General features: G+C 37.1%; 1 protein-coding gene across 2 annotated transcripts; it reads left to right on the top strand.

Moving 5' to 3' along the window:
- The first annotated feature begins 40,666 nt into the window (after positions 1-40,666).
- Positions 40,667-43,189, top strand: LOC113281837 (NAC domain-containing protein 102-like). Of its 2 annotated transcripts, XM_026530713.1 has the most exons (5): positions 40,667-40,771; positions 41,156-41,254; positions 41,352-41,530; positions 41,631-41,962; positions 42,071-43,189. In XM_026530713.1, the coding sequence occupies exons 2-5, from the start codon at positions 41,160-41,162 to the stop codon at positions 42,728-42,730; spliced, it is 1,266 nt and encodes a 421-aa protein (XP_026386498.1). In that variant the 5' UTR covers positions 40,667-40,771; positions 41,156-41,159; the 3' UTR covers positions 42,731-43,189. The 2 variants fall into 2 exon arrangements, with proteins under 2 accessions (XP_026386498.1, XP_026386497.1); XM_026530712.1 differs by having other exon boundaries at positions 40,681-41,254.
- The last annotated feature ends 28,900 nt before the right edge of the window (positions 43,190-72,089 follow it).

The following is a 72,089-nucleotide window of genomic DNA, read 5'->3' as shown; positions in this document are numbered from 1 at the left end:
TCATACAATATTATACAACTGACTTGAGTCTCCTACAAATATGATCCTTGCAACTCTCAAGTTAGTTTCAAGGATAAATTTACCTAGAGGATAGGTAATGGAGTGAGATGTAATCTCACTACTTATATTAAGGGAAGAGTTGTAAATGTCTCCTGAGTATTTGAATCATGTATTCCTTTCCTTCCTTCGGTTATATCTTATTCGAGAGGATTTAGACACTGACCTTTTTGAATCTCCATCATAAGGAATTTTCTAAGGATTAAGTCTAGGACCTCTTGAGATCCGCTCATGATAACAAAGATCACGAGAAACCCGTCTCCTAGATTTAGATCTTCCAGATTTATTCACATAACCACTTGGAATGTGTACTTTAGTGGTGTAGGAAGTCGCACCATTATGAAGAATACGGTTCCTGTAGAGATTTCTAGAGACGTGACCTTGGAAACCTTTTTTATGAGATTTCTGGTTTTCTGCAGGAATGGAATAATTGTAGTAGTCGTCAAACAATTTACTCGGTTGACTGTAAAAAGAAGCAAATTTTGAAGATCAATAATCTGTTTCTTTCTAGCAAAAAAATGTAGAACACTATGGTTCCTTGAAAAAGCGGGGGTATAACAACCACACCCAATATTTCTCTTAGAAATTTGTATGGACTAACTCCAATATACTTATAGGAAAATCAACTAGACAGTCAAAATCAATCTTAAAAAAAGTATATCAAGGAGTTATATCTCAATTTCTCGATTCAATCCGCAATCAAACAAATAGGAATTTGCGAGCCTGATTGAATACAAGAGAAATAACTTGAACGGTACCAAAGACCAATGTTCAAGGATCAATCAATTTCAATCAACAACCAAAGGTTAGATTTACCAATTGATCAATTCAACGCACAACCTGTGATATTTCAATTATATAACAAAATATAATGCGGAAAAGAAATAACACAGACACCAGAAATTTTGTTAACGAGGAAACCACAAATGCAGAAAAAACCCGGGACTTAGTCCAGATTTGAACACCACACTGTATTAAGCCGCTACAGACACTAGCCTACTACAAACTAGCTTCGGTCTGGACTGTAGTTGAACCCTAATCAATCTCACACTGATTCAAGGTACAGTTGCGTTCCTTACGTCTCTGATCCCAGCAGGATAATACGCACTTGATTCTCTTAGATGATCTCACCCACAACTAAGAGTTGCTACGACCCAAAGTTGAAGACTTGATAAACAAATCTGTCTCACACAGAAAAGTCTATTGAATAGATAAATCTTTCTCCTATAAATAAACCTATGAGTTTTGTTCTGTCTTTTGATAAATCAAGGTGAACAGGAACCAATCGACAACCCGAACTTATATTCCCGAAGAAAAGCCTAGAATTATCAATCACCTCACAATAATCTTAATCGATTAACGAAACAAGATATTGTGGAATCACAAACGATGAGACAAAGGTGTTTATGGATTCACAATCCCAATGAAGTCATTAAGTCGTTAACCTACAAGGTGTCGTGAAAAACCTAAGGTTAAAGGAGAATCGACTCTAGTCGCAACTAGTATCATACATGAGGTGTGGGGATTAAGTTTCCCAGTTGCTAGAGTTCTCCTTTATATAGTCTCCAAATCAGGGTTTGCAATCTAAGTTACCTTGGTAACAAAGCATTCAATATTCATCGTTAGATGAAAACCTGATTAGATTCAAGCTAATATCTTTCAATCATTATATCGAACTTAGCTTTTTATACACAAATGAAATGCACTTTCATTTAGGTTTGGGTAACCATACGTAAACATGCACACTTAGTTGTTTCAACAATAGTTAACCAATGGTTAGCCATATGAGCACTTTCATATCAACCTTATTCATCTTCACCATAAATAGTTCAAGTGACTCAAATGAACTAGCTAAGAGAGTTTTTCAATTGCTTAGATCTTATAGAAGTATACAAGACACAATCGATGCAAAATTAATTTTGATTTACTCGAATCAATTCATGAACATTATAGCCACGGTTTGCAAAGATTGCATTCCTTATTATATAAATGGTTTAGTTCATGAACAAACCGATTTTAGATAGTAACCTACTTAAGTATGCAAACGGGTGCGCATACCTAAGTGATCGGACCGATTTTAGTTACGCAAGTACGCGTACGGGTGCGCATACTAATTCACACTTCCAAACTCCAGCAGAAATTCACGGACGTGAAACTTCCGCCAGTATGCGTACGGGTACGCATACTTGTCCGAGTTTCCAACAACCGCCAGTACGCGTACGGGTACGCATACTTCAGGTTCCAGGTTTTGGACTTTTACACAAATGTGAGAACACAGTATGTTTATATCCAAACATGGTTACTTGTTCTAAACTATCATCTCAATCATTGAAACTTTCTTAGAGGATGTTATATAGTTGTTATTCATAAACTATTTTTCATCAAAGCGATTTTCAAGTTATTGAAATAATCAACATGACTTTCGTCACGAGTAAAGATGAACTTGGACAAAGCGAAAGCTTACCAACACATATTTCGAGGCACGGATAAGTGAGTTAAACTCGGCTCGAAATAACACATGTGTATAAATGAAGTGATGAGTGCTAAAAAGTGCATATTTCTATATATTTTTCTTGGCATTTAACTCATCTTTTGTGCATTAATTCTACATTTTATCCCATATTCTGTATTTTCATTGTTTTCAAGAATAAATATTTTTCTTACTTAATTTTGCATTTTTAGGTAATAAATAAAGTATGGATGAATTGCGGAGCGGAATAGAGCAGAAAAGTAGTGAAAAGCCGGGAGGAGTTACGCAAGGAAGCCGCGAAGAACGTTGTGCATAAGACCAAGAGGCTAGGAATGGGCTTGAAGAAGAAGAATTGTCCTTAAAGAAGATATGGGATTGGCATACCCAAGGCCCAAAGCCCTTTCTCAAACCCATTTCCACTATCCAAGCCCGTCTCGGATTTCAGCCGTCAGATCGAAGCATTTCAGCATCCTACGGTCGCTCCATCATCGCACATCAAACTCCGAAGCTCCCGCTTTACATCGCAACGCCCATCTCCATCTTGGGACGTCCTTTTCGTTGCATTCCTCCATCCGACGGTCGCTACCCACAGCCTCCCATCTCACCGTTGGATCCACCTACCATCGTCACATCCCACAGACCAGATCGCGAAACGTCATCCCTCGCTGAAACCGCTCAACACTACAGTACCAAACACCCTACACCTCTACCAAACGCCCCCTACCCCAAACTCAGTCGACCTCTTTCTTCTCCACCTTACCCTGCTGCAAAACCACCTCTCCCTGCAACTGTCGCCACCACCTTCTCCCTGCCACAGCCACCCTAGTTCCGCCACCATCATCACCCTATCGACCAACAACCAAAACCCATCTCCCCCCTAGCCCTCTAGTTCCCTATTTTCTCACTTTTTCACGCTTCTCTGCCTGAATCCCTAGGCGTGAAAAACTGATGAATTAGGTAACCTAGAGTTGCAATTGGCGCATGAGAAGAGGTCAGGGAGCAATTACAAAGCATGGGTCGACGATTTCAAGGATCAATTTCAAAAAATTAGGTAACCCTAATTCAACTGATTTTTGGGGAAGAACCCTAATTTTGTAGTTTTGGGAAATTGGGTCTGTGGGTATAAATATGTATTGTTGGGTTGTGTTAAAGACATGCCTGGGCTAGCCAGAGCTTCACCCAAGGGGCCTGGAATAGCCAGTGCCTCCAAGTTCTTTTCAGTTCATGTTTTGAAGTCAGTTAATTTCAAATGTTAATTAAGTTTATCATGTTTTAATTTCATGTGCTAGGGTTTAGATGAAACTCTTGATTTTATGTTAAGATAGTTAGTAATTTGTCATTGTTCTTGTAGTGCTACAAATGAGTTAGGACTGCTAGTATCCATTTGAACAAGCAAACCTGTGATCAGCTGTGCTGTAGAAAGACAGCTGATGCTAGGGGTAAGTAAGTGATAATGGTTAAAAATTCAGTACATTAGAAGGATTGAGCCCAAATGCCTTAGAGTTGATAGATTAAGTGGTTGTGCAAGCAAACCTGTGATCAGCTGTGCTGTAGAAAGACAGCTGATGCTAGGGGTATGCTAGTAAAATTAGTTGATAAATCATCCATTACAATCTGCCCTGAGATAAAACAAGAACATGGTTGATTAGTATCTGCCTTAGTTTAGGATCAAGAAGTAGATTCAAAGACCCTAGTACCTTCATTCTTTAGTTCACTGCCTGTCACTAGCTCAGACTATCTAGGAAACTTCAATAGCCCCCTCCAAGTCCCTGTGGACAAACCCTTTCTTCCCATCACTAGCTACAACTGACCCTGTGCACTTGCAGGTCAGTTTGTAGGTTGTTTTCAAAACCCACCAAGTTTTTGGCGCCGCTGCCGGGGACTCGGTAGCGGTGCCATTGTTGCTTTCTTTTTCTTTACTTTACCCTGTTCCTATTTTGTTTAGTTTTTCTTTTCAGTCATTGCTAGTGTAACTTAGTGTAACTTCCTTTTGTATCTCTAGCTGTAATTTTTGATTTTTAGTTTCTGCACTTTGTGACTTAGTGTAACTTCTGCCATTTGCATATTAGTACCACCTGCCATATCACATAGTTTTCATAGTTCAATTTATTTTGTAGCATACTACTGCAACTGTGTAGTTCTGCATCATTTGCATACTACTTGTATATGTGTTAGCTGTACTGTTAGTTGTAGTTTTAGCTTTTCAGTCAATTGCATCATTGTTTTATCTCACATTTAGTTTAAGTCACCTGCATCATAAGTCATGTGAGTATCTTTAGCATATCTGTTAATTTTTCTCGTGTTTTCTTTCATCTTGCATCTCATGCTGTAGATTTTAGTAAGCCATTGTCCTGTAACATATCCTGTAAGATATCTCATGTTGTAACCCTGAGTTTCCATGTCCTGTAACACATTGTTTTCTTAGTAGTGTTAAAAGTTGTGAAGCCATTGTTCTCTTACTGCCTTGGCTGCCAAGCTGCTGTGCTGCTGCAGCTTTCTTTCCAGCTACCTCAACTGCCCTGCTTCTCCTGCTGCTGTTGCTTTGTGCTGCTTGCCTGCAGCTCCTCTCTTGTGCTTTCCCTGCAACCTGCTAGCCTCCCCTAAGCTGCTGCTGCTGCTGCTGAAGCTGGTGCAAGATAAAGCCCAACTGGGCTGTAAGCTGCAGGAGGAGAAGAAATTGAACCAAGCCCAACTGGGCTGTAAGCTGCAGGAGGAGAAGAAATTGAACCAAGCCCAACTGGGCCTTGAGTGTTGAAGCCAAAGCTTAGGATGATCCAAAGCCCAACTGGGCTTTTGCAACCTAACTGAACAGCTGGGCTGTGCTTCAAAGGTAAGCCTAAACCCATTAAGAGAACCCAACCTGTGGGCTTCCATTTTTAATTTGTGGGCTTGTAATAATTTTTGTTTTTCTTTATTTTTTTATTTGGGCTTGTAATAATTTTTTTTTTCTTCTTTTTCTTTCTTTTATGGGTTTGTAATTATTATTGTTGTTTTTATTTTCTTTTATGGGTTGTGCTAATTTATGATAGGATAAAAAAAAAAAAAAAAAAAATTACTTGCTCCCAAATTCAAAAACCAAATTTTATTCTGCTCCCACATTAAAAACCAAAATTTTTTCCCATTAAAACCAAATGTCTCCGCCAAAACCAAATTTTTTCCCAACAAAACCAAATTTTCCCAAAAATCCAAACCCATTAAAAACCAAATTTTGGGCTTTGTAATATAGTTACTTAGCTTTTGAGCCCAATCATGTCTAGATCTTGGTCTACAGTTGGGGAATACAACAAATCCCTTAGAGAACTTGCGTGTGGACATACTTCACGTTATGAACCTCCCATAGACCATGATGTCAATAGTCATAGGAATTATTATGGACATTTTCAAAGTCCCGAGCCTCAATACTTGAACCCTAATGACTATTCACACATGCATCATTCGCCACAACGTGAAAATGAACATTTTGCTAGTGCCTCACCCACACAATCATCTCTGATCGATCAATTAGAAGCTCGAATCGCAGCTTTAGAAATGCAATCACATGAGGAATCTGTCACATCTAATTTTCTTAGGCAACCTGAAATCTATGCATGTCCCGCATGTGATGGCTTAGACCACACTATTGCGAATTGCTATATTTTCCATGAATTTAGGCGGACTGGAGAAATTCCAAGGTTTGTAGAACCTACAGATTATTATGATGGTGGTTATTGGGACCATAATCAACCTTTTCAAGGTTGCGATCAACCATTTATAGACCCTAACGACCATGCACCCATGTATCAATCACCACAAGGGGAGGACGAACAATTTCACATGAGCCCTTGTATGCAATCTATAATGGAAAACATCAATCTCCTCAAACAAAACACTGCTAGTTTAGAAATGCATACATTGAATGATCATAGCAGCATTTTTATCCCTAATGAAATTAATTATCAAAATAGTGTTTTTAACCCTACTCATGATAGTCATATTGAACATGAACCTAATCTAGAGGTAAATGAGTGGAATAGAAACACTATAGTTTTTAGGGAAGGACACTCTTGTTTTGTTGAGGATGATAATAATTATGATATTATATTAGAAGAACATGTCTATACTGATGATGTTATGGAACCTTTGGGTTCAAATACATTAGGCTTCTCTGCCCAGACCTTAATGAATGATATCTCTTCTAGTATTCCATATGATGTTTCCATTGAATTGCCGATGCATGAGGACAAATCTGTTGATGATGTTGATGATTCTGATTGTGGACTTGCTAATTTGATTGATGATTGTGAGCATGATGTGACATGTGTAGATGATTTAGGAGATTTTGATTTGATTGATAATGACGTGCCTATTCTCCTACATGAGTCACAATCTGATGGCCTTCCACCCAACCTAGATTTGGTTTGTACCAATATTGTAAAACCAATTTTTCTGAGAATGCCTAATCTAGGTTTGGAACTGTGTGCTTCCCAAGTCCTCTTGGACTATTTGCTTCTAAGTATAATAATTGAGGAACCACAGTTGGAATTGCATGTTTGCCCGTCCCTAGCACAGTTCATTTGAGCTAGACCTTTGCATGATGAACCCCCGAAACTGCGCGATTTTGTTTTCAAAATTATATCTTCTGTAAAATCCAGGTTTGGGGGTAGCTCATTTTGTTTCACAGCTTCACTTGCGTTTCTTTCCTATTATATGTGTGAAGCTGTTGAAACCTTACACTTTGTCTTTTGGGTTGATCCTCAACTCTTTAGACTTTTGGTGTATGGTGAATTTTTGTAATAATCCAGTAGATAAATTTTAAAACTTTTGTTTTTTGTATATATTTTGCTAATCCAATATGATCTCGGCTGAAATATGTTGGATTTTTGCCTTGAATAACGGAGTTTTAATTCTGCTTTCGCCGAAATCGGGTATTCTTCTCCTTTTACTACTAGCATGCCTTTCCATATGTTGCATTTTAATTTTCCATATTTTGAAACATTGAGGACAATGTTTAGTTTAGGTTTGGGGGTATAGAGTAGATACACGATAATATGCTATAATTGAAAACGAACTCCTTCTTCTTTTGAAAAAATTGAAAAATTCAAAAAAAATTAAAAAATTGAAAAAAATCATAAAAATGGAGCTCATTTACCTTGAAATGTTGACTCTTGTGCAAATATGTATTTTTATTAGGAGTCTTAGTCTAGATATTTAGGCACCCTGATTCTAGCACAATTCACATAGTGATAAGAAATTTGCACGCGCACGATCTACCAATACATGTATGGCCTCGATCTTCAAGGTGTTTGATAGGAAGTTACGATTGCCAATCACTTTAGAATACTGAACGAAACTTGACTAGCTTGTTCTTTGGTTGGTTGGGATAGAAGGTGGAGGTTACATTAAGAAAGACAACCATCGAATTTAACTGGGTGCATCAAAAAGGGCTACCTCTTGCAAAGTGTCATGTAATCTTTTGTTTCTTTTGTTATGTATCAAAAGTGTTTCCTTGTTAAAAAAAAAAAAAAAAAAAAAAAAAAAAAAAAAAAAAACGATGTATATTTCAGAAAAAAAAAATATAAAAAAAAAAAAATATCAGAAAAATACAAAAAAATCAAGTATTTATCAATTCCATCTCTCTTGTTCCAAAAATAAAAAGAGAATAGTCAATGTAAATAAGAGTCATGTAAATAGTCATCTTTTGTTGTTTCATTGTAATAAGCAAGGAGGGTGTATGCCATTGATGTACAACGCGAGTAATTGTGAAATACCTCCAACTCATTCACAATTCTCGTAAAGTCCGGACAGCTAGCTAGATTTCGACCTCAGTTCTTAGCCTGAGAAACTATCTCTTGGTGATTAGTAGTCATGACTTCAGATCTTTCTTTACACATGTGTAGATACACTTTACACTCTTATCACATGTCTTTTTTTGTTATCAGTGCTAGGATTGTGCCTTCGATAGCTAGATTGACATCTCCATTTTGCTGTGAGCTTAAACTGTTTTGCACATGTCACATTTGATGGAATCTGAGCTTATATTTTGACCTAGGTTTGTAGGCACACCTCTGGTAAACCTTCACGAGACTTCACTCGTCCACTAGGGACACTTAGTGGTTTAAAAGGCTTAGTGCATACGCTAAATGCATTCGAGAGACCAGCGACAGTGGTATAGTTAGGATTTCCTTAGTTTTGTTTTACTTGAGGACAAGTAAAATTCAGGTTTGGGGGTATTTGATGAGTGCTAAAAAGTGCATATTTCTATATATTTTTCTTGGCATTTAACTCATCTTTTGTGCATTAATTCTACATTTTATCCCATATTCTGTATTTTCATTGTTTTCAAGAATAAATATTTTTCTTACTTAATTTTGCATTTTTAGGTAATAAATAAAGTATGGATGAATTGCGGAGCGGAATAGAGCAGAAAAGTAGTGAAAAGCCGGGAGGAGTTACGCAAGGAAGCCGCGAAGAACGTTGTGCATAAGACCAAGAGGCTAGGAATGGGCTTGAAGAAGAAGAATTGTCCTTAAAGAAGATATGGGATTGGCATACCCAAGGCCCAAAGCCCTTTCTCAAACCCATTTCCACTATCCAAGCCCGTCTCGGATTTCAGCCGTCAGATCGAAGCATTTCAGCATCCTACGGTCGCTCCATCATCGCACATCAAACTCCGAAGCTCCCGCTTTACATCGCAACGCCCATCTCCATCTTGGGCCGTCCTTTTCGTTGCATTCCTCCATCCGACGGTCGCTACCCACAGCCTCCCATCTCACCGTTGGATCCACCTACCATCGTCACATCCCACAGACCAGATCGCGAAACGTCATCCCTCGCTGAAACCGCTCAACACTACAGTACCAAAACCCTACACCTCTACCAAACGCCCCCTACCCCAAACTCAGTCGACCTCTTTCTTCTCCACCTTACCCTGCTGCAAAACCACCTCTCCCTGCAACTGTCGCCACCACCTTCTCCCTGCCACAGCCACCCTAGTTCCGCCACCATCATCACCCTATCGACCAACAACCAAAACCCATCTCCCCCCTAGCCCTCTAGTTCCCTATTTTCTCACTTTTTCACGCTTCTTTGCCTGAATCCCTAGGCGTGAAAAACTGATGAATTAGGTAACCTAGAGTTGCAATTGGCGCATGAGAAGAGGTCAGGGAGCAATTACAAAGCATGGGTCGACGATTTCAAGGATCAATTTCAAAAAATTAGGTAACCCTAATTCAACTGATTTTTGGGGAAGAACCCTAATTTTGTAGTTTTGGGAAATTGGGTCTGTGGGTATAAATATGTATTGTTGGGTTGTGTTAAAGACATGCCTGGGCTAGCCAGAGCTTCACCCAAGGGGCCTGGAATAGCCAGTGCCTCCAAGTTCTTTTCAGTTCATGTTTTGAAGTCAGTTAATTTCAAATGTTAATTAAGTTTATCATGTTTTAATTTCATGTGCTAGGGTTTAGATGAAACTCTTGATTTTATGTTAAGATAGTTAGTAATTTGTCATTGTTCTTGTAGTGCTACAAATGAGTTAGGACTGCTAGTATCCATTTGAACAAGCAAACCTGTGATCAGCTGTGCTGTAGAAAGACAGCTGATGCTAGGGGTAAGTAAGTGATAATGGTTAAAAATTCAGTACATTAGAAGGATTGAGCCCAAATGCCTTAGAGTTGATAGATTAAGTGGTTGTGCAAGCAAACCTGTGATCAGCTGTGCTGTAGAAAGACAGCTGATGCTAGGGGTATGCTAGTAAAATTAGTTGATAAATCATCCATTACAATCTGCCCTGAGATGAAACAAGAACATGGTTGATTAGTATCTGCCTTAGTTTAGGATCAAGAAGTAGATTCAAAGACCCTAGTACCTTCATTCTTTAGTTCACTGCCTGTCACTAGCTCAGACTATCTAGGAAACTTCAATAGCCCCCTCCAAGTCCCTGTGGACAAACCCTTTCTTCCCATCACTAGCTACAACTGACCCTGTGCACTTGCAGGTCAGTTTGTAGGTTGTTTTCAAAACCCACCATGAAGTCTATATAACAATACGACTTGTGTCTCAAAATAGGAGATAGAATAGATAGACTTTTGAGTGATAGATAAGTTCAAGTATCCACATACCTCTTTGTTGATGAAGTTCCACAAGTTCCCTGGAGTAGTTCTTCGTCTTTATTCGATGAACGCAGTGGAGTGTAAGGCTCAACTGCACTTATTATCCTAATCCGAGACTTAGATATAAGTAGACTACAAATCAAGACTTATAGTTTTGGCAACTAAACTTGACAAACAAGCTTGAGATAGCAAAGCTTGAGAGTTCGACCGAGCAATGCTCTAACAATCTTCCCCTTTGTCAATTTTAGTGACAAAACTATCAATACATATGAAATACAAAATAAATAAACTTTGTAGCTTCTCATCCAAATGTTTGATCTCCTTGGTTCTTCAACATTACTCGAAATCTTCGTCACCTCCAAGTACTCTAATGATTCCAAAGGTATTCAATTCAGCATCATCGTTGTTGAAGATCCGTAGCCATAACAATGAGAAAACAATAGCTCTCAATCATTGTTATACAGTGTCATGATATTATTACACACAATCAAAGTTCAATTGTATCACAACTTCGACGACCTAACTATGGTGATATTTATCACTCCCCCTTAGTCAATACCCCTTCTCACATGAAAACCACTCCCCCTTACATAATGATCCGAAAACCATATGTATTTGTAGTGCGAACTACATATTAATTCTCCCCCTTTTTGTTAATAAAATGGGCAAAGGTACGAAAATTAGTGGGATCCTAATGAAATTTCATAGGGACACTTCATGACCAAAAGAAAAAGCACATATCAACATTTTAGATGCAATCATATAGCCGAAACTAAATGCATTCATCAAGGAGTTTATAAAGATACAAGATAACCACTATAATATTCCACAACCGCACTCCCCACAAAGATTTGGCAATTAAGCACAAGTTCAATTAAGAACTCTCCCCCATAAAATGTCATCTCCGAAAGAACAACAAGAGCGACATTACTTTCACAAGAAAAGAAGGATTTCTTTGGACATTAAAAAATCACATAAGAATATGAATTTGTATCAAAAAATCTCAATTAAATTAACCACAAGAGAACCCATGATTTATTTAATCGGAAATGCTCACATAAGAGAACTTACGGATCCGCACAATATATACATAAAATATGAATCAGGGAAGATCAATACTGCGGAATAAACACAGATTCATTCTATTTTTCATCACTATTTGCACAATGACATATAATAGACTTTAATCTTTGTAAATAAAAATTCATCCTATCTTCCATCAATATCTGCACAATGACATAATAGGCTTAACTTTTGTTTGTCAAAAGTTCATTCAATCTTTTATCAATACTTGCATACTGACATATGAAAGACTTAAATTTTGTCCACGTATGGGACAATCACAGTTCACGGACGCAAACATACATATCTCATAACAAGTTGTAATATATAAAACCATAAAAATTAATACTGCAAAATCATCTTCCAAATAAACTTTAGAATTTAAATAAATAAATCTAAAAACATTGCAAGATGAAAATCGTTGGAAATAGCTCGTACTCACAATAATGGTTATTCCAAACGCTAGTTATCTTTCTTAAAACACAAGAACAAATTCTTATAAAAAGTTTCCTTGACAACATAAGACAACTCTTAGAGAACATAATTCGAAAAACATCAGACATGGCCAGCAACCAGAGAGCGAACATGGACTAGTTCATCAGTTACTTTCTTCAGTTCGTTTTTCAGAAATTCAAGGTTTTTTGTTGTAATTCCAAGTTGTTCACGTACGACCTCAAAATCTCGAAGAAGATTTCCTACCAGTTGTGATGACATCTGAAATGGTAGTTTGTTTTCATGATCAACAACACGATAGCAGGTTATGAAAACAGGGTTCTCGTGAAACTCGATAGCCTTGCTCTTCTCAACTTCGTCTTCCTTGTTGCATCCATCCATTGTGCACACACAAAAAAAATTCAGGGGAATTTCTTTTGACGTTGTGGAACCTGTATGTATCAAACGAAGCATGATACATATATATATATATATGAGTGTTTCATAGGAAACCCCTAGAGTTACTCATATATGTTCCGTACGGGTCAGGTGTACATGCACTTATGGTTACAAACTTGGTACAAAACCAAGAGAGTAATGTAGCCAAATTTAGAAAGAACTCAAAGACACATTCCAAATAAATTGGCGACAACCTTAGTCCAAAAGAACATAAGATAATTGTTGATGAACAACAACTAATTGGTCAATGGGAAGAGGACAAAAATCTTTTAAGGAAATCAACAAAGAAATATTCTCAAGAGTGAAAGACCAAAATATTACACCATGTAATGTACTGGAGCAAGGCTCAACAGTTTTATGATCATCATTATGTAAAGGGAAAAGATAATGAAAAGAATAAGATACCAACGACTACTTTCTCAAGACAAAAGATCTTCTTGGGAATTATGAGCATCCTCCCTCAGTTATAAGGAGGATGCTATATTGAGTAGTCAAGTCGTATTTTGATGAGCATTTTGCCCATCAAGAATATTGACTTCTTCTGTTTTTCCTTCATGAAGATTTTCAGAAAAATCAATAGGGTTAGTTGAGAGAGATTTAAACAGAAGAGAACAAGGGATACCTGGAACTGCTGCTTTCCTTGCCTTCTTAATGCTCCATTTGAGTCTGCTTATACTTATCTTGAGCTCCGAGACTCGATTATTGATATGAATGAAGTCTTGAGCAGACACCTTGGATTCAAGACTTTCTTCAGAGAGAGAAAAGAAGTTTATACCTTTTTTCTTCCTCCTATGACCTTTTCTCTTCTCAAAATAATTTAAAGAGTCAGTTGTCCACTTGACGTTCTTTCTTCTACAATTGTAGGGTTTTTTTTTGTCTCAAAAACATGATCAAGAATTGGATCATCACAATATTTTTCTTGATTGCAGACAATGCCTTTTACTTCAGCTAGACGAGAGACGGGTTTAATTACTTCCATACAAGAATGTTATGAAGTTTTTCATTCCTCAGTCGGAAACAACATCTTCTTTCAAGGTGTCCTTTGTTTCCGCAATAATAACAGTTAAAGGAATTGTTCTTGATTGTTCTCAAGTGAGTTGATTTTGAAGGTGGACAATCCTTGTTCCTAGGAACATCAGCTGCCGAAGAAGTTTTTTCACATGGAGATTTGTCATTAGCACGGACAAAATTGATCTTACTAGTACTTGGAGCGTTTATTCCTTTATAGCCTAGACCACGTCTATCACGATGTTCTTTACATGCTCCCAGCATAGAAGATAATTTTGTAGAGCTAGAATTGAACCTTTTCAGATTCTCTTCCAGTGATTTTACCTTATCAAGAGCGACAACAAGATCAGTCTCCAAAAGTTTTTCTTTGGCGAGAAGACTGATTTCTCTGTCATTAAAATGTTTTTGTTGAGAGTCGTATCTTGCTTCAGATTCTGCAAGTCTTTCTTTCAACACAAAGATAATTCGAAGAAGATTATCACATTCGGACCTTTTTGAGTGTACATCTTCTTCTCGATCTTTAATGGTAGATTGTAAGAGTTTGTATCCACAATCATAACCCTTAAAGAGTTTTCTCAGTTTTCTGTTTTCTTGACAGAGAGGTGCCAGATATTTACCCAAGTAATCTATTGACTTCTTTTCTTTTAAAGCATGGTCAAAGAGCTTGATATATTGAGAGACTTCCTCATAAATACTTTGTCCTTCTTCCGAATCACTCTCATCTGAAAGATCATCCAACTGTTCATCAACACATTTTTCCCAGTTGAACGTAGATTCAGTCAAATGAGCGGACAAAGGAGATTTCTCAGAAGTCTCAATATTTTTATCCAAATCAGAGTGACTCTGAACTGGTGTTGCGTTGTCAGAGATAGCACTTCTGTCCATAGAGTCAGATCACTACAAACACAGACTTATGAGGTCTTAAACTGTTTGCCTGCTCTGATACCAATTGAAAAACGGGGGTATAACAACCACACCCAATATTTCGCTTAGCAATCTGTATGGACTAAATACAATATACTTTTAAGAGAATCAACTAGACAGACAGACTCAATCTTAATAAAACGTATATCAAGGAGTTATATCTCAATTTCTCGATTCAATCCGCAATCAAACAAATAGGAATTTGCGAGCCTGATTGAATACAAGAGAAATAACTTGAGCGGTACCAAAGACCAATGTTCAAGGATCAATCAATTTCAATCAACAACCAAAGGTTGGATTTACCAATTGATCGATTCAACGCACAACCTGTGATATTTCAATTATATAACAAAATATAATGCGAAAAAGAAATAACACAGACACCAGAAGTTTTGTTAACGAGGAAACCACAATTGCAGAAAAACATCGGGACCTAGTCCAGATTTGAACACCACATTGTATTAAGCCGCTACATACACTAGCCTACTACAAACTAACTTCGGTCTGGACTGTAGGTGAACCTTAATCAATCTCACACTGATTCAAGGTACAGTTATGTTCCTTGCGTCTCTGATCCCAACATGATACTATGTACTTGATTCTCTTAGCTGATCTCACCCACAACTAAGAGATGCTACGACCCAAAGTCGAAGATTTGATAAGCAAATCTGTCTCACACAGAAAAGTCTATTGAATAGATAAATCTGTCTCCCACAGATAAACCTACGAGTTTTGTTCCGTCTTTTGATAAACCAAGGAGAACAGGAACTAATCGATAACCCGGACTTATATTCCCGAAGAAAAGCCTAGAATTATCAATCACCTCACAACAATCTTAATCGATTAACGAAACAAGATATTGTGGAATCACAAACGATAAGACGAAGGTGTTTGTGACTACTTTTCTATCTTGCATATCAAAGATATCAATCTCAAGCCAATCTTACAATTGTACTCACACACGATAGAAACAACAAGATCAGATCACGTAACTACAGAGAAAATAGTTGGGTCTGGCTTCACAATCCCAATGAAGTCATTAAGTCGTTAACCTACAGGGTTTCGTGAAAACCTAAGGTTAAAGGAGAATCGACTCTAGTCGCAACTAGTATCACACAGGAGGTGTGGGGATTAGGTTTCCCAGGTTCTAGAGTTCTCCTTTATATAGTCTCCAAATTAGGGTTTGCAATCTAAGTAACCTTGGTAACAAAGCATTCAATATTCACCGTTAGATGAAAACCTGATTAGATTCAAGCTAATATCTTTCAACCGTTATATCGAACTTAGCTTGTTATACACAAATGAAATGCACTTCCATTTAGGTTTGGGTAACCGTACCTAAACATGCACACTTAGTTGTTTCAACAATAGTTAACCAATGTTAGCTATATGAGCACTTTCATATAAACCTTATTCATCTTCACCATAAATAGTTCAAGTGACTCAAATGAACTAGTTAAGAGAGTTTTTCAATTGCTTAGATCTTATAGAAGTATACAAGACACAATCGAAGCAAAATCAATTTTGATTCACTCGAATCAATTCATGAACATTATAGCCACGGTTTGCAAAGATTGCATTCCTTATTATATAAATGTTTTAGTTCATGAACAAACCGATTTTAGAAAGTAACCTACTAAAGTATGCAAACGGGTACGCGTACCTAAGTGATCGAACCGAGTTTGGTTACGTCAGTAAGCGTACGGGTGCGCATACTAATTCTCACTTCCAAACTCCGACAGAAATTCACGGACGTGAAACTTCCGCCAGTATGCGTACGAGTACGCATACTTTCCCTAGTTTCCAATAACCGCCGGTATGCGTACGAGTACGCATACTTTCCCGAGCTTCCAACAACCGCTAGTACGCGTACGGGTACGCATACTTCAGGTTCCCAGTATTGGACTTTTACACAAATGTGAGAACACATTATGTTTATATCCAAACATGGTTACTTGTTCTAAACTCTCATTTCAATCATTGAAACTTTCTTAGAGGATGTTATATAGTTGTTATTCACAAACTATTTTTCATCAAAACGATTTTCAAGTTATTGAAATAATCAACATGACTTTCGTCACGAGTAAAGATGGTGAATTTATGAAAATTAAGCCACGGTTTGTAAAGTTAATTTTCATTCCTCAAATCATAAATGTTTTAGTTCATGAGTATGAGAAGCATACATTACCAATTTTAGAACTTAATCACTGTGTTCGTAAAACTGGGTACGCGAACAGCAACTCCGGACCTTGGACTAGTCAAGCCGTTCGCAAACCTGGTTCGCGGACAACCATTCCGGGACCAACTCAGGTAAACCCATTCTCATACTAGGTACGCAAACAAGAGTTCCAGAACTTCTCAGGCAAATCCGTTGGCATACTAGGTACGTAAACAAGAGTTCAGGACCTGAATCATCACAATACAGTTCGCATACTGTGTTGTATCCATACATGGTTAATCGTTATATACTCTTATTTCAATCATTGAAAAATCTTTAGAAGACGACAATGGTAATCTTACACATACCATTAGCTTCAAGTAATTTTCAAGTGATCAATGATCAATACGAAACTTCCCGAGCTAACATCAAATGGCCGTCTCACACAAATCATATAAGATGTTCAAGGTAATTTTCACATGATCATCTTTTGAATTAATATTTAGTTTCCAACAAATAAATTGTTTCCAACTAAAATCGTTAAGAATACGATGATCATAGCTAAGCTATAAGCTTCCAACATGTATTTCGAGAAATAGATAAGCGAGATAAACTCGGCTCGAAATATCAAATGTGTATAATATAAAAGTCTATATAGCTATAAAACTTAGTTTCATTTAAATATAAAATATAATAGACTTTTGAGTGATAGATAAGTTTTAGTCTCCACATACCTTTTGTTGATGAAATTCCTCCAAGCTCCTCAGTAGATCTTCTTCTTCAATTGGTGAACGCCGTGAAATATAAAGCTCAACTACACATTTTATCCTAATCCGAGACATAGCTATAAGTACACTAAAAATCGAGTATATAGTTTTGATCAAATAAAATAGAAAAACAAGCTTGAGATAGTAACGCCTGCGAGTTCGACCGAGCAGTGCTCTAACAATATCATCATATAATCAGAGCATCATGCTTATGGATTATATTAATGAGGTTGGATCACCTCCATGCTTTAAAATAAACAAGCATTATATTCCCATAAACAATTCTACTAACAATAATAGTCAAAACAATGTTCATCCTTCTACTTAACTGATTATTCAGACTCAGTTGTTGATAGAGAACCAACTAAAAAAGGTGCTAAACTCATCAAGCACCTGCAACTTCTGTCTTCTGAAATTTTGAGGATTAAAAACAAGGTTAATACTCTTATGTTAATACTATTGAAAGACAGTCTTGAATCAAAACCTTAGATGAGGAAACATTTTTTTTAAATAACAAAATAAAGGATCTCAAACTAAGATTGGATGAAAACGTCTTAGAACTATTATGTCTTCTAAAAATCCCTTCAACCACTTACGGTCACTCACTATGCGAATCTGAAAGGATTACACTATTCGAGGATTCTAAAAAAATTAAAGGTCTTGAGAAAGATATTGTTATTCTTAAGAGTAATCCTCATAAGAGTTTCTTGACAACGTATATTTCAGAAGTTCTTACATCGTGTACCTATGCACTCAAGAGAAAAACAATATGTTTACCTGATAACAAGGAATATGTTTTTTGGTTCGAAGAAAAAATTGTTTTCCTTGATAACAAGGAATCTCTTGATGATTTCAGTTTAAAGCAAATCTTTATGATTTTACTAGATCTCAGAAATTTTGCTACTTATGCAACACAGAAGGACATCTTCAGAAAAAGTACAAATTCAGATTGGAAATAAGAGATTCAATTGTCTTCATGATACATTAAATCTCATCCTTGAAAACGTGATTGATATCCTAGATTCTAAATCCGTTTCTTCTATAACCGTGACTGTTTATCACAAGAAAACATGTCCCAATGTTATCAATTCTTTCCACTCCAATAATGACGGGGTTGTTGCTAATAACAAGTATACAAATCGTCTTATACGGAATTGGGAGAATTCTTCTTTCAAAACTTAGGTTCCAAAAAATTCCTTGAAATTTTCTCAGGATAGTTCGTTCAGAGAAACTTCACATCTTTCAAGCATGAATAATATCATTGCAGAATAGGGTGATCTTGTTGACAAGTTATCTCGAAATCTCAAACAAAAGCAGTCTTCCTCAGGTAAGAATTCTAACATCATCTCATACTATGATGATAGTAATTTGTATGACACTTTTTCTAAATCATATAACACCTCTATACAATAAGAATATGACGAGTATCTTATGACTGGTTGCTTTAGTCCTTACTCCCTCCGTCCCAAATTAGATGACCTAGTTAGTTTAAGAAATGCAACAATAATATAAATTAAAGAATAAAAAAAGAGAACAAGATAAGCAGTTCGAGTATACCATGTCAAATGTATTTTTTGTGAAGCTCTCAGTACCATTTGTGTGGTTTAGAGCTTGTCCCTTTCTCGCAGATATGGGTTGTTGCATTACGGTAACTTGGACAACTAACATATGCCAGATCTGCGACAATTAATCCAGAACTTTGATCATTTTTATCTTCACCCCATTACCAATACCAATGCAATAGTCATTCCCCTCTTCACTATTAAGATTGTGACACGTCATGTCTCATATCTGGACCAACCCCCAATGTCCCCGTTGTAGCAAGGTCGGGGTTGGTCCAGATATGGGACATGACGTGTTACAATCATAATGCCGAAGAGGGGAATGACTCTAGTATTGGAATTGATAATGGGGTGAAGATCAAAGGTCTGGATTGATTATCCCAGATCTGACCCATATTAGGTGTCTTAGCTGTAGAGTTTTCCATTAATAGATGTTGAATTCTGGGATTATCCTGAGGAGAGCAGATATCAAAGGTTTGGATTGATTTTCTCAAATCTGGCCCATGTTAGTTGTCCCAGTTGTAGAGTTTTCCATTAATAGTTGCTGAATTCTAGGATCATCCTGAGGAGAGCAGCTATTAATGGAAACTGTCATTATTGCAGGATCAAAAAACTCAACTCTTCATGACTGACAGTGTTTCCATTTGGATGGCCCTAATACTGATTTCCTAACATCGAACTTTCACAAGAATGATTTCCTCAGTAGGTCTAGGATTTGACGGACTTTTAGAGAGAAAATCAAAGGCCTTAACATCTTATCCTCTGCATTGATAAGGGATGATTATGTAAGCCTCCTCCATCGGTGCCTTAAAATGTTGCAAAGGATGATGGGAAGTTGGAACCAAGGTTAGAAAAATGGTCGTTATTTCCATAAAAACGGACGTTAAAACGGCCACGCCTATGTAGCGTGTCCGTGAAGGTCATCCCCACCTGTGTCTATATATTACTGATAAATTGGAAATAATGTTGTTATTTTGACCCGTTATAATTGTTTTAACGCATCAAAATTACAATTAATATCTTTAAAAAAATGGATACCTAGCTCAGCTAGTCATTTCCGTTCCCCAAAGTTTCATGCGTTGCAGGAGGTCACGGGTTCGAGCCTCCAATGGTATAATATTGCAGAAATTAACATGGAAGGTAGAGTTAGTTTGCCCCCTTGTGACACAATCCCAAGCACGGACCCCCCCCCCCTCCACCCCAATCTGCTTCGGCTTTCTTGGCTAGGTTACCCATGAGACTCGATGATAGGCTAGCACAACAACCTGTTCAATTAATGTAGTGGTATGTTGTTGGAGTTTAGCTTGTTAGACTTCCAACTAGTTAATGTAATACTCTTTATCTAATAATAAATTCAGAGCTTCTACACGTACGGTCATTCCAGACGGTATATAAAACGCATACTCACGTAACAAGTGGGCCCAACACCGAAGTAAACAGGGGGTCCACTTTTTGGGGCCACCATCTGTGTCTATGCGGTTTATACCTTGCTTATTTGAGCGGTACGTTTAGATTTTTTGTAATAAATTTTCTTAAAAAGTGGTATGTCGTTGGAGCTTAGCTTGTTAGGCTTCCAACTAGTTAATGTAATATTCTTTATCCAATAATAAAATTTTCTTAAAAATAAAATAATGATGTATAAAAAACGTTATAATAACGTTATAACTGTTTTTATGCACGTTGTAACAGTTAGGAATTTCAAATCATAATTCTTTGTCATTTTTTATTTAGCCGTAATAACGCCCATTATTTTAGAATAACATATAAAAACGCGTGTTTTCCTAAATAACGCGTTTTTGACGGAAATTTTCTCACACCCGTGAAAACGCGTTTTAACGGTCATGCGCAGTATCCGCGACCTGAGTCGTGACATGTTTATAAACCTTGGTTGGAACTTGGAGAGTCGGAGATCCACGTTCATCATTTCAGGGTTATAAAAAGAAAGGGCAGAGAGAGATATGTTATACACACTTACATTATAATTTTACATCTGTATTTGATGTTTAATCTGCAAAATAAGCCTATCACTTTGTATTTTCATGTACAATATTAGCTAATCACTTCGTACTATCGTAATAACTGATATGCACGTTAAGTTTTCCTCTTTGTAGGTATAGGGCCATAGGCTCTTATTAACACGATTCATACCAATCCATGTAGGACAAAAGGATCTTAGGCAATCTTTAACCGTTAATCCTTAAAAAAATATATAATTTAAAATTACTTTTTTAGTTGATTATCTTAATTAGATATCTGTATAATCGATTATTTTAATTAAATTTCCTCACATAAGATACAGTCTAACCTCGATTAACGAATGTTCGACAAATGAATAAATTCGACAAATGAATAATTTTTCTCGGTTCCTACTTGGGTAAATGGGCTAAATGAATAATTTTTCTAAATGCATTAATGAATTAAAAAAAATCGAGTCCTTAAAGTCCCACGAAAATATAAATGAATATCACTAATTTTCACACACACACACATATATATATATAGTAAAACCTCCATATATTAATAAATTTGTGAATCTTCAAATGTATTAATATATGGAGGTTATTAATATGGGGAGGTATACCTAGGAAAGTTAAAAATTTCCAGTTCAATGTATGTAAACCTATTAGATAATGTAATATATCTTTATAGTTCCAATACACAAGTACGTTTATGTATCTAAGAACTTGTAAGGCTATCATGAATTGTTTGATGTTTCTACAATTGTAGATAGAATTGATTGATATGTGTGGAAGTTCTATAGATGTTGGTTAAGAGACTCAACGTGTTCTGAGTTAATCTCTAATACGTGGGATTCTACACCAACAACAGTTGATATTAACACTAAGCTAACGACAACGAGAAGGAATCTATCAAAATGGAATAGACAATATTTTGGTAGTATTCAGTCTCATCTTCAACATCTTTCTCAGTTGCAAGCTCAACCGTATAGTGATAGCATTTCTAATGAGATATGTTGCACTATTCAGAAACTTGATTACTGGAAAAAGATTGAAGCTGATTTCTGGAATCAAAGATCTGGAGATCATTGGATTAAAGATATGGACAATAACACAGCTTATTTCCATACTAGAACAAATAGGAGAAGGTCTAGAAATTATATTTCGGCTTTGAAAGACAACAATGGGCAGTGGTGTGACTCTCTGAAGGATCTCGAAAATCTCCTTACTGCTCATTTTGAAAATATTGATACTTCTACTAATCCAGAATTTAAGCAAAATTCCTTCGAGTTAATTCAGCCAATAGTTACATCTGAGGAGAATCAGGCTTTGATCTATATTCCTTCTGAAGAAGAAATTCATGATGTTTTAAATTACATTCCTAGTTGGAATGCTCCGGGGCCGGACGGTTTCCCCGCTGGTTTCTTTCAAACCCAATGGTCTACTGTTGGTGCTGATGTAGTTAAGTTAGTTCAAAATTTCTTTCATACCAAACATCTACCACCTCACATTAATCAAACCATTACTTGTCTGATTCCTAAAACCCATCATCCTTCAACTCCTAGTGACTATAAACCAATAGGACTTTGCAATATTACATATAAGATAATTTCAAAAATTCTTGTTTCTAGAATGAAACCTCTCATGGAGAAAATTATTTCCCCAACACAGGCAGCTTATGTTCCAAAGAGATACATAAATGACAATATTGTGGTGGCACATGAATTGATTCACTCGATGAAAAAATCTAACAAGAAACAAAGACTAGTAGCTCTAAAGTTGGATATGCCGAAGGCATTCGACAGAGTATAATGACCTTTCATTGACAAAATGCTAGATTCATTAGGATTCTGTGAGGAATGGAGAACAATTATCCAGCAGTGTATTTCGACTACTTCTGTCTCAGTTCGTCTTAATGGCAATATGTGCAGAGCATATCAACCTACTCGTGGGCTTAGACAGGGAGATCCATTGTCTCCCTAACTATTCATCATCTCCATGGAATATTTTACTATATCTTTAATGCATGCTGAGGCTATGGGTTTATTAAAAGGAATTCAAGCAGGGCAAAAATCGATAACTATCAACCATATGTTATTTGCAGATGATTGTATGTTGTTTTTCAGGCTACTGAAGATGGTATGAATCAGATCAAAGATATTTTACAAAACTTCAGTCAAGTATCAGGTGAAATGATTAATTTTAACAAATCATCAGCCTTTGTTGCGGGAGATATATCTTCTGATCAGAAAGCTTCTATTAGAAACAGCCTTAGAGTTAAACAGTTAGTGATTTCAGACAAATATGTAGGTGTCCCAATACTGTTGGGAAAATCGAAAACTAATTCTTTTGCTTCTGTTAAGGATTCTTATGAACACAGACTTCAAGGTTGGTGTTCTAAGACTCTTAACTTGATGGCTAAAACAACTTTACTAAAGTCAGTGCTTAATACAATGCCAACACATTATATGAGTAATTTTAAACTTCCTAAGAATATCATTACTGAGTTAGAGTTAATTCAGAGGAAATTCTGGTAGGGTCGTAAAAGAAATTAGGGTTTCAGTCCTATTTCTTGGAATTCTCTTTACTTTCCTAAAGAAGAAGGAGGTTTAGCTTTTAGGAATCTTGAGTTGTATAACAAGGCCCTCATGATCAAATTAGCATGAAGACTGTGTATAGAAGAAGACAAACCTTGGACTCAGATTATGAAGGCTAAGTATTCTCCTTTCTGCAACTTTCTTCATCTTCAAGAAACGCACAATAATAGTTCTCGGATTTGGAAAAGGCTGGAATTAGGGCTCCAATACGTTAGGCAGTTTCACAGGTGGGATGTAAGATGTGGTACTAAAATATTGGTCTGTTATGATAAATGGGTGAGAGGTCTAAATACACCACCATCTCCTAAAGGAAATTATTCAGAGTCAATCAGAATTGTTAATGTTTCTGATCTTATGCTACAAAATCCAAGAAGATGGAATACACATTTAATTCAAAAAGTGTTTCCAAAAGAAACTGCTGATCTTATACTTAAAATGCATTTGGTTCAGTTTGGCACGGACAAACTTATCTGGGAATTGAATAGAACATGAGAATTCACCATCAAATCTACTTATAATGAGCTTGTTAGGCAGTCACGGGCCTCTAATGCACATACAAATAATGATTTTCCAAGAACAGTTTGGAAATGTCTGTGGAAAATGAATGTTTCACATAAAGTTAAGTTGTTCATTTGGAAATGCATTAAAGAGATAGTGCCAACAAAAGAAAAATTGCACAAATATAAGGAAAATATCAATCCAATATGTTTCTAGATGCTTACAAACAGAGGAAACATTGAATCATCTACTTATTGATTGTAATCATTCAAGATCAGTTTGGTTAGGCATGAACATAAACGTTTCTTCCTTGCAAGATCAGCAAATTCAGGTTAAACACTGGATAGTTTCTTGGTTTTCTAACACTAAGTCACATTTGAATGGTATTTCATCTAATTGAATCTCAATTGCAATGATAACTGCCTGGTTTATTTGGAAAAATAGATGCATGAAGGAGTTTGAAAACAAAAACCAAAACATTCACTCCACAGTTTATTCTATCAAACACATGGTTAACCAATGTTCAGTAGAACATCATCATATTACTGGACAAAATGTTATCCATTGGTCTCCACCTCAGTCTGATGTTCTTAAGATAAATATTGATGCTTCGTTTGATTGCAATAACTCATATATAGGTATTTGTTTAATACTTCGCAACTCTGCAGGAAACTGTAAAGGCATCAGAGGTAGATTCATCGATGGAGGAATAGATCCGGATCAGGCAGAATGTCTAGCCTTCAAAGAAGCTATCTACTAGGCTAGAGAAAAGGGTCTGCAAAAAGTTATGTTTGAAGGTGACTGTGTGAATATGATAAACTTAGTAAATCTCGCCAAATCTGTAGTTCATTGGATAAATGAAGGCATTGTAAATGAAATAAGGCATCTACTATCTTGGTTTTCTTGGTTTGATGTTAAATATGTTAAAAGAAAAGTAAAAAATGCGGCACATGTAATTGCTAACAAAGCAAGAACTGGCAAAAACTCTTTTGATTACCAATGTAACATTCCTGAATTATTCATGAAAGAAATCAGGAATGATCAAAGTCATGCCAGTTTAAGTTACTTGTAATTTTCCTTAGTAATACAAGTGGTTGTTTGCATCAAAAAAAAATAGAATTGTTTGATGTTGTGTACAATTGTAGATAGTACTAGTATCTTAGAAGATAAATCATCAATCTATAACAACTCAAAAATTACGGTAACAACCCACAATTACATATTCTTCTCAACAATTATAGATAAATATTTTTATTTCATCATAAATTTCAATGTAACAAGATCAATATTTCTCTAATATAATGTCAATTATTAATATATGAAGGTAAACTTCTTAAGGCGGGACCGGGAAAAAGTAATAATATTAATATATGGAGGTTATTACTATTTATAACTAGCCCAAGTTGGGACCATGATTTTTTTATTAATACATGGAGGTTATTAATATATAGAGTATCAATATACAAAGGTTTTACTGTATATACTATAAACCAAAATACTTTATCCAGTACTCGGTTCACACTGCTCGGTATTGACCTCCGTCATACATTCCAATCTAGGTTCACAGTACTTGGTATTGACATTCGACGTACATTCCGATCTTCCAAATATTGGACAAAGCCATAAACTTTTGGTACGTTGCCAGATTTATAGTCAAGGATAGATATTACGACTAATCATAAACGGGACGAGGCATGCTCCAGTTCACACTGCTCGGATTGACCTTCATCTAACATTCTGATATACTAGATACGAGACAAAGCAGATATTGACCTTCGTCATACATTTCGTTCTACAATACAAAACATATATTTTCTTACATTCCCAGATTTAGAGTCTCGGAATAGATATTGCGAGTAATCATAGACGCGACGATGCATGTTTAGGCTCACGCTTCTCGGTATTGACCTCAATCATACATTCCGAGACAAAACACATCTATTGGTACATTAACAGATTCAGAGTCTCGAGATAGATATTACGAGTAATCATAGACGCGACGATGTATGTTTTGGTTCGCACTGCTCCGTATTGACCTCCGTCATATTTCGATCTACCATATATGGGACAAAACATATCTTTTGGTACACTCTCATATTTAGAGTCTGGAGATAGATATGACGGGTGGTCATAGGCACTTAAGACACATGGCTAGGTTCCCAATTCTCGGTATTGACATTCAATATACATTATGATCTTGCAGATGTTGGACAAAGCCCTAATCCTTTGGTACAGTACATTTCAAGATTTATAGTCCATGATAGTTATTACGACTAATCATAAATGCGAAGAGGCATGTTCCGGTTCACACTGCTCGGATTGACCTCCATCATACATTCTGATACACTCTAGTAGATACAAGACAAAACAGAATGTTAGATTTAGAATCTCAAGGTAGATACAAATTAAAGGTGAAACCTAAATTAGAATATAAATACAAACCTAAAGTTGAAACCCTAGACTTTCTTCATTTCCTTTTTCTTTTTCTATCTGCATTACACACTAACTCTCTGAAGTACAACAACACTGAATCTAGGTCTCCTAATCCGAACCCAAGAATAATTCATAGAAAACCGATCGTCAGAAAACCTTGATCCATCTGTTACTCCAAATCACGAGATATGAAATCGCTCAGCTCTGTCAACAAATCATGAAAACTAACAACAACATTTCAATTAACATCTTGGAAGGTGATATTGTTAGTTTTTTTTATTGTAATTTTTTTTTTGTAGTTTCATTCATTTATGGTTAGGTGTTTTAGTTTTGTGATTCTTTTCAGTTTCTGGTGTAAGGTATTGCGTTCCAACGGGGTTTAATTTATGATATTAATCTAATCTTCCTCAACAATAACTCCAATGGAAAAAATCAGTGACTTTGAAAGGTAATCAGTATACAACTTTTGTAGTATCAGTTTAGTCTTACTCATTTCTTGTATGCGTCATTATTTTAGATGATTCTTTTAATTTATTATGTTGCTTTGAAAATAATCAGTATGGAACTTTTGTAGTATCAGTTTTATTCTGTTATGGTTTGTCTAAATCTCAACAAGTGGTTTACTCGATATCTTCATTTTATTAATTTGTTATTAGGATCTAAGAGAATACCACGACTTTAAAACAATACCATTCTATTGCGGCAGTAGGAAGAACATGTGACCTATTGCGGAACAGGAGCGACACTTAAAATATGATATGAAAGTCATTATAGCTTTTGTTGGGGTTTAAATGGACTATATCTGAGTCCGGTGACTCAAAATGCTATTATATTAATAGCTTCTCTAATGGTCATTGTCTGTGTTTCCTATGCGGCAACACAAATAAGACATTCACAATCTATTTTTCCTTAAAAATAGGTAGAGAAAAAAATCCATGTCCAACAGTATTGCATGTAACCTCCTCTTTTAATTAGTATAAATTTTATTTTCCATAATTAATATTTTGGATACCGAGTATAACACCCATGAAATTTTTTTGGAATCCTAGAAACGCACATCTATAAAATTCTATATCTTATATCTTGAATCTTTTCAATCTAGATTAATGGAGGGCTTCACTATATTTTGAAAATTACTGTCACGTAAGTAATGACTTTTACTCGGCTTATCGTTTTTATATCGGAATTTTACTCGGCTTGTAGATGTTATGTCGCATAAGGTTCGCACGAGGTTCGCTAAAGCATTAAACAGTTTCAACAATCCAAACAAGCATGTTTTGCTGCAGCTAATTCCACACGATCCTTGATAATTAAGAAATTAATATATATATATATATATATATATATATATATGGCAGATTCGTTTTTTTAGTAAAACAAGTTAAAGGTTGCATAATATTTTCAAAAGATACAATTTTTATTAGTAAAACTCCTTGTCGATTGAACTGGGATACCTTTAAGATATACTTTCTTTCCCATCCATCATGGGTGTTTTGTTTGTCTCCGGCATCATAATAATAGTAATCATACCATTAGAGGCATCAACTGATGCTCTGTTGTTCCTCGTTATGATCTCGGATTCAATCCTATTTCCACGATCACGATAATCTTCGATGCTTTGTTGTCCTGATCATTTACATTCAAATCCGTTGCTCGTCGATTGATCATTGGGGGAATTGTCTAATGGTGTTAAATTACTTAATTTTCTGATATCATTTTCCCTAATCACTACTTATTGTATTGGCTAGCGGCAATGTTATTTTTTTAGGACTTTGATTGATTTTACAGATTATTATAAATATTTAGGAAATCGATTGAGGTATATTGTATTAATGATGTAATGGAGTAGTTTGATAAACTTTTTTTCTTTTATTTTTTCCTTTCATCGGTAAACAATTTTTTTTTTCCTTTCTGATTCAGTGATTAATTTGATCGTGGGGGTGAATTAGGTTTAGGGGATTAATTTGATCGTAGGGGTGAATTAGGTTTAGGGGTATGTTTATAAAAATAATTAGTTCTTTTTATGATTTTTCGAATAACCGTATGCGAACTACTTTACCCGCCGATAGGGGGTAGCACTAGTATTTCATGGGGTATATAAAGGAATGCCCTTTAAGAATTGGGGGAAAAAGAAAAGCCACAGTACTTTCGTAGGCCGTAGATACCTTAAATATAAGTTTTTTCCCTTAATATCCTTCCCCCCTTAGATATTGGACTATTTTTCGGTGTTATTTTGATTCCATGAATTTCTAGTTTTTCTTCAGCTTCTACTAGGCTTTCAGAGAAGATTTCCATACATATAATAAAGAGGTATGGGGATAAAGGGTCACCCTTCCTGAGTCCCCTAGTAGGCTTGAAAAACTCGCCTGAACAACCATTTAACAGAACTGCTATAGAAGTTGTAGATATACAAGTATTGATTAAATTACAGAAGGCTTGATTAAACCCAAAAGCTTTTAAAGCTTTTAGGAGAAAATCCCAATTCACCTTGTCAAAGGCTTTTGACATATCGATTTTTGTTCCCATACCAGCGTGTTTAATTTTCTTTTTTTTGAAAGAGTGTATAATTTCCTGAGAGATTATAACATTATCAGATATCTGCCGGTTTGATAGGAAAACAACTTGAAATGGAGAGATTATGGAGTCTAAATGCGGTTTGATTCTATTAGCTATTTTTTTTTTCTATTATCTTATAGATAGTATTACACAATCCTATTGGTCTAAACTGGCTAGGGTCTTTGGGATGTCTATTTTTAGGTATCAGGAAAAGAAAGGTTTTATTGAATTCCTTATCTAACTCCCCAGTTTTGAAAAAATTTTGTATTGTATGAGTTACCTGTTCTCATACAATGTTCCAATTCATTTTGAAAAAACTTGTTGGGAATCCATCCAGACCAGGAGACTTATTGGGTTTTCGTTTCCTAAGGACTGTCAGAATTTCTTCAGCTGTAGGGATTGCATTTAGGATTGAGTTATCTGTATCAGAGATGGAGGGGGTAATATTAGTTAAAATATTAATATTCTCAGAAGAAATTATGTTATCCTCAGTGAAAAGGTTAGAGTAGTATTCTTTCAGCGTATGTCTAATTTCCTCTTTCTTAAAAGTTGGCTCTCCATTGCTCTTATTAAGGCACTCAATATTATTCCATTTCCTTCTCTTGAGGATTTTAGTATGAAAGTATTTTGTATTTTTTTTCTCCTAACTGCACTGTGTTATCCCTTGATTGCTGTTTTGCTATTGCTTCTTGAGTGTCATAAAAATTTTCTAATATGAAGAGTTTATCTTTGATTTTTTCTTGATTTTTTCTTCTTGTTCTTCGCGGATGACTTCCTTCTATTCATTAGAGCTGACCTAAAGGAATGTCACAACATTCTTCGCCTCATTGACAACTTCAGTAAAGTCTCAGGCCAATTAATTAACTTTGATAAATCAGGAATTTTCTTTAGCAAGAAAGTTCAGCCTAAACACAAAAGAATGATTAGTAGAATCCTAAAGATCAAACATATTGATTTAAAAGATTCATACTTAGGAACACCTCTATTTATAGATAAATTCAAAATAAAGCTTTTCGAAAACATTATAGAGAAAATGGAGCACAAAATTCAGAAATGGATAGGAAAAACTCTAGCACAAGCCAGCAAAATGATACTAAACAAAGCTACCCTGGAAAACTTAGCTACTTATCAGATGAGTTGCTTCATATTGCCAAAGAAAATAACAAACAAAATAGATGCTATTCAGAGAGATTTCTGGTGGGGGAAAGAAACTAATAATAAAGGTTATTATCCATCCTCTTATTCTTGTCTCTGTAAACCCATCCATAAAGGGGGACTAGGTTTTAGGAATGCCCATAAATTCAATTTAGCTCTTATAGCCAAATTGGCTTGGAGAATTCTAAAGGAACCTAAGGCTCTTTGGGTTTCTCAACTTAGACCTAGATACTTCAGGAAAACGTCTGCTTTTAGAGCAAACATTCCAACCTCTAGTTCTTGGGTTTGGAAGTGCATCTATAAAGGAATAAAATTAATGGAACAAAACAGTATATGAGAAATTGGAGAGGGAAAGAAAGTTAATATTTGGGAGGATAATTGGATTCCTGACCTGGCAGAGAACCTTAAGAATTACAAGACTACCCAAAATACTTACTTAAGTCTGGTGAAGGATCTTATAGACATCAATACTAGAAGATGGAATGTCTCCCTGATTCACTCTTTGTTCCCTAAACACATAGCTCTGAAAATCTGTCAAATAAGACTAGGAAAAAAAGACACCTTGAGATGGTTACTTACGAATTCAGGGAACTTCACAGTCAAATCCATATACAATAAGCTACAAGAAAAAACTATAAACAATTACAATTTATGACAACCAGATGCCTTCTGGAAGAAATTATGGTATCTTAATATCTCCCAAAGAATAAAAAATTTTGCTTGGAAATGTCTTCAGAAGGCTGTTTCTACTAATAGTAAAAGGGCAAGATTTCAATCTGATATCTCCCCCTCTTGTGCCTTTGGTTGTTGTGAGATTGAAACTGTTGAACACATCTTCCTTCACTATAATTTTGCAAAAGCTGTTTGGGATACTGAACCTTGCCCTGTTGATACACATTCAATGCAAATACTACTTTCCTAGAAGTTCAAAGAATGGTTAGGAAAGGACAGTGACATTATCAATATAGAAATCACACTGACCAAAATATGGTTCATATGGAAGGAAAGATGTAATAGAGCTTTTTATGGTCAACATCAAACACATCAGCAAGTGGCACTAGAAATACAGAGACACTTAGCTTACTGGCATAAGGAAAAATACCTAGTTCACAAAAAAGACTCAATGATGGGAAACAATAAGAACAACAAATGGCAATTTCCAGCACCTGGCCATAACACACTAAATTTGGATGTTGATTAGATCTCAAGTAGTGTCCCAACAGGTTATGCTATAATCTTTCGAAATGATGCAGGTGGTTTCAAGCATGGAAGAGCAGGACCTATCTCAGCAACTTCACCAGAAGAAGCGGAAGCTTTAGGATTTCTTCATGCAGCAAAATGGGCTCGAACAAAGAATCTGTCAGACGTTAGTGTGGAGGGCGATTGCAAGAATATTATTGACTATCTGAATGAAGAATTATCTCAAATCACAAGGCAAAACCAAACTATTATGGATGAAGTTAGGCAAGAATTTTCTTTTTGTAACAACTTTAAAGGCTTTTATTTTAGACCTAGAACAACAAACAGGGTAGCTGATACTCTAGCCAAAGAGGCTAAGAACTTTAGAACTGATTTTGAATGGAGCAACAATCCTCCTTCTTGTATTATCAATGATCTAGAAGTAGATAAATCTAATGCCAGGATCCTTGACAAAGGCCCAGCACTAGATGGCTCTACTCTTCCTGTTGTAAGGGTTACTAACTCCCTAAGTTAGTTTGCTTTTTATGAATTGTTAACTTTCAAAATAAAATAAAATAATCCTTCCCCCCTTAGTTTGGCCTGGAATTAGGGCTGTTCATGGTCGGTTTTGGTTCGGTTTCTATCCAAACCAAAACCGAAACCGATACTATCGGTTTCTAAAAAGCTAAACCAAACCAATCCATTAACCATTGGTTCGGTTTCCAAATGGTTCCAGCCGGTTTCGGTTTGTTCCAGTGGTTTTTGGTTAACCAATAGTTATGTCAAACGACTCAAACAAAAAAAATACATAAATTTACAGATAAAAAAATCGTAGTTGCCGATGGTATTGGTTTACACAAATTTGCAGACAAAAAAAAATATATCAAGAATAGTTAAAGCTTACTCTAAATCTAGAGATCAAAAGAAGATATATAATATATCTTAATTTAGTTATTGACAAACAAAAAAGAATGGAGAAGGGAAGAAGAAAGTCGAGTAGCAGCAGTGGCTGCTGTAGTTAGGGGTGGAGAAGGGAGGCGACTAAGAGAAGGAGAAAGAGAAAGAGGGAGAATATCATAATGAAATATTAGATTTAGGGTTTCTATTTATCCTCTAAATCAATAGGTAGAATCTAATACTTGTAAATCAAGGTAGAAACTAAGTTTAAAAATTAATTGGTTTTTCAATGGTTTTTGGTTCGGCTTTAGAGGTCAAACCAAACCAAAACCAATACTATCGGTTTTCCACTTTCTACACCATAACCAATCCATTAGTAAATGGTTCGGCTTGATTTCTTCCTAATTGGTCTGGTTCGGTCCGGTTCCAGCGGAAAACCAAAACCATGTTCAGCCCTACCTGGAATAGTTTGGTAAAGTTTCCTCATCTAAGATAATCTGATTTTAGACGAGAAATTTTATTGTAATTTAGTATACGGGGTTTTGTTTCTAACGTCAATTGTGTATTTAGCTTCTGATTTTAAGTTTTGTTTGTTTATGGTTTGGTTAATGTATTGGGAACGTCTTATTCCGTAGTTCTATCTCGTTTTTTTGATGATGCACATGGGGTGTTTGTAGTTTCCCGTGGATGTAGACACACCGTTGTCGAACCACGTTAATTCGTTTGTGTTATTACCTCTTTATTTCTCCGCATCTTATATTTTGCTCTTGATTTATAGTTTCATCTGATGTTATCTATTGCTTTGTATTTTTAATCAATTGGATGTGAACTCAAATAAAAAGGTGTTCACAATTTGGCGCTAGAAAAATGTAGTTGAACCTGTGTGAGATCTATCACCATTCAAGTTTTTATTTCTAAAACTTGTTTTCATTTTTATAAAATTTTCAATTTACTGTTCTTAAAGACGATTCAATGGTGGCTTTGCTTTTCGGAATCGGTACCCACTTCTATTAAGTTTCAATTTACTATTCTTGAAAACGAAGCTTTCTGAAATTGATTTTACATATTTTGATGAAACGCCAAATTTTCATGAGTCTTTAAAAGACCCAGGAGAGGTCTTCACCTCCTCAACATTTTTATCCAAAAAGGGCTTCTAGTCGAGGTTTATTCAGATGCAATGTTATACATACTCTTCCAATTTGTTTTCTAATAATAAACTAGCTTCGTATTCTACCCGATTGGAAAAATGGTTCAATGAACTGCCATGTCCAGATTTGATTATTACCTAATCTTGGGATTTGTTTCTGCTGGTGATGTTAGCCTCTAACACAATATATTTTTACCTTAACGTTTTCTTTCTCTCAAGCGAGTCAAGCCCCCGTTGTTTTCATTTTTTGGCCGGAGCATAGCCACTCTTTTTGATTTTTAACCTGATGTCTTACCATCGGTATCTTAATTTGTTTCCCACAGTTCATGCCTTGAACCGAGCTTGCAAAAACAACTCAACGAATCACCGTTCATAGGTCCGGGATGTTTTCCAATAAATGAATTTCTTACCTTGCATATGCATTGTTCGAGAAAATAGCTCAATGAACTGTGGTAATAGATATTATTCTAAGCTAGGAAACCCAAAGTCCGATGGTTATGTTGTTGTTCATCCCAGCATCGTATTTGCGAATCATTGTATTCTTCTTTGTTTGATTATAGACCACAAAAAGTGTCGAATAATGACAGACGTCAGTTTACTAGCCATACTAGCTTATCTATTCTACTTTATGACCTTATCTTCTCTGCTTTATGTCTTTCTTTTGTCAGAAAATATTGTCAGAAAATACTACCTTATCCTAATGCTAGTTTGTACCAGCATCACAAGGATGGAGTTCAGAAGAAGCTTGGATCCAAGGTCCGATGCCAAATGCATAAAGAAACGTAGCAGGGGCAATGGTGAAGCCAAAAGGTCACTCTACCTGCTTGGATCTTCATCACTTGCATGAGTAGTCATCGACTGATGACAAAAGCTTCAAAATACAAAGCTAATCACGAAGCTTTAAAACACGAAGCTGGTGACAAAAGCTTCAAAATACGAAGCTAATGATGAAGCTTTAAATCACCAAGATGATAACAAAAAGCTTCAAAATACGAAGCTAATCACGAAGCTTTAAATCACGAAGCTTCAAAACACGAAGCTGGTGACAAAAGCTTCAAATATGAAGCTAGTGATGAAGCTTTAAATCACGAAGCTGATAACAAAAAGCTTCAAAATACGAAGCTAATGACGTATTTTCACATGGTATAACTCAAGTGTGACGTCGACGATGGCATGAAGATGTCATCGTCGTTCTTTTCACATGTATTTTAACATGATACATCCTTGATGTATATCATAAATCAGGCTAACAATGAGACAAAGCTTTACAATGATGATTCAAAATCCGGTGGGGGTGCCCAAAGAGGATGATTGTTGCTAGCCAAAAAGGCTAGCTAAATATGATCGTTAGCACATGTCTTTGTATCTTCGCCTACGCGCCGATCTCTACTTCCATGTGAAGCTGTATGATGATAGAGGCATATCTTCATGAATAAGAGATCGAGATATGAAGATATCTCTTTCAGATCATCAGTTCATGAAGATATTCCTTACCAATGAGATAAAGATATCTCTCTCACTGATCTTCATTCCTATGATAGCTCTAGCCTAGTCCGAGATTTCTAAAAGAGCCAGCTGACCTATAGTCGACGATGAGCCGAAGCCTTGCTACGATACCAAAAATTCGAAGAGTTCAAGCTGAAGCTCAAAGCAACAGAGTTACACGAAAGTTCCAAGTATCAATTTTTACGATAGCACAGAGTATTAATACTTTGAGCTTGCATCTCTTCAATGATCTCTGTGCTTTCAACTTCTTATACTTTGGTCCAATGATGGCACGAAGATGACACATGATTCTTATATTTTGGTCCAACGATCTTTGTGTTTTCAACTTTGTGCTTTAATTGCAAATTAATACGACGAATGAAACCACAGTTTAATTGAAAGAAGGAAAGCACGAAGCTTCCTAAAGAAGTACTGGAAATATAGTTCAATAATGTCGAAAAAGACGCGTCTGACTCAACATATCACCTAATCAATACTTCTTATTACGTCAGGCCTCTTACGAAGAATTTTGCGGGAATTCTCACCGGAGGCTATATTTCCAGGCACAAATGAGCCAAAGTCCGATGCTCGTAGTGCTTGCTGGAGCAATCCAGTCCCACTCCGGTGATATGTACCTGCGATCTCAACAATGATGCAGCTCCCATCCTATCACGATGATATGTACACACCCAACTAGCTAAAAGAATAACGGGGCACGATTAAAGAGGAGTTTAAGTTTAACTCAAAAATCTTCCAAAGAGGATCCCGCAGGTCAAGCTTTCTCCCATTCTTGTGTGGATAAATGGCATGGCTGGATTGAATACTGCCAAAGCAACGGAAGACGCCACGCCAGTGCTTCAATTCTAGCTTTGGTTCTACGTCCGACAATGTCCAACAATTCTGATGTACCAACGTGCCAAGACGATAATGGTAAAGATTCCAAGTCGATGCCTAGTCTGACGTCGACGACGGCATGAAGATGCCAAGTCGATGCCTAGTCTGATATCGACGATGGCATGAAGATGCCAAGTCTGATGTCGACGACGATGGGTTAACCTACTTTCTACACGAGGAGTTAATTACGAAGCATACTTCAAGAAGGTCTGTGACTGGCACGATCATAATGAACGAGGTTGCTGCAGTCTAGTTCAGTCCCAAGTCCTAAGCTTAGATAGGACGATCAACAAATGAAGCAGATAATAACTTTATTCCGGTGTGCAAAGTGATGCCGATGCCTAAGAAGTACAAAATTCACCCAAGTACAAGTCCAGTGACGACGATGCAAGGTCTACCAGTGTACAACTCAAGCCTGATGACTCTTCTTCCACCCCGATGATACAGAGCACCAGCCGAAGTCCGATGTTGGTAATGCTTGCCAAAACCCGAAGCCGACCGCATATGCACCAAAGAACGCCAGAAACGATGAACCAGAGTCCGAAGATAAGGACGAAAATGACTCCAACGATGGTGGTCCAACGTACCAAGACAATGATGATGCAGGCTTCCACCATTCAGGTTCCAACAACAAAGGCTATGCTATTCATCGAAGATTCAGTTGACGAAGGTTCCACCAACGCATGCTCTGCTGACGAGGAACCAACAACAAAGGTTCTTCAACGGTGACATGCACTCGCTATTCTTCGACCATACTTTATGAAGAAACGAAGATGCTCTACACCAAAGAACAAAGTGAACCCGCACACTACGACAACCCTGATGACAAGGAATATTCTAGCCTTCCCACAACAATCCGAAGTCTCTCCATGATGATTCATAACCCAAAATGATGAGCACATACAGATCAGCTCAAGTTCAAGAAAGCTGCTTCACAACAATCCGAAGATACAAAGCCCCTTTATTAATCCAAAGATGGTTTCATGTCACTGGTGTGACATGAATGATGCAGCTCCAAATATCCATTCCAACAACCATACAGCTCCAATGATTGCTATTCGTTATCATGGCTCACCTGGTGCTCATACTATAGGCACGATGCTACAAGGTTGTTGTGATGACCAATTGATCGACGAAATCCATCATTGTAGTCTCTTCTACTACAGTGATGTGCTTGCCGCAAAGAATTCGTTGAAGCAATCCTGAAGCTATTGGATGTTGCCGTTGTTGTTGCAAAGATATTGCGGCCCCAAACGAAGTCCCCCCGCGGATACAAGAATGGGGCAATGTCGTGAAAGCGTGTCCATGCAAGCTGAGAAAAACGAGGCACAGTTGCTGAGATTTCTTTGCTATGGCAAACATGCCGCTGACGATGTTATGTGGTAAAGAGGGAAGGCTAAAGAGACTTCGTTCTCCATTTAACTTTTATTCTTTGGAAAATTGTACAAAGTACGATGTAGAAAATGCGAAGACAGTTTTCCCTCTAACTTCAACTGAAGCCACAGTCAGAAGAAAAGGGGGAAATTGTATGTGTATTCTTTTGGCGAATAAATTGTATGACGATGAAGTAGTTACTCCGGTGTTCTTTTGGTATACTTCTATTCTTTGGCGAATTTTGCAAGGATATATCAATAAACCGAAGGACAAATCCAATGAAGGTGATGCAATATTTTGATACGATGCAACACCATACAAAGATCCAAGGTCCTATGACAGACAGAGTCTTCCACGATGTCCAGAGTCCAGGGATGAAAAGTTACAGGTGACGATGGTGCAGAGCTTGACTCAAAGCCCAGTTGATCCGGAGATGCATTCCATCACTCCACATATTTCTTACATGTTTTTCAACACAATTCACACCGACGACAATGACGAAGCATGGTCCGTCCGCCGCCCAACTCAACTACGAAGATTCAAGCAACCCGAAGATCTAAGCTCCGCAGTCCAAGTGAGGGTATTACGACAAGTTTTTCTCGTTCATCTCTTTGCAGGTATACGACCAAAAACCAAGTATCTTCGGAGGTGCGGCGAAGATAAAAATCTGTTCCTCCAACCCTACGATAAAAGGTTCACAAAACCACTGTCCAGTTTAAACAAAAGATCAAGCAACAGTCTTTTACAAAGACTCCAAGTTTAAAATTGGAAGTATCAGAAGTACACTACCAAGATTCTTTTACAAAGACTCAAAGCTCTGCCATGTCATGAAGGGGCATGGACGACGAAGATGCAAAGCCATGTCACGAAGGGGCATGGCCGACGAAGAAGCTCTGCCATGTCATGAGGATGCATGGCGGACGAGCATGCAAAGCGATGTCACGAAGGGGCATGGCTGACGTTGATGCCAAGCCATGACAAATATCGCTGCTTGGTCTAAGCCGTAATAGACTTATCTTCAACAGATAACTTGTTGAGGGAAGGACCATTCTACGGCTCACATTATTGACATAGTCAAGTAATCCGAAGCTCAGAGCTCACCTTCAGCCAACGTGCAAATTACGATGCCAACGATCAAAGTACCCAGAGTTTGATTCCGCTGGATTGAAGTACAACACGAAGGTGCAAAGCCCAGTGGAGAAGGTGCAAAGTAAATAAAAACTCAAAGTTGAAGTACCAAAGTTGATGTCCAGTTCAAGCTTAAAGATGAAACAAGAACAAAATGGACGAGTCCCAGGGAAGCATAGCTCAAGATATTGTAGAGTCTGGTGAGGATGATCTCCAAAGACCGATGAGCCAAAGTCTTGCATGGACGATGATCCCCGAAAACGACGATGTCAAACCCGAAGATAAAGCTTTTCACTTTCGTTTCTCCACTCCAATGATGTAACTCCCGTTTGTGCTAGGATGCCAAAGTTCGGTTGTGAAGTAGTTTGAAGCTCTCACCCCCATGAATGCAAAGCACTTGCAGTAGCTCAAGTTCAAGTAATAATTGCTCCCAACAACATAGCTAAGGTCATAGTTTCTATAATGATATGTGGCTACAGTGTAGCACCATTCGTCGATGATAAAGTATCAGAGAGGCTATGTCGCAGAGACACACGATCAGTGGGGCAACAAAATTCGAAGAATCAAACGACAAGATTCAGTACCTTCCCTAATCAACAATGATGATGGCTTACCTCCATACACAGCCAACGTCTCGGAAGTCAATTAGAAGATATGGGAAGAAGAAACAGTTCATTTCAAAGGCCATACCAGTAGCAGAAGCAGCAGCCACGCCATGCGGCAAACCTCATTCAATGTATAAGCAAAGATTTTGCAAGAACAAATACTTTTGCTTCCACAAGCTTCAACAATCAACTTCTGAAACCAAAAGGGGGCATACATACATCACACCTAACTACAGAGTTTGCAAATACCGAATACTCCTTACATTCCTTACATTTTATTTATACTGGCATACATTATCACGCACACAACACACATTTTGCGTACTTGGTACATGTCTTATATTTTTGTAAACTACATTTTTACAAATCTCACAACACCACCGGTCTCATATCTTCATACTGGGTAAAGCGTTCACACGCAATCTCTCCGGACTCCCCCATAAGCGTCTATGAGTGTACGACCAGGGAGAAGGCTTCCATAAGAAAGAGATGCCCAACATGACATGCCTTTGGCAGCTCAGCGGAACGGGTGTTTACAAAACATTCAGTTTTACACCACGTCTCCGGGAGATTTTCAACCCCCACCGTTCGGTAATCTCCTGGCCCGAGATTGGCCAACGGGGTGACAGGTTCAAACACTCATCTTACCTCTGCGACAATGGATTTACGATTCCCCACAATGCAGGGGCAAGATCAAACCATACAAATACTTAATAAATTTGTTACTGCTCATACGATGAATTTACCTTATTTATTATAATACAAAAAACTCTTACGAAATGTCGTCCACTTACATTATTGTGCCAGATAAATTTGAGTAATCCTACGAGGCCCATGTATGATCCTTGGCTCAAGAAAAGAGCCACATGAGCATGAAGACGAACATAAGCAAACTGTGGGAGCTGTAAGGAGGAAGGCAAGCAAACCAATAAAGCTGGATGTAGACAAGACCAAGAAGCTACGAACAGCTATTGGTACGTATTAACAAAAGAGATGTTGCCTGGCCGACGCCGGAGCTGCTATGTGAATAAAGCAATGTTGTTGCCCAAAGTTTTTTTCGCTGCTGTCAACAATCATGATGTGCCAACAAAGCGATATTGCTATGATGCTGAGATCCACTTATGTTGCGTCTCATTCTCGGAATATGATGGATGAAGATCCACTTATGCTGTTGAGACGCACCTGTGTTGCTGTTGTTGTGGCAAACCCAACTCTGTTGTAAGAATGAAGGCACGACAGCTACGATGCTACGATCAAGCTGCTGCCTCTAAGTGATGGACGTATCTATTACCACCCGCTGGAATCATTAATCCATGTCGCTGCTCATTTGATTACCCGAAATGAGACTCACAAGCAACGACGATGATGGTGCATAGTGCGACGATGATAACAATAGCAACCTGACGATAGCTCAGGCCACGCAACAAAGGCGATATGTCCAATGACATTGATGAAAGCAAAACGAAGCATAGTTCACCCAGAACTCAGCACCAATCCCAACGATAAGGAGCAATTGAAGAAAATAACGGAAGCATGGACAAACGTGGCAAGGGTGATTTTTCTTGAGGATCGCTCATCATCAATCCTCAAGAAAAGGGGCAAATTGTATACACCAAAAATACCTTGACACGTGGACGGCTATTATGAGCTGAAGCTGGACACAAGCCTACAACGGCACACACTGGATCAACTCTAAGAGTGCTTAGAAACTAAGCTAATGGCACTTTAGTAATAAACAAGTTTCTCTTCCTTATAAAGCAGCAGGGAGAAGAGGGAGAAGGGGACGGGTCGGTGGACTGATGGGAAGAGGAGATGAAGGTTGAAGATCCTTGGTTCCTCCTCTTAAATCATTGAACACCTTCCTTCCTTCTCTTTCTCGGTAATAGAACTCATCATATTTTATAACACCCACAAATAATAAAACCCATCTTTCATTTTCCCTTGAATGTAGACACACCGTTGTCGAACCACGTTAATTCGTTTGTGTTATTACCTCTTTATTTCTCCGCATCTTATATTTTGCTCTTGATTTGTAGTTTCATATGAAGTTATCTATTGCTTTGTATTTTTAATCAATTGGATGTGAACTCAAATAAAAAGGTGTTCACAGTAATATTGGTGTTGTTTATATTCTTGGTTCTTCCTCTTAATACAATCATTCATCAATCTTTACCCTTTTGTTTCTCTTTACTCCTAATAATCTTGATCATCTTTCATTTTACTGTATTTTTCTTGATTTTCTCCCTGTATGACTATGTTAAAGTAAGATGAAGAAGAAGATGGGTGACCAAAATATTGTCTCAAACTCCGATTCATCTCCATCGGAAAAGAACAGCCCAGCTGCTGATCAATTTACTTGCAGGTATAAACAAGATGATATGAATGCCTTGTAATCTTGTTGTCTTTTGTCTCGTGTTCTTATTTTGTGACCAGATTCTTATTTCTGTCTTTTGTTTTAGTACTACTCAATGCAGGATCTATATGGATGGATCATTAAGACCAATCGGTTTTAGATTTAAACCAACTGATGCACAGTTGATATCTGATTTCCTCTCTAAAAAAATCAGAGGCCAACAGTTAGAATCTAATGACATCCAAGAAGTTAATCTTCGTGATTTCACTTATGCGGACCTTACAGGTAGATATATTATTTTGTTTATGAGTTTCATCATCTTCTTTATATATATCTTACATGTTATTCACAAGGTGATGTTATTGTTCTTCTTGATAATTGATAGAGAAGTATAAGGAATATGCTGTATATGGATCAGAATGGCATTTCTTCACTACCAGAGAACGAAAATATCCTAAAGGGGGTCGACCTAGACGTGATGCTGGTAATCATGAGGGACACTGGAAAGCTTACGGGAAAGTTAAACCGATACAAGACGAACACAAAAGAGTAATTGGGACTAAAAGGACTTTGGCTTACCATATATTCAATAAGGATTCATCGACCAAAGAAAGTACCAATGCTGATATCAAAATGGTAGAGTACGTTGTGGTCGATGCTGAAATTGCAGCAGTTCCTGACACTAATATGGAATGTTCAACCGATACAGTGAAGCCAGTGAGTACACACACCCTCATATACATTGCTGGTCACCCTCATTATTGTCATTTATTCTTCTGATTCTTTTGTACAAAATTTTGATTTGTTATCTCTAATTTGGTGCAGTTTACAGATTTTTGCTTGTGTAAAATATATAAGAAGCCTAGTAAATTACCAGGAAATTCAGATTCACCCACTGATGGTGATGCTCGGGAGATGGAATTCGTCGATCCGTTTCCATGGTTTGCAAATAATCTAAGTGTAGAAGAGGAAAATGAATGCTGGGAGATGGAACTTAAAGAAGAAAACCAAACGAACGCTTACTTTAATGAGCTACCAGATATGGATCAAAACGATCCGGATTTCTGGGATTTTGATGGACAACATCTTCTCACAGATGAGCAACTCTCCCTTATCAGATGTGACCGGATTAATTCACCAGTTGCCGCGCAGCATCAGCAACAGCCACAACAACAATGGCATCCGCAGCAGCAGCGACAACAACAATGGCGTCAGCAGCAGCCGACACAACAACAATGGCATCAGCAGCAGCAGCAGACACAACAACAATGGCTTCAGCAGCAGCAGCAGACACAACAACATTCGCATCCGCAGCAGCAGACACAACAACAATGGCATCATCAGCAGCAGCAGACACAACAACAATGGCATCAGCAGCAGCAGCAGACACAACAACATTGGCATCCGCAGCAGCAGACACAACAACAATGGCATCAGCAGCAGCAGACACAACAACAATGGCATCAGCAGCAGCAGACACAATAGCAGAGGTAACAGCACAAGCAGCAGTGCAAATAGCTTGAGATAGTGTGTCACCTCAATGAAGACAGCAGTGCTGCATCCTGGACTGGATGGTATAAGCTTTTAATTGATCAGTATTTTTTCCCCCTAGAAACCTCTGGATTATAATCAAGCATGGATTCTTAGTTTGGTCATAATCGAACCAAATTGTGTTTTATTTCTTAGATTTAATTTCGCCTAAACTAACAAATGATGAAGGCTTAATCATTTCGAGATCCTTAATGTGGTTGTTGGTATGGAACTCACCACCATGAACTAAATTGACTTCCACTCATATGTTTGTGAGCTCTTGTTTTTTGCTTCTTCTCAGTTGTGCCACCTCTGTCCATTTATGACATAGCCATTTGCTAAGTTGGGGAACTGCATAATTGTACTGTATTGTTTCTTCCAAGTGCTAAGTTTTGTAAGTATTATTACGAGTTTAATACATGGTTCAGATAGTGGTGCCTAAAATGAGAAATGCTTAAACATTAGATTAGCTGAACCTGTTAGAAAATGCTGAAATTCAGAAAAAAGAAAATAAAAAAATACAACACTAAGATTTTGGAATGTTACAAATTTCCAACATACCCTGCTTTTGCATTGAAGTCACATTCTTTGTGATTGTGACGACTTGGCCAGCAGGCAGATTACTGCTTGACTGACAAGAGGGATGAGATTGAAAGAGCTAATTAATCCATAGTCACAAACAGCAATTCAGCTCAAAAACATTCACATTGTCAATGCAAAAAATATATTCCTACATCAACTTAACCATTACATGGGATCTTTTCAAGCAGCAATGTTTATAATTTATATCTAGCGACGATGAGTTCGGTGGTAGTTGGAGTGTTAGTGTGCGAATGTTTTTCCCTTGTCCAGCTAAGGCAATGAGAAATTCGGGACAACTCTTGTCAATATGTCGAATGATATATCAGAATACATGATCCTAAATATTAACTGGAGATCATTTCACGATGGTCTTGGGGTTCATGTAGTATCTTACGGGAAGAATTTCAATGAGCATTTTCAAATAGATTGTAGTTTGGAACATCATTGTTAAGCGAAAAAGAAAAACCATGAAGCAAGAAATAGGCGTTCCCTACATTACAAGTCCTACTGCTATCTAACACTAACACCAACACCTTGTTTGTTTACTCCTGGCTCATCTGAGTCATCTGGATCTGAGTCGTCTGGATCTGAGTGAAATCACCTGATTTGAGTCAGATTTGACTCAATATGTCTGTTTTGAGTCTGATCTAACTCAATTGACTCAAAAAAATGTTAACTGGAGATCATTTCACGATGGTCTTGGGGTACATGTAGTATCTTACGGGAAGAATTTCAATGAGCATTTTCAAACAGATTGTAGTTTGGAACATCATTGTTAAGCGAAAAAGAAAAACCATGAAGCAAGAAATAGACGTTCCCTACATTACAAGTCCTACTGCTATCTAACACTAACACCTTGTTTGTTTACTCATGACTCATCTGAGTCGTCTGGATCTGAGTCGCTGGATCTGAGTGAAATCACCTGATTTGAGTCAGATCTGACTCAATATGTTTGTTTTGAGTCGGATCTACTCAACTGACTCAAAAAAAATGTGAGTCAGTAGTTTGGTCCCATGAGTAAGGAGTAATTTGTTACCTGAGTCAAACGGGTCCGAGTCAGGGGTTAGGTCTGAGTCAGAGGTCGAGTAAGATCTGACTCAAAATTGAAAACAAACGGTCTGACATCTGACTCGCGACGAGTCAGGGGTTGACTCAGATCCATATCGCGAGTCATATGCAAACAAACACGGTCTAAGTGCGCAACAGGTTTTTAACCATTTGCAATGTCCATGTGAAGAAACTATTTCCGAGAATTTGGGGGTGTTTGTTTTCAGTCTCCTAAACAAGTTCCTGTGTCAAGGTGCTTTTGAAAAAAAATATTGCATTTTTATGTAATTCACAACCAACCAGCACTGTTCATTTTGTGGACAATTTGTCATATGGCTAGGTATGTATTGTTAGAATAAGGGCCTCCAACTCAAAACCAATTGGCTATGAGTGGAGTTTTCCTAAGGATTATAAACCGCAGGATCTTAGAAACTCAGATCTTAGAAAAAACCCAGACAATGTGGGACTAATAATCTCAATATGTCCCTTCACGTGTAGCCTCGCTGGGTCTAACACGTGGACAATAAATCAGGTGACGTGGAGGAGTAAAGGTGCGGTCAAATGACTCGACACAAATAGCCTGCTCTGATACCATGTTAGAATATGGGGCATCCAAATCAAAACCAACTGGCTATGAGTGGGTGGCCCTAGGGATTATAAACCGCAGGATCTTAAAAACCCAGATCTTAGAAAAAACCCAGACAATGTAGGACTAATAATCTCAACAGGTCTTACACTAATGGCTCACAGAAAAATTCCTACTCGGTTTTGGGATCATGCTTTTGAAGTTATTGTATATCTAATCAACATATTACCTACTTCTACATTACATAATTCATCACCATTTGAAGTCCTGTTCCGAAAGGTTCCTGATCATCAATTTCTATAAGTTTTTGGATGCGTTTGCTATCCCTATTTACGTCCCTACAATAAGCACAAGATGGTTTACAGATCAATTCAATGTATCTTTTTGGGTTACAGCTCGCGCCATCATGGATACAAGTGCTATGAACCAACACATAAGTGAATATTTATTGCTCGACATGTTGCGTTTGATGAATCTCTTTTTCCATATGCAGGTTCAACTATTTCCATACCTACATAACTTTCAGCAACTCCTATACAGCTTCCATCATTGGTGGTACCAACTGCAGCTCAACTACTTCCCACTACTACAGAAGTTACAGCTTCACCTACAACAACGTCTACAGATTCAGTCCCTCCTCGTGATTCAACTTCAGTTGTTGAACAGTTCGCGGTCTTGGCACCTATACCCACTACAAGTGTTATACCAGAAGCATCTACAACACTTGTTCCTACTCTTGGGTTGCGAGCCATGGGTAATACTTCAGTACCCTCGTTCCAAATCCGGGATCTCAAAAGAAAAAAAATATATTTAATGTGAGTCGTTATCCGTTAGTTCTATCCAACAAAGTTCACAAAAATGATATAGTTCCGACATGTGCTTCTCAAGATTTCAAGTACCCCCCATGACGGAACTCTATGGTACATGAAGTTAATGCTCATATTCAACACGGTAGTTGGGATATTGTTCCTCACCTTCTGTGACGGACCGTAAAATTACGCCTAGCGCGCCAGGGCGCGCAGTCCATAACTTCCCCAATACGCCATGATGATGCTACTAACCGGGCCTTAAAGCTAGGAAAATGCACGTCCATTTTTCCTTGCAAGCATGCTTAGAAAGCATGATACGACTAACTTAGCTTCCACACCGTTCCAACTTACCATAGAACAAGGGTATACAGCCTTGCCTCAACGTAGGAAACTCAACTAGCCTTTATTATCTAGCTGAGTAATCATCATACTTCCGAGTCTTGTCCAGGTATAAGGCATGTCGTGGGCTTACGCATAGGTTATTGCAGGCCTAATACCCCCTCTTGACTTAGCTCAGGCATTGCTGAAATCATGTACTTGTCTTGCTCGTGCCAAGGGTGCATCAATCAGGCTCATGTTGTACTTTCCTTAGGATTATGCAAGCTCCACTACCTTGCATGTCGATGTAGCTTACTTTAGAGGTTCTTCCCAATGCGTCATCGACACATGCCTAAGCCGAATGATAGGTGTTGTAAAACACCTAATTTTATATCCAGTATTTATGCTTTCTTTGTTATTATCCTCGTGAATTGCATCTCTTATGTTTAGTTTTGAGTTATTAGGTGCAATTGAGTCACTTGGAGCAAAAGAAGATGAAACCATTCATTTGGAGCGGAAAAGCAAAAAGGGAGTTCACCGGCAATATTTGGAGCAGGTTAGGATGAGCAAGAAGGAGGTTAAGCAGTCGGTTCTCTGAAACCGACAAGCCACAAACTAACTGGACAGCCCTTATCCTATTTCTGGGTGCCGCTAGCAGTTCTATTTCTTACATGACTCTAAAATTGAGATATCTCTCAATCATTTACTTTACTTCTCAAAGTCAGATGAGAGTAAACCCGATGGCGGCTCCACTGTTTATCAGAGGAAGAATTTGTGAAGAACTCAGGGAGAAATTGAGAAGATGATGTTGTTCAATCTAGGTCATCGAACGAAGAAGAGATGGATCTGTTTTTCAGATTCGTAGTTGAACAGCAGCAGAGTTAGGGTATGAAGCAGAAATTAAGAAGGAAATTGGGGTTTGAAGCCATTGTTGCTGTTGATTTGGGGACCTGAACTATAAGGGTTTCTGAATTCGATCCTCAAAGAAAGAACAAGAAGTAATTCATGGGATTATGAAGAATGGGTCGTTGTTGATATTTACAAGGAAAAATTCAGGGTGTTGAAGATCGGTTGAGGAATCTGGTGATGAGTGTGATGAATTTCAGAGATTGGGTTTGCTAGTGCTGCTGTTGAGTACAAGAGGAAGAAATCTGACATGGGTTTGGTTCAGAACGATGATGGAGCAACTGATAATGATGTAAGGTTAGTAGATGATGAATCTGGGTTGATTTTATATTTGGGTCTTGGAATTGCATTTGAGCCTGAGTAGAGAAGAACATGAGTTTCTGAAGCTAGGGTTTGTTGAGTTAATAAAATACTGCTGTACAAGATTGTAATGTTGCTCAGGTGAATGAAAAATGGATGTTAGTGAACTGAGAGATGGGGTCTTGAGAAACAAAGAAAAATTGATGTTTTATGCTTGTCAAGAACAATTGCAGGTGTTTTAATTGAATGCCTGAAGCTGTGGATTTATGTGTTTACTGTTGATCTCACAAGGAGAGAAGATGATGAAACTACGGAGATGGTGATTGAGGCTGAACCCGAAATGGGTTTTAGTTAATTGAGATGATGATGGTTGTGTATCAGGCTCGTGTGGATCTGTGAAAGGAATTTGAGCATGAATCTGTAATGGGTTGATTGATACTGCAGTGAAGACATGTAATTGTTGTGCAGCTGGGACATGAGCTCTGGAGGATGACTGCAGCTGAGTTGAAGTCAGGTCATGGGTTCTGGTGGAATTATAAAGCTACAGGTGCTGTTGGGAGCTGAGAAGGAAATACAATTGCGCTCTAGTCTGGTTTCGTTTTGATGGATGATTGCAACAGATGATGTGGGTTATGATGGCATAACTGTGGTCATGGAGGACTTGCATTAGAGCAGAATGGTGTTTGAACTATGAACTGGTGTTGGTTGTTTGCAATTGCAGGTGGTAATGGAGTGTATGTATTGGTTTTAGGAGGAGTTGTTGTCATGGGTGTGCTGCAGTTGAGAGTTGGAACTGTTGACTGTGATAATGATAAAGAAGTGCAACTGGAGTTGAAACAATTGTAGGAGAATCACAGGAAATGAGCTGAAATGGGATTGTTGGTTTTGAGTTGAGCTGCAAGTTGAACTGCGTAATGCGTAGATGAATGTGTAGGATTATTGCATTGGCAGAATGAAGTTGCTGTTGTTCAAGTAATTGCAGATGCAGCGGTAATATAATGGTGGTTGGCTTTGTGTCGAGGTATTGGAGTTGTTGTACTGCAACAGAGTTGAAGCTAAAGCAAGACTAGACTGAGAAGATGCAGTTGCAGGTTAAGATGTCAGTGTGCTGCGTATGTGTGGATGAACTGACGTTACTACAATGGCAGTGGCATTGAGACTTGTTGAGCTTGTAGCTGTTTTAGAGCCTGAGATGTTGAGCAGATACAAGGAACAGGAGTTGTGGCAGGTGCTGGCTAGGAATAATGAGCTTAATGGGTTCTGATGGCTGCAACAGCAGTGTTGGTGCTGAAAGAAAGCTGAGATTGAGCAAGATATTGCAGGATATCTGTTGGTGAGCTAGTGCAGATGCATCTATATGTTAGAGTTGTGATGCAGTTGCAGTTGCAGTTGCAGGATGAACAGTCATAGTGGATGGATTTGCACTGGTGAAGCACAATGATGGTGCAGCACAAACTCAAGCCAGTGCAATGACTCATGCCAAAGCTTTCTCAGTTGATTCAGCTCAGTCAGGCTACTCAGACCCTGACTCAGGTCTGACTCACTGAGTTTGACCGTTAGTCAGTCGTTAACTTTAATGTTGACTGTTATGTTTGACCGATGACCAGTTTGACTTTTCCGGTCACCTGAGATGTTTTCCGACGAGTTTTCGGCCGACTTCCGGCCAATTTTTGGACATATTTTCTACATGGATATTTTCACACATGGGCTTGGTGGACTTCTTGGTGATGGGCTTTTGAAGACTTGACCTAAGAAGAGCTACAAAAAGGAAAGTTTTCTACTTCCTTTGTATCACGTATTATTTTCAATTTGGAACTTTGGAGAGCGGCGATTCTATTAGGGTTTGCTTTTCGTTTATTTTTCATCTTCTTCAATTTATTTGTGATTATGATTATGATGAACTTCATTATTATGAGTAACTAAACTCAATTACTGGTTATGGGATAAAAGTTGATTTCCAACATGTTATTTGATTCAATGAATTAGTTTTGTCTCAATACTTTATTGTTTATGATTCATTATTAATATTTCTTTATGATTTGAATGCTAGTTTGGTTGAGTCCGGAATCAATCCAATTTACATTCATCTCTATTGCTAGATTAGGGTTATTATACGAAAAAGTGATAATTCCTGATTGCAAGTAGCATAGTGTCATTATTACTTGTAGTGATACATCTCTTTAATTGCATATGAATCATAACCTTTGTTAAAACGAATTAGTGCTTTTACACGTTTGCTTGCATTGATTAGTCTTATTTCATAGAACTTATTGCTCTTAGGGAGTTAAGCTTAATTGTGCTTTTACACTTTAGGTTGCTTTCTAGGTAGATTTCACAATAGCATCTTTTAATGTTGTTTGTGATAAAATCGGGGAATAAACGGGATACTCTTGCGATCAAGGTATCCTAGGACTTTTAATAAATGAGAGATTAAAATATCAATTCTAGTCATTGATGAAAATACATGTTTGTGAATGATACTATCCCGTGACCAATATCTTCTCCTTATTGATTATTCCAATTATTTACTTTGCTTTCAATTACTTTTATTTCTTAGATAAAAACAAAAATTCCTCCCCTTGGTTACTAAGAAACTGAATTTTATAATAACAAAAGCCTCTCTGTGGGAATGAACTCTTTCTTATCACGTACTATATTTATATCTAGCTGAGTGAGAAAGTGAAACTATTTTTGATGCATACGACTGCGATTAAATTTTGGCGCCGTTGTCGGGGAGGCATACAACTTGTTATTAAGTTTTTAGTTTCTTATCATCATTTCTGCTTTCATATTTGCTTTTTGTTTTCTTGTCTTGTTTCTCACTTGTTTGCGAGAATTGTTTTCAGGTACCTAATCCCTGGCTTCTAAAGATTGGAACTACCCAAGGTGCGGGATAGCTACTCGAAGAGGCACAATACTCCAACCAAGTCAAGACACGATGGAAGAACAAGAGTTAGAAGTGGAAGAAGAATTACAACTAGAAGAAGAAGAAGCAATGGGTGATGCAAATCGTACACTCAAGTACTTGGCTTCTCATAGGCTTGATGCACAACGGTGGTGTATTGAGACAAACTCAACCTTCGAGATCAAGTCGGGGTTGATTAGAGAGTTACCGAAGTTTCATGGCATGGCGAATGAAGATCCAAACAAGCATCTCATGGATTTTCACAACGTTATCATGGCTATGCTACCACCGGAGACTAATGTCGATGGTGCAATGTTGAAAGATTTTCCATTCTCTTTGGCGGACAATGCTAAGGAGTGGTTGTATTATTTACCATCCGGAAGTGTCACTACATGGAACGGGTTGAAGAAACTCTTTCTAGAGAGGTATTTTCCTGCGTCAAAGGCTACTCAAATTCGCAAAGACATTTGTGGGATAAAGCAACACGTAGGAGAATCGTTGTATGAATGTTGGGAGCGATACAAGAGATTAGTGGCAAGCTGTCCACACCACCAATTTAGTGACGTGATGATAATACAATACTTCTACGAAGATCTCCAACCAAGTGATAGATATCTTCTTGTCAACCAAGTGGTTGTATTGTTTAATTCGTTTTTGGTTTTGTATTCATTCAATAAAGCCAATGGAAGAAGAAATATCCATAATGAGGTTTCAAGCAACAAGGAATTAGAGGAAAGAGTTACATTGTCAAGATTCTACGAAGTTCAAGATTTCATCATCAAGAATTGAAGACCGAAGACGAAGATGAAGACAAGGATTGAAGACCGAAGACGTTTCTATGGATGTTGTGAGATTGGTGCTAACTGCACGTCGAACGGATAACGAGGTAAGTAAGCATATTCTCACCTTCGTTAAGTGGTTGATTTCCTTTCTTAGAGATCGTCAGAAAAAAGGGTTTTCAAAATGAATAAAAGATGTGGGTTTTAAAAACGATTCGGAGGGTTTTTGCCTTCCTACCATTCAACGTGTCGCAGGATTCTCTCTTCATTCCTACCTCGACACATGTGTGACCCATAAAAAGATGTTTATTATTGAGAGCAATATCATAAAACCCTTTCTTGTGAGGCAGAGTCGAGACTGTTGATCACTCTGAACCCGAATTTCTTTCGATAAGGGATGGTTATTTCACTCTCAACTTTTAAGGATGAAATTGTGTTCATATATGTGTCTAACTTCTTATGACTAGTGTGCAGAATTTCTATGTCTTCTTAGCGCGTTGGATGCTATCATTACGGAGAACTAGTAAGTTGGAAAAGTAGGTTTCGTGGGTATATCTCTAGTAAACCCTCACGGAAGTTGTATGTATCCTTTAGAATAAGTTTTGTTTGATTTGCTCGAGGACTAGCAAAGTCTAAGTGTGGGGGAATCTGATAGGTGTTCTAAAACACCTAATTTAATATCCAGTATTTATGCTTTCTTTGCTATTATCCCCGTGAATTGCATCTCTTATGTTTAGTTTTGAGTTATTAGGTGCAATGAAGTCACTTGGAGCAAAAGAAGATAAAACCATTCATTTGGAGCGGAAAAGACAAAAAGGGAGTTCACCGGCGATATTTGGAGCAGGTTAGGATGAGCAAGAAGGAGGTTAAGCAGTCGGTTCTCTGAAACCGACAAGCCACAAACTAACTGGGCAGCCCTTATCCTATTTCTGGGTGCCGCTAGCAGTTCTATTTCTTACATGACCCTAAAATTGAGATGTCTCTCAATCATTTACTTTACTTCTCAAAGTCAGATGAGAGTAAACCCGATGGCGGCTCCACTGTTTATCAGAGGAAGAATTTGTGAAGAACTCAGGGAGAAATTGAGAAGATGATGTTGTTCAATCTAGGTCAGCGAACGAAGAAGAGATGGATCTGTTTTTCAGATTCGTAGTTGAACAGCAGCAGAGTTAGGGTATGAAGCAGAAATTAAGAAGGAAATTGGGGTTTGAAGCCATTGTTGCTGTTGATTTGGGGACCTGAACTATAAGGGTTTCTGAATTCGATCCTCAAAGAAAGAACAAGAAGAAATTCATGGGATTATGAAGAATGGGTCGTTGTTGATATTTACAAGGAAAAATTCAGGGTGTTGAAGATCGGTTGAGGAATCTGGTGATGAGTGTGATGAATTTCAGAGATTGGGTTTGCTAGTGCTGTTGTTGAGTACAAGAGGAAGAAATCTGACATGGGTTTGGTTCAGAACGATGATGGAGCAACTGATAATGATGTAAGGTTAGTAGATGATGAATCTGGGTTGATTTTATATTTGGGTCTTGGAATTGCATTTGAGCCTGAGTAGAGAAGAACATGAGTTTCTGAAGCTAGGGTTTGTTGAGTTAATAAAATACTGCTGTACAAGATTGTAATGTTGCTCAGGTGAATGAAAAATGGATGTTAGTGAACTGAGAGATGGGGTCTTGAGAAACAAAGAAAAATTGATGTTTTATGCTTGTCAAGAACAATTGCAGGTGTTTTAATTGAATGCCTGAAGCTGTGGATTTATGTGTTTACTGTTGATCTCACAAGGAGAGAAGATGATGAAACTACAGAGATGGTGATTGAGGTTGAACCCGAAATGGGTTTTAGTTAATTGCATATGAATCATAACCTTTGTTAAAACGAATTAGTGCTTTTACACGTTTGTTTGCATTGATTAGTCTTATTTCATAGAACTTATTGCTCTTAGGGAGTTAAACTTAATTGTGCTTTTACACTTTAGGTTGCTTTCTAGGTAGATTTCACAATAGCATCTTTTAATGTTGTTTGTGATAAAATCGGAGAATAAACGGGATACTCTTGCGATCAAGGTATCCTAGGAATTTTAATAAATGAGAGATTAAAATATCAATTCTAGTCATTGATGAAAATACATGTCTGTGAATGATACTATCCCGTGACCAATATCCCCCCTTGGTTACTAAGAAACTGAAATTTTATAACAATAAAAGCCTCTCTGTGGGAACGAACTCTTTCTTATCACGTACTATATTTATATCTAGTTGAGTGAGAAAGTGAAATTATTTTTGACGCATACGACTGCGATCACCGAACGCTTTGATAGGAATTATGAGCATTCAAGTAGTGGAATGCAACTTTCCTCATAAAGTTTGGCCACAATCATCTCTTGTGTCAAACTGCAGAGCCAGATAATATGAGAGGCCAGTATGCCGCAATCATCTCTAAATTAGATGATATGAGCGACAAAGTGCTGGACCTGCAAAGCTGCAACTCATTGCGGCTGCTTACGTATCCTTCCCTACTCTAAAGGGATCAAGCACAGATCGTAGTTCATCCTCGAAGGGACAGAAACTTAAGTCAACTCGGAGCCTAGCAATAATGGTAATGGCCTAGTCCGTATAGGCCGTTCCATCAAAATGCACAAAGGTTGCACATTACCGAGTCCGCGACGTGGCATAATGATGCCTAAGAATAAAATGACCTATTTGCAAGGCTATACAACTATAAATGAGGCTTACGCATAATTTATACTCTTTCGGCTAAGTTATGAAGCTTACTTGGTGCATGGTCCGCATATGCACCTTCAACCAACTACTCCTCCCTATATATGTTTACTTGACATTTCTACAACTTTGGAAAGGGGAGAGGATTGACGTGCATGCTTCACTATTCATGGTCATTGCCATGTACTTCTGAGTAACCGGCAAAAATTGTTGGGTTTACTTCAGTATTGCACAATGATTACGCAACATTACTTTTGCCAGCCCACTCTGGTGTATTGCACAATGATTGCGCAACAATTACTCTGGTATACTGCACAATGATTGCGCAACACTCATTCTAGATATTGCACAATGATTGCGCAATATTTAATCTGGGGTATTGCACAATGATTGTGCAATATTCACTTGGTCTTCCCGCTCTGGTATGTTGCACATTAGTTGTGCGATATTGGCTCTAGGCCAATAGCCTTCACAATGCACAAAGGATGCTCTGCAAGGGTCTAGATCATCTACCCAACTAGCCTAATGCATCATTTAATGCGGGATTTTTCCCTTTAGCCAAATGTCAAACAAAATGCGCCATTTTGGCGCGATATCGGCCTTAAGCCAATCTGCCTCTTACCAAGCAACAAAAGCTTTGGATTGAAGCTTCATCTCATACCATGGAGCATCTTTTAGCATGCTTCATGCTAAAAAAACGAGGCGTTACACCTTCCATCAATGAATGTGCTTGGAAACAAATGGGTATTTATTATAAAACGACACGCTGATAGAACAATTGCTTGTTACAAAGCTAGACTCGTCGCCAAAGGGTTTTAACCAACAGTATGGAATTGATTATACCACAACTTTCAGTCCAGTAGTAAAATTTACTACTTTGCGCACAATTGTGACTCTTGTTGTATCTAAAAATTAGGTCATTCAACAACTAGCGTTAACAATGCTCTGTTAAACGACATTTTAGAGGAGGAGGTTTATATAAGCCAGACACCAGGTTTCGTTGATCCATCTTGAAAAAGTGGGGGTACAACAACCACACCCAATATTTCGCTTAGCGATCTATATGGACTAACTCCAATATACTTTCTAGAGAATCAATTAGACAGTCAGACTCAATCTAGATAAAAAGTATATCAAAGAGTTTATATCTCAATCTCTCGATTTGATATATACTCAAGCAAACATAAATCTGCGAGTCTTTATCGAATACTAGAGAGATAACTTGGATGGTACCAAAGACCAATATCCAAGTGTCAGTCAATTTAAATCAACAACCAAAAGGTCGGATATTCTAATTGATTGAACAACGCACAGCCTGTGATATTTCAATTATATAACAAAATATAATGCGGAAAAGAAATAACACAGACACCAGAATTTTTTGAACGAGGAAACTGCAAATGCATAAAAACCCCGGGACCTAGTCCATATTGAACACACACTGTATTAAGCCGCTACAGATACTAGCCTACTCCAAATTAACTTCGGTCTGGACTATAGTTGAACCCCAATCAATCTCACACTGATCCAAGGTACAGTTATTCTCCTACGTCTCTGATGCCAACAGGATACTACGTACTTGATTCCCTTAGCTGATATCACCCACAACCAAAAGTTGCTACGACCCAAAGTCGAAGACTTTAATAAACAAATTTGTATCACACAGAAAAGTCTACGGCAATAGATAAATACGTCTCCCACGAATCTACCTACGAGTTTTGTTCCGTCTTTTGATAAATCAAGGTGAACAGGAACCAATTGATAAACCTGACTTAAATTCCCGAAGAACGGCCTAGTATTATCAATCACCTCACAATAATCCTAATCGACGCAGCGAAAAAAAATATTGTGGAATCACAAACGATGAGACGAAGTGTTTGTGATTTCTTTTATATCTTGCCTATCGGAGATATCAATCTCAAGCCAATTATTACAATTGTACTCGTATGATAGAAACAACAAGATCAGATCACACAACTACGAGAAAGTAGTATCGGTCTGGCTTCACAATCCCAATGAAGTCTTTAAGTCGTTAACCTAGTTTAGAAGAAGAAACCAAAGGTTAAAGGAGAATCAACTCTAGCTTAGCACAACAAGTATCACACAAAAGGTGTGGGGATTAGGTTTCCCAGTTGCTAGAGTTCTCCCTTATATAGTCTTTCAAATCAGGGTTTGCAGTCAATGTTAGCTTGGTAACAAAGCATTCAATAATCACCGTTAGATGAAAACCTGATTTAGATTCAAGCTAGTATCTTTCAACCGTTGGATCGAAAAGTATCTTGTTACACACAAATGAAATGCACGTTTCTAGGCTTGTGTAACCGTACCCAAACTTGTACATTTGTTGGTTCAACAGTAGTTAACCAAATGGTTAGCCATATGATCACTTTCATATCAACCATATTCTTCTTCATCATAACTAGTTCAAGTGACTCAAATGAACTAGTTAGAGAGTTCTTCAATTGCAAGGAAATCTTATGTAACTACACAAGACACAATCGAAGCAAAAATGATTTGATTCACTCGAATCAGTTCATGAACTATATAGCCACGGTTTGCATTTGCATTCCTTAGTTTATATAAGAATAAGTTCACAAACATCGTTTTTAGATATAACCTACTCAAGTTCGCGGACTGGGTTCACGGACTTAAGTTCCCGGACGGAGTTCACAAACTCCAGCAGAAATTCTCGGGTCGAGAACTTCCGCCAGCTCGCGGACTGAGTTCGCGGACTTGGCTCACACCACTATGTCGGTTCTCTTGATCAACAAAGTTTGCAAACTTCGGTTCAAGGAATAAGGACTTATACATATATGTGTTTCCAAAACAATGCTTATATCCTCCAATGGTTATATAATCCAAACTCTCATTTCAATCATTGGAACATTCTTATAGGACGTTGATATTCTATAGTTGTTATTCACAAACTACTTTTCGTCAAAGTAAGCAATTTCCAAAGTTATTGAAACTTGTCATGACTTTCGTCACTAGGAAAAGATGAACTTGGTTAAAGCGAAAGCTTACCAACACATATTTCGATAAATAGATAGGCGAGATAAACTCGGCTCGAAATAGCAAATGTGTATGATCTAAGTCTATATAGCAAAACGAATTTTGTCTCAAGATAGGAGATAAATAGACTTCTGAGTGATAGATAAGTTCAAGTCTCCACATACCTTTTAGTCGATGAAGATCCACCGGTTCCTTGAGTAGTCCTTCGTCTTGTATGATGATTGCTATGGAGTTCTTGAGCTCAACTACACTTTCTATCCTAGTCCGAGACCTTAGCTATAGTAGATTAGAAATCAAGACTTATAGTTTTGATCACTAACATTGACAAACATGCTTGAGATAGCAACGCATGCGAGTTCGACCGAGCAATGCTCTAACACATCTCATCCTACTCATGTATGTAGACTAAGAAAGTATATTTATGGGCTAAAACAGTCACCGCGCGCATGGTATACGAGGTTGAATCAATTTTTACTTACACTTGCTTTTCTTGGATCTAAAACTGACCCATCATTATTTTTCTATCAAATGGGTGAGATAGTGGTTTATCTACTGGTATATGTAGATGATATATTAGTTACGGGCCATGATTCATCATTTATATCTCAAATGATCACACGTATTGGAAGTGAATTTGCAATTAAAGATTTGGGAGTTTTCAATTATTTTTTGGGTCTTGAAGCAATAGAAAAATCAAAGGGGCTTGTTCTCTCACAGCAGAAGTATATTCTGGATTTTCTCACTCGAACAAAAATGCAAGATGCCAAGCCCATTTCTTCTCCAATTGCAGCAAGTACCCGTCTCGCTAAACATTATAGGGAACCTTTTGAAGATGTTTTTATTTAACACAGCACGGTGGGAGCTCTTCAGTATTTAACACTAGCGCGTCCAGATATTGCATTTGTGGTTAACAAAGCATGTCAGTTTAAGCATAGTTCGACCACAGAAAATTGGGGTTTAGTCAAAAGAATTTTACGAAACCTAACGCATATGGTTTCTTATGGACTGCAATTTTATCGTAATTCTCCACCGATGTTATCTATTTTTACGGATGCAGATTGGGGAGGTTCTTTAGATGATCACAAGTCGACAGGTGGGTATGCCACATATTATGGAAATAACCTTATCTCTTGGAGATCGAAGAAGCAACCGACTGTGGAAAGGCGAGGGTACCCAAATATACCTCAAGCTAAAACTTTTCCTACCTATAAGTCCTTTCTCCGAAAGTGATTGTCTATGGACTGAGTCGAGACAATACAACTAATCGGTTCACACTTCGTGTGATCGTCTATGGATACAAGATCGAGACAATACAACAACGAAGTATGTTACTTGATAAAAAGGTTCGTACTTAACCAAACACAATAGGATTCACTTATCAAGTAACTAGGAATTAACGTTTGTGTAATTTACTTTAATTATAATAAAACAATTATAATGCGGAAATATAAAGTAAATGACACAACAAGATTTTGTTAACGAGGAAACCGCAAATGCAGAAAAACCCCGGGACCTTGTCCAGAATTGAATACTCTCAGGATTAAGCCGCTACACAAAATTACACCTAACTTCGTATAGTTAAGACCAAGCAACTAAACCTATAGTTCACCTAATTCCGTCTGTATTCCCACGCCTCCGACCTTAGTCACGTACTTGGAAAAATTCCTTTGGTTCGTATTACAAACAATAAAGGAACAACAAATCTGTTTGGTATCAACTCTATTCAACCAAGTGATATGAGTCGGACAAAGGCTCTTTTGTTTATCTTAACATAAACTCCTTCGTCAGGTTCTTAGATCTATCTTATATTCAATTACCGAAGTAATCGTTTAAGATTAAGCCAACAACACTATTAATCCAAAGAATTGTGTTGATGCCGATCTACTCAATTAATCAATCCTATCTATCACAAGGATAAACCGAATATTAATTGGATCCTCTTTTACCAAAACAAGTATTGTGCACACCAAAGATTATGAACCCACAAATCAGAAATCTTCAATATCTTCTTCATCTTCAAATCTTCAATAATAACCTGCACACAATCACTTGAATCTCTTGTGATCATCACACACAGAACGGAGTCTGTTAACAATGGATTATCACAAGATCTTTTTTAGAACTAACAACAGTCTAAAGATCCATGTTGAAACTCTGAACTAGTTTGAGTGAATCTTATATCAGAAGAGAAGATTTTCAAGCATAAACAAACTAGGTGCAATCAAAGTTCAACCACCGTTAGTCAATCAAATCAATGAAAACAAAAGATAAACCACAATTATCTAGTTTCCCACCAACGGTACACACTAGAGCTTCTCAATCCCAAAGAAGACTTTAAACTGAGCGGCCGTAAGAGATTTCGCCTAATTAGGTTACTCTCCTCTCTGAATAGGCGGCTACACCAGTAACAACACAACAAAGAGGAAGCTTGTTGTTACGAAGGATTAGTTTGATAGAAAGGCAAACTTCAAGTATTTATAGACAAGGAAGTTTGGACACCAAGGAATTTTCAAGGCCGAAAATATTCTCAAGATATTCATTAAAGCACAAATTCGGTTTTCATAATTCCTGAAAATGCTCTGTCCAAAAATAATGATCGAAATCTCTCGGAAAATCTCTAATTAGTAAATGCACATTACTAATTCTTATTTCCCTACAAAATGAAGTTAAATACCTTAATTAAAAGATTCTTAACTTATTTATGTTTCGATCCTGGGATTCTCTTCCCTTAGTTATTAAGGAATAACTTTGAACAATTAAAGAAATAAACATTCAAAGTACGTGTTCAACGTATGTCGACATCCTTACTTTGTAAGTTCTCTTTCACACTTACAACCTTGAAACCGATTTGCCACACTTCCAAAAAAGTTTAGAATTGGTTCAACCGAATTTCAAGAACTATGCAATTGATCAAATAACATTCAATCACAATCATGGGTTTATCGGTTCTACCAAAAAAAGTTTTGGTTCTACCTTCCATGTGAGGATCGGTTCCCCACATATATATGGTATCTAACTTATATGTGTTGCATCCATAGGATCGGTTCCCCTATGTTTAAAGACGTGTTGCACATGTTCATAGGATCGGTTCCCGTTTTTGCTATAAACCTTGTTGCACCTCATACAAGGATCGGTTCCCCTTTGTGATGTACTGAAACTCTTACTAGGATCGGTTCCCCTTTTCCATATTTGGTCAGACATAAAATCACAAACCCGATCATACCATCTCAGGTGATTACTTAAGATCGATTTCACTAATAAAAGTCATACCAATACATAAGTAAGACTTTGTGAATAGTTCTACCAAGAACACAACAAGTCGTGAACGGTTATACTCAATCACACATATTGGTTATTCATAAGATATGCAATGAATAACAAAGCCAATAATGCATGGCGATTTCCTTTTCGTTTCACAAACAAGTTTATGAACTTACTTCCTTAGAACACATGTAAAACATTGTTCCCTAGGATGAAATCCTCACGTCATACCTATACATAATCACAATAGCATTCAAATGATTATGGCGATGTCTTATCTACAAAGTTTAATGGTTTAGCAATAAACCTCTTATTGTATTCCTTAATACTATGTCTATCTAGAGTTCAAATATTCTTCACATTTTTTGTTTTCAATATGCACGACTTGAAAGATACGTTAGGGAATGAAACAGTTCAAGTCAAATATCACTAACCTCAAGTGGAAGGATGATTGTTGTCGTCGTAGCTCCTTGCTTCTTCACATCTTCAAGACTTCGGAATACTTGTAATATCTCATATCCTAATACTTTCAAGCTAACCTATAAGAAGTTGACTCTAGTACATAATCAAGCGACTCTTAACATGAGTTTTGATTCACTAAAGTATGACAACCAAACTTGACATACCAACGCTTGGTGGGTTCAACCGAGTTATGCTCTAACAATCTCCCCCTTTGTCAATTTTAGTGACAAAACTCTTACATCATAAGGATAAACAAATTACAATAATTCATTACACATACGCTTGATTCCCGAATTCAACAGCACAGTAAACTGCTTACATTCAATCCTTGAAAATGACGTTGTTGACATTATAATAACAAAGCAAATACTCCCCCTAAGGAAGATAGGTAGATATTCAATCCGCACGTCTTTGTTATACCACTTCATATGACATGTTACTCCCTCTTAGTCTGTGCTTTCACTCTTTCGTTTAGATAAAATGTTTAAACACCAATATTCTTTTCCTTAACAATACCAATCAATATAAAATCAATGCAAGTATCACTTGTTTACTCCATATATTTCTCCCCCTTTTTGTCACAAAATCACAAAGAAACGAAAAAATAAAGGACAACACGAAAAGAATCTTACAAATCTCATAATAGACTTGCAACCTGTAGAGTTAGGCACGAGGGTTCCACACACCATGTTCTGATAACCAATATCAAAACCGAAACTGCTGAATCTCTCAAGGATTTAATTCATTATCAGAATGAGTCAAAGGTCGAATTTCCAATTCTTCAACTGCAAATAAATCATCTAATTGATGGTCATACCAAAATCCTTGAAAATCAAAAAGTTCTGATACGGAACCAGAAGAAACTCATCTCAGATTGCATCAAGGACAGGCGACTTTCTCGCATTGTTGATCGAAAGGTGAATATTCTAACTCATGTACATGGCGTTTCCACTGTCAAAAGAATCAAGGATATTACCGATACCTTTTATGATGGAGTCGTGGAGAGGTATGAAGTTATCAAAGACGTCTGAACTTTTTTTTTTGTCTAGGAAACTTCTTATGGGAATCTATTCTTATATTTAAGAAGGATAACTAGGGTTTGGTATAGCAATTATTGTGATTACACATAGCTATTTCCAACGATTTCATTTTGCAATGTTTTTAGATTTATTTATTTAAATTCTAAGTTATTTGGAAGATGATTTTGCAGTATTTAATCTTTTTTATTTCATATATTGCAATTTCTTATGATATATATATGTGTTTATGTTCGTGAATTGTGCTTATCTCGTATATGCTCAAAATTTAATTCTATTATGTCTTTATGCAAATATCAATAAAAAATAGAATGAACTCATTGAGAAAATTTCACAGTATTGATCTTTCCCTAATCCACTTTTTTGTGAAAGTACTGTATGGCTCCGTAAGTTTTCTTATGTTGAGTGTTTCCGATTAAATTAATCTATAAGGACTTCTTGTGGTTAATTTATTCGAGTTTTCTGGATACAAATCCATGTGATTTGTTAATGTCCAAAGAAATCCTTCTTTTCTCGTAAAAGTATAAGGTCGCTCATGTTGTTCTCTTGGGAATGACATCAAATGGGGGACAGTTCTTAAATGAACTTGTGCTTAATTACCATATCACAAATGAATAAAGGATCTGATACTTTATATGATGACAAGTTTAACTTGGGCGATTCAAAAATTAATATCCAAGTAATAACCTAGTATGTACCTGAGCTGTTACAGAACCGAATTCCAAGAAGAACAAGTGTTGTAATCTTTTTCAAGATACGAATTCTCAAGAATAATCTTGTAGGTTCTATACGGTCTTGTAGTCTTAAAATTGTCTAGGTTATTCTAACGTACTTCTTGTGGTATTCCAGTTATAAACAAAAAAAATATAATGCGGAATAGAAATAACACAAGACACCATAAATTTGTCAACGAGGAAAACTGCAAAGCAGAAAAACCACGGGACCTAGTCCAGAACTTGAGCACCACACTATATTAAGCCTCTAGAAATACTAGCCTGCTATTAGACTTCAGTCTGGAATGTAGTTATAATCAAACCAAACCTATCGGAAATTCAGCTCCAGTTGTGCTCCTATATGTCTCTTGAATCTTGCAAGACCCTACGCAACATGATTCCCCTAGGTGACGTCTTTTAAAGGCCCAAGAGTTGCTTCAACCCAAGTGAAGACTTTTATGAATATTCTCTGTCTGGTTCTAACATAAATTATATATGTTTGATTTCCTTTAGATTTTATATATTCAATCAAGGTATGGAGATCTATATTCTTATGAAGGATCTTCAAGTAAACAACATATCAAGCAAACTCGAGATTAGGTTGAACTTATTTTTTTTTTCAAAAGTTATAGAGATCCTTAATCAATTTTATCTCATAAATAACTTCTAAGAAAAACGAATGAGAAATGATTTAGATATCCATCTTGTGGAATCACAAAGTCTGAGACTAAAAGTACTTTGTGATTCTATCAATCAAGTTTCCGATCTAAAACTTAGAGAACTTAGAATATAAATAATAACAATATCTAGATAACAAGAACTATTAGGTAAAAGATAGTCTAACCTGGCTTCACGAATCCCTCAATGAAGTCTTTCGTAAACCTAATACAGTTTCACTGAGGAAACTAGTTTCAAAGAAAAATTAGTTTTGTAGAGGATGACTCTAATTTGTAATAGGACATAGAAGTGTCGGGATTGAGTTCCTAGCGTGCAGGGAGTCCTTTATTTATATTCATGAACAACCTCGGTAGCTTACAAATAAAGCTAAGTTCATGAACTATTTTCTTGTATAGAACTGCCAAGTAACGGAAACTTCTCTATGTAAACTATGCATGAATCATGTGAGAAGTTTGTTTTGAATCACAAATAACATGTATGCAACCAGAGTGTATCATATTGTTCGGCAGAGAGCTATAGTTAAATAGTTCAGAAACCGACAAGCTTAATTTGTTACAAGACCGAATCAGTTCGTGAACTGTCAAATCAGTTTGTGTACTAAAAAGCTGTCTCGTAATTTTTGGAGTTTTATATTAAAAAGTTCATGAACTATGCAAGGCAGTTAGTGTACTTGAATACAAAAAGTATACATGAGACATCAAAAATCAACAAGTTCGGGAACTGAGAAAATCCATTTGTGTGTATGTTGTAATAAATAGTATCAAGTACCATCTCAAAAATCTTACCAGTTCGCGAATTAAGAAAATCAGTTCATGTACATGAGTTAATTGAGATATTAAATATCAAGTTCATGAACTGGTAAAAAATTTTGTGAACTTTAATAACTAACTTGATTACTCCTTATAGCTTGCAATCTTCTTTGCAAAGTTCATCACTATACTAAAGTGATACTGAAAAACTGGGGTTACCAAAATACACCATCAACTTTTTCATAGACAATCTGTATGGACAAAATCAACACAACTCCAAGAGTTAAAACTCAATCAAGGAAAGTGTCAAGATTTATATCTCTATCTCTCTCGCGATTAGAACATTTACAGAATTGAATCCGTGAACCTAATCACAAAGAGAGTTCTTGGACGGTACCAAACACCAATGTCCAAGGATCAATCAAGTCGTATCCAACAAACTAGGTTGGACGTATTTACTTTTATTGATCAACGCACAACCTGTGATGTTTCAATTATAAAGATAAATAATATAATATGGAAAAAGAAATAACACATACACCAGAAATTTTATTAACGAGGAAACCGCAAATGCAGAAAAACCCAGGGACCTAGTCCAGATTAAACACCAAACTGTATTAAGCCGCTACAGATACTATACTACTACTAATTAACTTCGGTCTGGAATTTATTTGAGCCCGAAATCAGTCTCCCACTAATTCAGGTACAATCGCGCTCCTTACGCATCTTGAATCCTAGCAGGCCTCCGCGCAATTGAAACCCTTAGATGACGTCACACTAACTAAGAGTCGCTTCAACTCAATTGAAGACTTTAAACCAAATCTGCCTCCCGTATATTAATCCTATATAATTGATCTCTTGATTTACGATCCAAACGGATGATCAGATCAAACGTAAGATCCAGGTGATATAAATCGATATCAACTTGACAGAAGTCTGGCTATCCTCAAAATTCGGACTTATACAACCCGAAGTGCAGCCTAGATTATTATTCACCTCACAAGTATAAAACTTTCGGAATCACAAAGTTTAGACAAAGAGGACTTTGTGATTACTATATATCTTGTTTAAGTGATAAATAAATAATCGAACAAGATCAGGATACACAAGTTATCAATATAAAAGATAACTGGACCTGGCTTCACGAATCCCAATGAAGTCTTTGATAGTCGATAAACCCTAAAAGGGTTTCTGGAGAGGGCGACTCTAGATACAACTAGGACACACCAAAAAGTAGTGTCAGGATTCAAAAATCCAAGTTTCCAAGAATTCCCCTTATATAGACTTCAAAGCCTAGGTTGCTTTAAGGTTTAAGCTAACATAGCTTTGGAACTAAGCAAACAATATTCATCGTTAGATGAAAGTTTTGAATCTTATTCACATAAACAATATGTACACTCTGGTTAGGTAAACCATATTCGGATTGTGTATAAATACTATGTTCAACATGGTTAGCCGAAACAATCCGATTTGAACTTAAAAGCTCAACACTCATTTCCATGAACACAAAGACATTAATCTTGAGTTACAGTCATGTGATCAAATAAGTCTAGTATTAATTAGAGAAATGATCAAATGCAAATCATCTCGTAGAAATAATTTAATCACATTTGAACACAAACGACATAGTTTGTAAATGCACAATATACAAATATATGAGTCGTTCGTGAATCGGCTGAGTCATGGTACGCGGACCGGTTTGCAAACTTATGAGCCAAACCGAGTTCCGGAGTTGACATAACTTTTCAGTTCACGTATCGATTTGCAAACTTAGGTGCAAAATTGAGTTCCGGAGTTTATAGAACTTTCCAGTTTGAAAACCTTAAGACTTTACCGATTACGGAGTTCATAGAACCTTGTCAGTTTGTGAATAGGTTTGGGTACTAAACTGGTTCTAGAATATAGAACTGTATTGGTTCGCATACCGGTTTGGATACTTAAACCCAGTTCCCTTACCACAGTTCCAAAATGGTTTGTATACGAATATGCGTACCTATCCGGATCACGAAACAAACAGATTCTCCCATGATGTGCATATGAATATGCGTATCACACAAATCTGCAAGTCGATATATATATCTACTCCGCTACGTGTACGAATACATGTAATACAGCTTCAGAAAAATAACAGTTATCCGAATATAGTTTTTTATATAAATCTATTCGAAATATTCTTGGATAACATCAATGACACATATCATTGTTCCAGGCTATTTTTGAATGATACACTTGAATTTGGTTCTGAACAATAAATTGTTCTCCACCGAAGTTGATCAAGTATGAAGAAATGCTCATTAAGCTTAGTCATTATATTTCGATAAATTCGTAAACTTTAAGAATTAGTTCTTGACTCGAAATTCATATCTATGCAAGCTAGTCTAATTTGTTATACGACAATCGTCTCAAAGATAGGAAGGTGAATATAACTTGACAAATAGGTGGTTCAGTCTTCACTTACCTTTTGTTGATGAAGTTCTACAAAAGCTTCGGTTAATCTTCGTCTTCAAACGGTAGAATGCAAATGATGACTGGTTCGTTTCTCAACTACCTCTATCTATACCGAGACTTAACTAATTCTATATTAGAAATCAAGATGTAGTTTTGACAACTAAATTTGACAACAAGCTTTATACAACAACGCTTGTTAGTTCGACCGAGAAATGCTCTAACAATCTCCCCCTTTGTGAATTTTAGAGACAAAACTATTAATATACACTAGTATAGCACGCACACGTGATACGCTTGCCGTTCTGTTCGATAAATTTTCAATAAAAAAATATCCATTTACGAAGCTTAATCATTCCCAGCACACGAATTACCGTTGCCAAGTTAGAAATGATACTTTTTTTTTTTATGAAAAAGCGGGGGTCTAACAACACCACCCAATATTTTGCTTAGCAATCAGTATGGACAAACTCCAATATACTTTTTATGAGAATCAACTAGACAGTTAGACTCAATCAATAAAAAGATATATCAAAGAGTTTATATCTCAATCTCTCGATTTGATCTTTACTCAAGCAAATAGAAATCTGCGAGTCTTTATCAAAGAGAGATAACTTGGACGGTACCAAAGACCAATGTCCAAGGATCAATCAATATCAATCAACAACCAAAGGTTGGATTTCCAATTGATAATCTTTAACGCACAACCTGTATTATTTCAATTGTATAAAAAATAAAATGCGGAAAAGAAATAACACAGACACCAGAAGTTTTGTTAACGAGGAAACCGCAGATGCAGAAAAACCCCGGGACCTAGTCCAGATTGAATACACACTGTATTAAGACGCTACAGACACTAGCCTACTACAAGCTAACTTCGGACTGGACTATAGTTGAACCCCAATCAGTCTCCCATTAATTCAAGGTACAGTTGTACTCCTACGCCTATGATCCCAACAGGATACTGCGCACTTGATTCCCTTAGCTGATCTCACCCACAACTAAGAGTTGCAGCAACCCAAAATCGCAGACTTGATATATAAACAAATCTGTCTCACACAGAAAAGTCTATCAAAGGATAAATCTGTCTCCCACAGAAAAAGCCTAGGTTTTTGTTCCGTCTTAAGATATAAAATCAAGGTGAACATGAACCAATTGATAATCCGGTCTTATATTCCCGAAGAACAGCCTAGATTAATCAATCACCTCTCAACAATCCGTCTTGACTACACAAGCGGTTTGTCAAGGAATCACAAACAGTGAGACGAAGATGTTTGTGACTTATTTATCTTGCCTATCGGAGAACTCTCACGATCTCAAGCCAATCAATAGATTGTACTCGTACGATAGAAGATGCAAGATCGGATCACACAACTACGATAAAGGTAGTATCGGTCTGGCTTCACAATCCCAATGAAGTCTTTAAGTCGTTAACCTGGTTTTAGAGAAGAAAACCAAAGGTTAAAGGAGAATCGACTCTAGCGAGCGCACTAGTATCACACAGACGTGTGGGGATTAGTTTTGCACAATGCTAGATGTCTCCTTTATATAGCCTTCAAATCAGGGTTTTGCCTTAGTTACAAAGCAATCCATATTCACCGTTGGATGAAAACCTGATTTAGATTCAAGCTAATATTTCTCAACCGTTGGATCGAAAACTTAGCTTGTCACACACACTTGGGTAAACGTTTACTGGGTTTGTGAAAACCGTGCCCAAACGTGTACGTGTATGTTGGTTCAACATAGTAACCCAAAAGGTTAACCATATGAGTATTTCATATTAACCTAGTTCTTCTTCACCATAACTAGTTCAATTGACTCAAATGAACTAGTTAGAGAGTTGTTCAGTTTCTATGAGATCTTATGTAACTACACAAGACACAATTGAAACAAAGATTATTCGATTCGATTGAATCGGCTCATGAACTTTATAGCCATGGTTTGCATAAAGCATTCCTTAGTAATTTAAGTTTCATGTTCAGAGCACATCTTTAGATCATAACCACTTAAGCTCACAAACAAGTTTGCGGACTTAAGGCAACCGGCAGAGTTTTCCAAACTCAGCAAAAAATCTCGGCAAAGAGACTTCCGCCAGTTCGCGGACTAAACACACAAACGAGTTTTTGGAAAATCCCAGAAGAAATTCTCGGCAAGAGAACTTCCATCAATTCGCGGACTGTGTTTGCAAACTGAGTTCGCGGACTTGGCAAAGCCAATTCCTCCAGTTTCTCTCAATCAACAAAGTTCGAAAACTTCGGATTAAGGAATACATGGTTATGTAATCTAAACTCCCATTCCAATCATTGAGACATTCTCAGAGGACGTTATATAGCCGTTATTCACAGACCGTTTCACGTCAGAGCAATTCTCAAAGTAATTGAAACTTTTAATGACTTTCGTCACTAGGTGAAGATAAACTTGATCAAAGCGAAACGCTTTACCAACACACGATTTCGAGAAAAAGATAAGTAGTGAATACTCAGCTCGAAATGTCAAATGTGTATGATTCAGTCTATATAGCATACGACTTTTTGTCTCATAAGAAGTAAGAGATAGAATAGATAGACTTTTGAGTGATAGATAAGTTCAAGTCTCCACATACCTTTTTGTTGATGAAGTTCCACGGTTCCTTGAGTAGATCTTCGTCGTTGTATAATGAATCGCCATGAAGTCCTTGAGCCTAACTACACTTTTCTATCCTAGTCCGAGACTTAGCTATAATAGACTAGAAATCAAGACTCATTGTTTTGATCATTAAGATTGACAAACATGCTTGATATAGCAACGCATGCGAGGTCGACCGAGCTATGCTCTAACAATCTCCCCCTTTGTCAATTTAGTGACAAAACTATTAATACATATGGAATACAAAAAAGATAAACTTTAGTGGCTCCTATTCCATAATCTAATCTTCAACGTTCCTTGAAATCTTCGTCCTTCCAAGTATTCCAATGATCCCAAAGGTTGTAAGTTTAGCACCACCGTTGTTGAAGATCCGTAGCTATAACAATGAGAGAAATCGAGATTCTCGATCATTATTATACAGTGTCATAGTATCATTATGTAACATCAAAGTCCAATTGCATCACGACTTTAACAACAATACTATGGTGATATGTATCACTCCCCCTTAGTCAATACTCCATATCGATCATGGAAACCACTCCCCCTTACACAGTGATCCGAAAATCATAGTATTTGTAGTGTGAACTACATTATTTCTCCCCCTTTTTGTCAATAAAATTGGCAAAGGTAAAAGAACGGGATCATAATGAAATTTCCACAAGAGACATTTCATAGACTAAAAGAAAAAATACATACCAACTTAATTTAGATGCAATCATAAAGCCGAATCTAAATGCAATCATCAAGGAGTTTTAAGATACAAGATAACCCCTATAAAATTCCACAGCCACACACCCCGCAAGATCCATTAAGCACAAGTTCAAAAGAACTCTCTCCCATTAGATGTCATTCCCGAAAGAACAACAAGAGCGACCTTAATTTCGAAAGAAAAGAAGGATTTTTTAATTGGACACCAAAAACCATGGAAATGATTTTCTATATCCAAAACAACAAGTAAACCCATGATTAATTTAATCGGAATAAGCAACTAAATCAAACCACAAAAGTGATCAATTTAATTGATTGTGCTCAACATAATAAAACTCACGGAGCCACAACTAAGATAACCACACGGAGATGACTACCTTAATCGTTCAAATACTCAACATAAGGAAAACCTTACGGAATATACGACTACATCAACCAATAGAACATGATTAGTATATCCGTTCATATACTCAACACAAGAACTTGTGGAATATATGAAAAACTCAACTAGATTAATTACAAGAGAACTTATAATTAATCTAATTGGAATACACAGCCAAACTAATCACCGAAGCAATCAATTTAATTGTCAAAAGATTTTGCTTGACAAAAGAAGACTTTCGGAGCAAATAACTAAATAACCAATCAAGATGATTAATTTAGTTCAAGAATGCTCAACATATAGCATCTCATGGAACAACCAACAAGGCCAATATTACTCGACATAGTTGTAAGGTGCTCAACATAAGATACACAATGGAGCCTTCACGGTAAAACATAACAAAATGGATGAATGAAGATCAATACCGTGGATAACATACAATGATCTATTCTATTTTCCATCACTATTTTCATAACGACATAATAGACTTTATCCTTGTCAAACAAAAGATTTCATCCTATTTTTCATCAAATAAATGACTGCATAGGCATAACTTTTGTAATTGTCAAAAGTCCATTCGTCCTTTCATCAATACGAATATCAATTTATGAACGACTTTACTTTTGACACAATATGGGACCTTCAAGACGCAACAATACATATCCCATAAAAATATTGCAATACTTCAAAAAAGATTAATATTGCAATAATATCATCCTCCAAATATTTTTAGAATTTAAAAAACCAATAATCCTAAAAAATAAACATAAGAAGATGAAAAAAAAATAGCTATGTGTAGTCACAATCTTCGTTATTCAAAGCACTAGTTATTTTTCCAACTAATCCAAAGAGAAGACATACTAGGAAACAATTCCTTTGATAAATTCTTTATCATTCCCGAACTCCTTGTTATCGACAACCATTGGGACATAAGGTTCACGGAGATAAGTGTCAATACCCACGAACTGTCTTGGCTGAAGAGGTCGAATTAGGGTCCTTTGAATTTCCAAAGATTTAGACACGAATGTCTTTATTTCATAAATCTCCCTTCTTATTTCCTTTAACTCATCAAGAACATCAGAAAACTCTTGTTTCTAAGTCCCTGAAAAGAAAAAGAAAATTTCTCTTTTTCCTTGATTGAAGACTTAACAGTCATGTTGACATCCTTTCCATCTGACGACATAGTGCTTTGAGAATAGTTATGGAAAACTGGATTTGTGTGATGGAATCACTTAACTCAACAAGCAGTCTTATAAAGGATGTCAAAAGGAAAAGGGAATGTAGGGTTCGAAACCTATTGACAGGTTCGTATACGCCCAACTCTAAAACCCTATAAAGAGTAGAATTGTCAATAATAACCCTTTCTTTTATTTGATAGACAAAAAATAACAAATCTAAGAAAAGAAGGAAAAACTTTTCTGAAGCCTGGATCAACATTCAATCTTGTCTCTTTTCGAACAGGCACATGAGACAAGATTTTCCCAAAAACACAATCAAGTTGTGTTGCGATGAACAACGATTTGTCCATCTTTTTCCTCATAGGAGGAATCCTCTGATCTCTGTCTATCAAAACGATTTGACCAAATTTTCTTTTCAAATGGTCTTATTCTATCCTTGGAAACCAACTTCTTAGCCGAAGATAAGATCCTACATACCTCGGCGGTCTTCTGAGCAAGTTTCAGCTTCCTTGCTAATCGATCTGCTCTTCGTTGAAGTTTGCTGGCGTGCCTTATTTGGTGCTTGTATTTGTAACACCTTGATAGTTCGTGTCCCTTCATCGAACAAAATGAGCACGTCAATCTTGGATAGTATTCAGGCATCTGAGATGTGCAAGCAGCTAGACATACAGTAGATCATGAAACATCAATGATAGGCTTTCCAGTTATCGGATTCAGTGAATCTTCCAGCTTGATTGGATTTCCCTCTTCTCCGAACCCATTGAGGTTGATATATGTATTGCTACAAGTATCAAAATTGATGTTTTCACAAAGAAGCCCTACACTTGATTTCATATCTTCATCGGAATCATAGGTTTCAGACATTTCATCAAGTGTTACAGCTAAACCTTTGTTCCCAGTGTATTTTCTACGATTTGGGCATTCATTAGCAAAATGGCCAAAACCCTTACACTTAAAGCACTGAGGCATGTCCTCGTCATCAGCCTCGTCAGCATCCCTGTTTTTAGGAGGTACGCGGCCGTGAGGTTTGACTGATGACTTAGGTTTGTCTCTTGAAAACTGTTTACTTCTCTTCAACAGAAGATCCCTAAACTGTCTTGTGATCAAGGAGA

The sequence above is a fragment of the Papaver somniferum genome, chromosome 5, assembly GCF_003573695.1.
Source record: "Papaver somniferum cultivar HN1 chromosome 5, ASM357369v1, whole genome shotgun sequence".
Taxonomy (NCBI): Eukaryota; Viridiplantae; Streptophyta; class Magnoliopsida; order Ranunculales; family Papaveraceae; genus Papaver; species Papaver somniferum.
The sequence above is the reverse complement of the archived record's forward strand: the minus strand, read 5'-3'. Positions and strand labels throughout refer to the sequence as shown.

Excerpts from the sequence above, each read along its gene's own strand:
- LOC113281837 (XM_026530713.1), top strand. The coding sequence starts at position 41,160 with ATGAAGAAGAAGATGGGTGACCAAAATATTGTCTCAAACTCCGATTCA. Across the intron at positions 41,531-41,630 it reads CACTTATGCGGACCTTACAG|AGAAGTATAAGGAATATGCT; the intron begins GTAGATATATTA and ends GATAATTGATAG. Across the intron at positions 41,963-42,070 it reads CAACCGATACAGTGAAGCCA|TTTACAGATTTTTGCTTGTG; the intron begins GTGAGTACACAC and ends AATTTGGTGCAG.